The 55,917-nt window shown below is 42.3% G+C and overlaps 3 protein-coding genes across 5 annotated transcripts; 1 reads left to right on the top strand and 2 right to left on the bottom strand.

Moving 5' to 3' along the window:
* The first annotated feature begins 23,161 nt into the window (after nt 1-23,161).
* chst14 (carbohydrate (N-acetylgalactosamine 4-0) sulfotransferase 14) lies at nt 23,162-26,647 on the top strand. Its single transcript, XM_038999588.1, has 2 exons — nt 23,162-23,596; nt 25,543-26,647. The coding sequence occupies exons 1-2, from the start codon at nt 23,303-23,305 to the stop codon at nt 26,368-26,370; spliced, it is 1,122 nt and encodes a 373-aa protein (XP_038855516.1). The 5' UTR covers nt 23,162-23,302; the 3' UTR covers nt 26,371-26,647.
* A 199-nt stretch (nt 26,648-26,846) lies between these two features.
* cep135 (centrosomal protein 135) lies at nt 26,847-42,407 on the bottom strand. Its single transcript, XM_038999586.1, has 24 exons — nt 42,161-42,407; nt 41,677-41,804; nt 41,372-41,562; nt 41,035-41,202; nt 40,708-40,849; nt 36,478-36,691; nt 36,065-36,280; nt 35,876-35,941; nt 35,528-35,678; nt 35,180-35,421; nt 34,870-35,025; nt 31,487-31,705; nt 31,116-31,267; nt 30,906-31,021; nt 30,633-30,787; nt 30,471-30,526; nt 30,070-30,238; nt 29,781-29,891; nt 29,381-29,566; nt 28,972-29,181; nt 28,112-28,314; nt 27,888-27,992; nt 27,602-27,757; nt 26,847-27,416 (listed from the first exon to the last, which is right to left on the bottom strand). The coding sequence occupies exons 2-24, from the start codon at nt 41,787-41,789 to the stop codon at nt 27,395-27,397; spliced, it is 3,519 nt and encodes a 1,172-aa protein (XP_038855514.1). The 5' UTR covers nt 41,790-41,804; nt 42,161-42,407; the 3' UTR covers nt 26,847-27,394.
* Nucleotides 42,408-42,660: 253 nt separating this feature from the next.
* exoc1 (exocyst complex component 1) lies at nt 42,661-55,507 on the bottom strand. 3 transcript variants are annotated; one of them, XM_038999583.1, is made up of 18 exons: nt 55,348-55,507; nt 54,574-54,705; nt 54,231-54,361; nt 53,886-54,045; nt 51,531-51,718; nt 51,117-51,344; nt 50,037-50,279; nt 48,853-49,002; nt 48,557-48,668; nt 47,608-47,652; nt 46,767-46,930; nt 46,504-46,605; nt 46,330-46,409; nt 44,676-44,904; nt 44,390-44,573; nt 44,055-44,254; nt 43,652-43,846; nt 43,313-43,465 (listed from the first exon to the last, which is right to left on the bottom strand). In XM_038999583.1, exons 2-18 carry the CDS (start codon nt 54,695-54,697, stop codon nt 43,313-43,315), a joined length of 2,688 nt encoding a protein of 895 aa, XP_038855511.1. In that variant the 5' UTR covers nt 54,698-54,705; nt 55,348-55,507. The 3 variants fall into 3 exon arrangements, with proteins under 3 accessions (XP_038855513.1, XP_038855512.1, XP_038855511.1); XM_038999585.1 differs by lacking the exon at nt 47,608-47,652 and having other exon boundaries at nt 42,661-43,465; XM_038999584.1 differs by lacking the exon at nt 55,348-55,507 and having other exon boundaries at nt 42,661-43,465; nt 54,574-54,697.
* Between the last annotated feature and the right edge of the window lie 410 nt (nt 55,508-55,917).

Genomic DNA, 55,917 nt, shown 5'->3' with positions numbered 1-55,917 from the left:
GAGAAGCTAGCCTTCAGCTCTACTGCATCAAAGCCCCTTTCCGCTGCCTCCCTCTTCTTCCTCCTCCCAAACAGGCGTCGGAACGGCTGGAATTTGCCCTGCCGTCGCCTATCTGCAGGCCGAAAGAGAAATTATAACCAAAGCCACTAGCCACACACTATCAGCTTATCTCTCTTTATATCACACCCATGGACATGTCTGATTACATATAAATGTGTGGGCCGGAGTGTGTGTGAATGTGTGTAATTTACACAAGGTGTGTGAATGGACACAAAAGAACTCCACAGCAGATGAAGTGAAGAGAAAACCTTGGCTCGGTTGATAATACTTACCTTCAACAACAGTACGTTTACGTGAACTCCTATCGGAAAGCCTATGTACAGTAGTAGGACTACTCAGAAGGACATGGTTGAGAACCAACATTCTGATCACATAACAGGCTGAATCATTCTGTACTGACTGGACCTTTGGGAGTCACTCAGTAAATCACTCACTCTGACTGACTGACTCTGTCCTTCCCATATCCAAACATATACTGTAATCCGTATGTCTACATATAATATCACAACATGTGTTTCACTTGAATACTCAAACACTCTTTGGATAATGTAGAGACACAGGTGAGGAGCACTTATTTGGTTATAGTTAATCCATGAGGTGATCTTTGATCATGGGATGAAATACTATAAAACATAAATACTATAAAACAAAATGGCTGTTGTAGCCTCAACAGTGCATTTTTTATTCTTGTTATGCATAAGCCATAAACAATAAAGTATTTTTTTAATTTTTCCAATCCATGAGAGTACCTTGATTCCTTCTGGAAGTTTGGTTGCACAAAGGCTTTTTTTCTGCATAGTTTACTATCCAGCATCAACTTATTTTTGTTCTATGGACAGTTAAAAATACACTCTTTTTCAAAGCGACTTTAGACAGTTCGTAGTCTCGTGACAGACGACAGTTCAAAATACTGTAATACTGTTCCTGTTATCGACACAGCAAGGTGTGCTGTGGACTTTTGAGGTTCTAGCTGGTTGTTACACTAGTGTATATGGATCATTCTTGGGCTCGGGTAATATTTCAGTCCCTCTAACTTTTTATATTATATTTCAAGTATTGGGTAACCAAATTGAAATGTTAAAAGATTTTGTATATTCAGTTGAAGTCGGAGGTTTACATACACTTAGGTTGGAGTCATTAAAACTTGTTTTTCAACCACTCCACACATTTCTTGTTAACAAACTATAGCTTTGGCAAGTCGGTTAGGACATCTACTTTGTGCATGACACAAGTAATTTTCCAACAATTGTTTATAGACAGATTATTTCACTTATAATTTACTGTATCATAATTCCAATGGGTCAGAAGTTTACATACACTAAGTTGACTTTGCCTTTAAACAGCTTGGAAAATTCCTGAAAATTATGTCATGGCTTTAGAAGCTTCTGATAGGTTAATTGGCATCATTTGAGTCAATTGGAGGTGTACATGTGGATATATTTCAAAGCCTTCAAAATTAAAAAAAAAAAATGGTTCATCCTTGGGAGCAATTTCCAAATCGCCTGAAGGTACCACATTCATCTGTACAAACAATAGTACGCAAGTATAAACACCATGGGACCACGCAGCTGTCATACTGCTCAGGAAGGAGATGTGTTCAGTCTCCTAGAGATAAATGTACTTTGGTGCAAAAAGTGCAAATCATTCCCAGAACATCAGCAAAGGACCTTGTGAAGATGCTGGAGGAAACAGCTACAAAAGTATCTATATCCACAGTAAAACGAGTCCTATATCGACATAACCTGAAAGACCGCTCAGCAAGGAAGAAGCAACTGCTCCAAAACCGCCATAAAAGAGCCAAACTACGGTTTGCAACTGCACATGGAGACAAAGATCGTACTTTTTGGAGAAATGTCCTCTGGTCTGATGAAACAAAAATAGAACTGTTTGGCCATAATGACCATTGTTATGTTTGGAGGAAAAAGGGGGAGGCTTGCAAGCCGAAGCACAGGGGTGGCAGCATCATGTTGTGGGGGTGCTTTGCCGCAGGAGGGACTGGTGCACTTCACAAAATAGATAACATCATGAGGAAAGAAAATTATGTGGATATATTGAAGCAACATCTGAAGACATCAGTCAGGAAGTTAAAGCTTGGTCGCAAATGGGTCTTCCAAATGGACAATGACCCCAAGCATACTTCCAAAGTCGTGGCAAAATGGCTTAAGGACAACAAAGTCAAGGTATTGGAGTGGCCATCACAAAGCCCTGACCCCAATCCCATTGAAATGTGTGGACAGAAGTGAAAAAGCGTGTGCGAGCAAGGAAGCTTTCAAACCTGACTCAGTTATACCAGCTCCGTCAGGAGGAATGGGCCACAATTCACCCAACTTATTGTGGGAAGCTTGTGGAAGGTTACCCGAAACGTTTGACCCACGTTAAACAATTTAAAGGCAATGCTTCCAAATAGTAATTGAGTGTATGTAAACTTCTCACCCACTGGGAATGTGATGAAAGAAATAAAAGCTGAAATAAATCCTTCTCTCAACTATTATTCTGACATTTCACATTCTTTAAATAAAGTGGTGATCCTAACTGACCTAAGACAGGGACTTTTTACTAGGATTAAATGTCAGGATTTGTGAAAAACTGAGTTTAAATGTATTTGGCTAAGGTATATGTAAACATCCGACTTCAACTGTATATTTAAATGTCCAGTATTTTTTAAATGACGCGAAGAATTGTCCCCCAGCCATTTGACTTAACTTTTACTTAGGAAATTAATATTAAAATGTGCACATTATTAATAACTTTTTCCATTAATGCAAACATATACTACCAGTCAAAGGTTTTAGAACACCTACTCATTCAAGGGGTTTTCTTTATTTTTTTACTATTTTCTACATTGTAGAATAACAGTGAAGACATCAAAACTATGAGATAACACATATGGAACATGTAGTAACCAAAAAAGTGTTTGAATAATCTTTTGAATATTTTATAATTTGAGATTCTTCAAATAGCCACCCTTTGCCTGGATGACAGCTTTGCACACTCTTGGCATTCTCTCAACCAGCTTGACCTGGAATGCTTTTTGAAGTTCTTGAAATTTTCCGTATTGACTGACCTTCATGTCTTAAAGTAATGATGGACTGTCATTTCTCTTTGCTTATTTGAGCTGTTCTTGACATAATATGGACTTGGTCTTTTACCAAATAGGGCTATCTTCTGTATACCACCCCTACCTTGTCACAACACAACTGATTGGCTCAAACACATTAAGAAGGAAAGAAATACCACAAATTAACTTTTAAGAAGGCACACCTGTTAATTGAAATGCATTCCAGGTGACTACCTCATGAAGCTGGTTGAGAGATTGCCAAGAGTGTGCAAAGCTCTCATCAACGCAAAGGGTGGCTATTTGAAGAATCTCAAATGTAAAATATATTTTGATTTTGTTTAACACTTTTTTGGTTACTACATGATTCCTTATGTGTTATTTCATAGTTTTGATGTCTTCACTATTATTCTACAATGTAGAAAATAGTAAAAATAAATAAAAACCCTGGAAAAAGTAGGTGTTCTAAAACTTTTGGCTGGTATTGTATATTTGTGTTCTTTTGTTGAGAAAGTATTTTTATCAAATAAATGCATGATTATTGATTAAAATCACACAATTTAGCTCTGTCCCTCAGTGTACACTCAACCCCGTTACGCCAACCAAACTCCGCCAATAAAAATGGTCAGTCCACCCTTATGTGCCATCATTAACAGCAAGTGACATTATTCAACCATTTTTAACTGCATGGTACAGAAACAGGCAAGTAATCACATTCTTTAATATCTGTGTTTTATTGTTTTTTAAAGACAGGTGGGGATCGTCGAGCAGACCAACTCAACCCCATTAAATGAAATAAAGATGGAAAACTAGTACTTATCAAAATTATACTTTAACCCATAAAAATATACAATCTTTTAATTTCGTTGCACACCATGTGGTCTCCTGTCCTTCACCAGATGAGGAGCAGAGGCCATTTTGAGCCCCCCCAAAAAATTAACCCCGTCACACTCAACCCGTACACATGTTTCATTGTAACAGGGGTTGTAAACCTGTGACAGGGTTGAGTTATATACTTTATTTATGAATATTGCATCTAAACAAATTAATTATTCAATATATTATACATTATATATTGTTTATATTCACTTATGAAACATGCTGTAATGTGTTCTATGTGAACAAAAAAATATATTTTAAGGCAGGTAGCTCCTTTAAGTCGCTCTAGATCCTAAATTACTCAAGGATTAGTGTATACATGCATATATTCTAAGAATCTTTGATTTAACGTTATCCACTGAAACATCTAGGGAATGATGGCACCCACATCAACAGCAGAAAGACAAACGCAGTGTCGAGCACGTCAAAATGCTGACCCAGAAAAAAGGGAACAATACCTTGAGAGAGAGCGTCAGAGATGGAAGAGATGTTGAGGCAGGGAAAAAGAAAAAGATCAGTGATTTAAGTGAGAGAGACCAGCGTCAGAAGCGTAAACAGTGGAGAACAGCATACAAAAGAAGCAAGGAGGGGAAAGGAGCACTGAGGAACTTGACCACTCCTCCACAAAGTCCAGATCATGTTCCAGAACAGTCCCCACAGCCAGGATCTTCAAGGTCAGGGCAATGTGGCAATGGTACATGGAACTTTTTTGAGTCAAGCCATGGAAAAGGGGCTGATGGTGGGGCTGATGGTGTGGGAGGAACGTTGAAGAGAACGGCTTGATATCAGTGATGCACAGGAGCTTTACAAAGCCCTCCGTGAGACAAACACGTCAGTGAAGCTGTTCTTTGTGAAGAGTGCCGATGTTGAACGTCCGATGGAGATGATGTCAAGCCCGATAAAAGCGGTGCCCTCCACCATGACAATACACCAGGTCATCACCCTTGCTCCTGGTGAACTGATGTCTCGTGATGTCAGCTGCCTTTGTTCAAAAATGAAGGACCTAAACTGTACATGCTTTAACACACACCACTTCAGTTTCTGGCAGAAGGTCCTGGCTGCTCCAGAACAGCCAGCCAATGAGGAAAATCCACAACCTGTGGATGAAATCCAGTGGGAAAATCCAGGTCTTCTTGAGCAGTGGTGTGTAGTGGAATACGATGATGACCTTTATCCAGGCTTCATCCTCTGCACGGATGAAATGAGTGTACAAGTGAAATGTATGCATCGTGTAGGACCAAAAACATTTTTATGGTCTTTTGGAGATGACATCCACTGGTATCAGTTTGATGAAGTCCTTGAGATGATTCCACCACCACAGCGTGTGACATCCTGCCACGTAGAGGTTGAGAGAGACATGTGGGCCAGAATGAGTGAACATGGTGCTCCTGAGAAGAAGGATAGTCATGCTGACACTCCTGCTGTGGTTACAGCTGTTATCGCGTTCCAAATGCCCTTGGAAAATGTTCCTACAGTTTGATGACACGTTTAACTTTTCTGATGAAACCCGTTGAAGGTTATTAATTACCCTAATGCTGGATGTGTTTTTATTTATTTTTCGATATTTACTATGGGTTGGTTAATAAAACCCAGATTATTCTAAATATATCTAATGTCCTTATTACATGGTTGCATACAATGAAATGAAATGTTTTGGGGTAAATCTTGGAGGGATTTTGATAGTAAACTAAACTAGTTTATATAGAAACCAATGTGTCTCTTCAACCCCGTTACAGTATTCAACCATCACCCTAGTCTCAATCCTGTCACATGACAATATTTGTTAAATAAAATGTCAAAGATGAATAAATATGAATTGAATGTTTTCTGAGCTCAGTCTGAAATGTTAAGGACAATCCCAAGAAGATTAGATTTATGTTGAAATTCTGAATTGAAAGCATTTTTTTATTTAAACGATGAGCCCGTTGACACGTGTCTATTTCAGGGTTTACTATAGCAACATTGCGATTTTTCATACATTTTATATTTATAATAATTGAATTGGTTTGGGGGACACATGAGCATTAGGTAAATGTTGATTTTATAACAAGTATATTTTATAATCATATTCAGACAACTTCCATATTGTTGGTGACGGGGTTGAAGATAAATAGTGTCCATATCAGACAAAAATTGACAATAATAAAACGGCTTTAATGCCTGAGGTGGGAAAATATATTTTCTTGAAAGTTTAATATGTACTTAATGCTGTGGGGTGTTCAGAAAATGCATATAATCTAGTAAAAAATAAAGTTTATTTAAAACAAATATTACCGCAGCCCAAGAATGACCCTTATGTTATACTAGGGACATTGTGTTTCCATAGGTAGGGCTGACAGTGAGGACTTGTGAAGAGCAGAAACAGTGACTTCCTTACAATTGAACAGTCACTGCCCAAGCCTGAAGCAGGGTTGTTTCGGACGTATACAGTCCACATTCGAAGTTCCCATAAACCAAATGGCAAAAACATTCAATAAAATCCAGCGAATTGGTGCAACAACAAAAATGATGTATTATTCTTACATCTAACAAAAATGATTCTCCAATCAACTTAAGGCATAGACTACCTGACATGAAAATACATAATATGGTCTGTATGTATTGTAATGATACAGCAGGGAGCAGGCCTCGAACCTTCAACCTTTTAGCCCGAAGTCCGGCGCGCAATCGACTGTGCCGCAAAAGCATGCTCGTGCGGCAGAGTCGATTTCCGCGCTTATAAACCCAGGGTCGTTACACTATGTACGGTCAAAAGACTACACCGCTCCCACGTCTAGCTAGGACTCCCGCGCGAAGGCCCAACTTCCTGCCTTTAGCCTATCACTAACACACTTGCCACGGTACAATGAATGGGTAAGATAGGGAGCCAAAAACGAAGGTACACTAATAACAAAATAATATATCTCGATCAAGTAAGTATAAATCATAAAGGTACGTACCTAATAGTTCATCACATACATTCATATTTCATATACAGTGCCTTCGGAAAGTATTCAGAACCCTTGACTTTCTTCACATTTTGTTACGTTACAGCTTTATTCTAAAATTGCCTAAATATATTTTATCCCCCTTATCAATCTACACACAATAGCCCATAATGACAAAGCAAAACAGGTTTTTAGAAATGTTTGCTAATTTATAAAAAATTTAAAAAAATAACGGACCAAGGCCCTTCTCCCCCGATTGCTCAGTTTTGCCGGGCGGACAGCTCTAGGACAAGTCTTGGTGGTTCCAAACGTCTTTCATTTAAGAATGATGGAGGCCACTGTGTTCTTGGGGTCCTTCGATGCTGCAGAAATGTTTTAGTACCCTTAACCACATCTGTGCCTCGACACAATCCTGTCTCTGACCTCCACGGACAATTCCTTCGAGCTCATGGCTTGGTTTTCGCTCTGACATGCACTGTCAACTGTGGGACCTTATTTAAACAGGTGTGTGCCTTTCCAAATCATGTCCAAAAACCGAATTTACCACAGGTGGACTCCAATCAAGTTGTAGAAACATCTCAAGGATGATCAATGGAAATAGGATGCACCTGAGCTCAATTTCGAGTCTCATAGTGAAGGGTCTGAATACTTATGTAAATAAGGTATTTCTGTTTTTTATTGTTAATAAATGTGCAAACATTTCCAAAAACGTGTTTTTGCCTTGTCATTGTGTAGATTGATGAGGATTTAAAAAATATATATATATATTGTAGAATAAGATTGTAACGTATCAAATTGTGGAAAAAGGAAAGGGGTCTGAATACTTTCTGAATGCACTGTATTCCAGGCATTTATATATCAATTCCAGTTGTACTTTATCAAAAGCCTTTAAAAAAAATCTGTCTGATTAGGATGAATAATATCCGACATTACCTTTTTAATTCTATACGCCATGGAATTTGTCTGAATTTTTGCATCACAACACTGAATTGTAATGGTCCTCCAATTTTTTTTAATGGACTGGATCTTTATATTTACCACTTGGGTCCTGTTTCAGTAGTTATGAAAATCAGACCTTCTTGTTGAGTATCTGATAATCTACCATTTTTATAGGAGTGGTTAAAACGGTCCTCTGAGTACATCAAAAAAGGTTTGGTATACCTCAACTGGTATGCCATCTATCCCAGAATTTTTCCCAGACTTAAAGGCTTTAATTGCATAAATAAAATCCTCCTCTGTAGTTTGGCCTTCACATGAGTCTTTCTGTACAGTTGTTAATTTTACATTATTAACAGAAAAAAAATCCATACAATTAACATCGGTTAGTGAAGATGGAGGAGACTGAAATGAAAACATATGCTTAAAATAATTAGCTTCCTCTTTAACAATATTGTTTGGTGAATCATGGATGACTCCATCATTCGTATCAAGTTTCAGTAAATTATTTTTGGTAGCATTTCTATGTTGAAGATGTTGTTGTTTTTTCCGCATATTCCATCCAGTTCACTTAATTTTTTTATAATATGTTGCATTTGATCTTTCTTGAATAACTTCCTCTATTTCTTTTTGTTTTTTCTATAACGTAGAATAACGCTATCTATCTGTACTGTTAGTCCTTTTTACTTTGTTAATATGAACTATTTTGACCTAAATTGCTTTTGTTTTAAAGATGAGTATGTCACGCCCTGGCCTTAGTATTCTTTGTTTCCTTTATTATTTTAGTTAGGTCAGGGTGTGACATGGGGAAGGTATTTGTTTTTGTATTGTCTAGGGTGGTTGTATGGTTTAGGGGGTTAAGTAGAGTAGATGGGTTTGTGTTTAGTGTAGGTGTCTAGCTGTGTCTATGGTTGCCTGAATGGTTCTCAATCAGAGACAGATGTCATTAATTGTCTCTGATTGGGAGCCATATTTAAGACAGCCATAGGCACTAGGTTAATGTGGGTAATTGTCTATGTTGTACGTTTGTAGCTTGTGTGTGCACTTACGTCTATAGCTTCACGATCGTTTGTTGTTTTGTTTCAGTTTGTTAAAGTGTTCGTTGCGTGTTTTTTCCTTTCTCTAAAATAAAAGAGAATGTATTTTGCACACGCTGCGCCTTGGTCCACTCTCTCTCAGCAAGACGATCGTGACAGAGTATTGACTTGCATGTCCTCTAAAGCCACATTTAAAAGTGTCCCATACAATAAGGGGATTTGCTGTACCTATGTTATGTCGGAAAAAGTCAGTTACAAATGATTCTGTTCTAGTTAAAAACATATGATCATCCAATAGGCTTTGATTAAATTTCCAATATCCTCTCCCACATGGAAATTCTGTAAGAGTAATGCATATGCCAATTATTTGATGATCCATTAAGCCAAGATAGTGCAGGTCCCAGTGAGTCCCAGGACCTGGGCCGTGGAGGTGGAAACACAAAAGTCTGAGGCTTTTTGGTAAAACACTAGGGTAAATCCTCAGTGGAAATGCAACATTATTAAAGTGTAGGGAGCTCCTAATGTGAACATTGGTGCTCAGCATGCCCACAGAGCATTTTAGATCTGCCAAGTGGTAGAATGCTAACACACCAGACCAGCTAGGCCACAAACAAAACAAACCAATATGATATCTACAGAATCCCCTGCTATAATATTGACTGATGAAGCTCTACTACAGCGAAGACAGGAAATTATATTGACAGCCATGCTCAAGAGAATTTCCTGTTTATCAGAGTATAAAATGCGGTTCCCTGAGTGCCGAAGCTTATCTCTGGAAATGTCAATGTCAGTGTGTAAAGGACACATTACAGTGTACATCTCATTTCTTCTCTCTACAAATTCATTAGAGATTCGCACCCTGAGTCCTAACCTCATAATGCACTTAAGGACAAGAAAGTCTCATGGACAAGGAAGCTTGTTGTTCATTTATCTACAAGGCGGTTGCTTACTGCTACTATAACAACATAATGATTACATTACAATATCATTTTGCTGGTATTGGCCATGTGAATTATAGACCAGTATCCAGGCTTGAAATATTGATTCAGTAAATTACCTTTGTCCAAAACATAAATTATAGTGTACCTACCTACTACACAACCACGGACGATGCATACCCCTCCACTGGCTCACACTGATAGGGCATGATTTCAGTTGGTCATGATTGAGTCATGGCAACAGAGCAGTTTTCAATGCCACAGTGTTGAACTGAAGATAAGACGAGGACCTTTGATTCCAAATCTTTATCGCCTTGTTATCTTTCCTTGCCAGTCAGATATAAACTTTAAGCCATATAATCTAAACATTCCCACATCAGGGGTGGTTAGGGGGTGTGTTTTCCTGGATTAGTGCATATGTTCCGCTGTGTGTCTGCATGAGGAAAAGCTGAAGAACATACGCACATCCAGGTACTTCTTTGTAGGTGCTGGAGTTATGGGTGAATTCATGAAAATGCTGCTGTTCATGCTCCCAGGTGATTTTATTGTTACAATGTTTCGACCCTTAGGTCTTCATGAGCAGCCATGTGTCTGTACGAGCAGCTATGTGTGTATCTATGTCAGTGTGTGTGTGTAAATATACTAGAATAGTAAACTTTTTGTTGTTGTCGACATACTGGGTACATGTTGTTAGTCCCCACAAGATGAAATGCTATTTCTAGGGGGTTTAGGGTTAGTGTTAGGGTTAGGTTTAGGGTTAGGAGCTAAGGTTCGTTTTTGGGTTAGAGTTTGGAGCTAGGGTTAGGTTTCGGGTTAAGGTTTTCGGGTTAAGGTTAGGGGTTAAAATCCTCCCTGGATTTTGTGTTAAAAGCTCTACAACAAAGATTTCTTAGTGTCCAACAAGCTTTCTCTGCCCTTAACCTTGTTCTGAACACCTCCAAAACCAAGGTCATATGGTTTGGTAAGAAGAATGCCCCTCTCCCCACAGGTGTGATTACTACCTCTAGAGCTTGAGGTAGTCACCTCATACAAGTACTTGGGAGTATGGCTAGACGGTACACTGTCCTTCTCTCAGCACATATCAAAGCTGCAGGCTAAAGTTAAATCTAGACTTGGTTTCCTCTATCATAATCGCTCCTTTTTCACCCCAGCTGCCAAACTAACCCTGATTCAGATGACCATCCTACCCATGCTAGATTACGGAGATGTAATTTATAGATCGGCAGGTAAGGGTGCTCTCGAGTGGCTAGATGTTGTTTACCATTCGGCCATCAGATTTGCCACCAATGCTCCTTATAGGACACTGCACTCTATACTCCTCTGTAAACTGGTCATCTCTGTATACCCGTCGCAAGACCCACTGGTTGATGCTTATTTATAAAACTCTCTTAGGCCTCACTCCCGTCTATCTGAGATACCTACTGCAGCCCTCATCCTCCACATACAACACCCGTTCTGCCAGTCACATTCTGTTAAAGGTCCCCAAAGCACACACATCCCTGTGCTCGTCATTTTCAGTTCGCTGCAGCTAGCGACTGGAACGAGCTGCAACAAACACTCAAACTGGACAGTTTTATCTCAATATCTTCATTCAAAGACTCAATCATGGACACTCTTACTGACAGTTGTGGCTGCTTCGCGTGATGTATTGTTGACTCTAACGTCTTGCCCTTTGTGCTGTTGCCTGTGGCCAATAATGTTTGTACACTGTTTTGTGCTGCTGCCATGCTGTGCTGCTGCCATGTTGTGTTGCTACCATGTTGTTGTCATGTTGTGTTGCTACCATGCTGTGTTGTCATGTGTTGCTGCCATGCTATGTTGTTGTCTTAGGTCTCTCTTTATGTAATGTTGTGTTGTTTCTCTTGTTGTGATGTGTGTTTTGTCATATATTTTTATTTAATACATTTTATCTGTAATCCCAGCCCCTGCCCCTGCAGGAGGCCTTTTGGTAGGCTGTCATTGTAAGTAAGAATTTGTTCTTACCTGACTTGCCTAGTTAAATAAAGGTTAAATAAATAGGGAAATAGGATTTTGAATGGGACTGAATTGTGTCCCCCCACAAGGTTAGTTATACAAGACTGTGTGTGTGTTAGTGGGAGGTCCTGTGATGAACTGAAGTGGGTTAGAGTTACCAGGCTACTCTACACCACTGTGAAGACAAACACTTTCTGGGCTCTCTGAGTATCCCTTTCAGGGCTATAAGTAGCAACCAGTGTGGGATTTCACTTAGCGTGTGTTGCTGCACAGGGGCATTGTGGGAAATGATACAGTAAACTCCATATCGTCATCTCTGGCAGCTGTGTGGGTTTGAGTAGTGTGTTGTGCTAAAAGCATCAGCATCTATATCCATCTATCCTTAGTGATTCAAATACTATACTGCATGTTGACTCTTAACTCGTGACCATGTAAATCTTATCAAAATGTCCACCTTTACCAAGACCTCAGCCAAATCATAATCTGTCCTCATATCCAATCCACCACATCGGTGGTATAATTCAATCATAGAATTAGTGTTACCTTATCATTTATTAACAATGGTGCAATTTAGAAAAACAAAGGCCTTAACAGAACAGTGCACCAACCGTTTACCAACAGGATGTCAACAGTGTGCCAGTCTGTTGAACCAGACTGCTGACTGAGCCAACCCTGAGAGTCTACTGGACTCAGCCTCTGTGTTTTAGCGTGTGTTATTGAGTAAACTGATGAGCTTCTCTAGCCTATTTATCTCTGACTGTCAGACTGTTTCTCACTCCCTCTGTGGAAGTGCTGAGTGTTATTGTACTGTGGCACTGAGATCCTATTTCCCCACAGCGTGATCTGCTCTCCCAGCATCAGGACCTGTCCTGCACTGCTTCTGCTCTGTTTCACTAGCCGGCCCATACTGCACTCACTGCCTCTGGCGTGCTCACACACTCACGCGTGAAACTGTGAAGGACAGAGTAGGACACTCAGCAGGACACTCAGCAGCACTCCACACGTCTACTCTAGCTAGCCGACTCCTGGGTTAAGTCTATGAATGGTCCGCATAAAATATCTTGTACATAGTAAAGCTATTACTACTAATATTCTGCTCCCAACACATACCGACATTTTGAACTACAGCGCAACATTACATTAGACTGTTTGTGAATGGAGAAAGGAAATGCTTCAAGCCCGAGCATAAAGTGGAGAGATGTGGGCCGTGTATTGATTTACCAAGGCCTGGACCATAGTCAACTAAAACTATCCTATTGATCCATGTTTGTTATTTACCGTAGCTCGTATATCAATAATCTACTGCCATTTACTGCTCGCTGTCCTGATTCATGTTGTTTTCTTCCCTTTTGTTTTTGTCCTGCCAATTCAATCAACTCAGAATGTATCAGTTCACCATAGTAAATATCAATAGGAGATAAAAGAGCAGCTCTTCGAGCAGGAGCATAGTGCAGAAAAACACATAGAGGCCTTAGCACATCACACACATCTCAGATAGGCCTATGAAAGCTTTTGATATCAGTTACTGTACTACACATCACCACACCATGCATTTCTTAAAGAGACACTTAAAGAGAGCTCTAAATATAAGCCAACAAAGGTCTCATTGTATCCTGATGTTATCATTCATTCTAGTCTAAGTCCTGTCTCTTTAAGGCTGTGTCTAAAATCACTCTTGTTTTCCTATTTACCTGGGCTTTCGGATACGGTTACCTCTAAATGAGTTTCACTGGCGTCCGTAGCCATGGTAACGGCACACCTTGTCTGTGGTGAGAGAAAAAGGGAGTGATCATGGAGGTTGTAGTTGTCTTTAGTGTGAGAGTCCCTTGTCAGGAAAGAAAAAGTGAAAATGCTGTGGACAGAGCAGCACTCACTGAGTGAAGGGAGAAACATGAGAGTTCACGCAAAGGGCGCACTTTGAATGGCACACTTGTCCCTTGCTCTCCTCTATCTAGCTATGCTCCTCTCTCCCCTCTTTCGGAGGGTCCCTTGGTGACTAGCTTGTTAATGGCAAGGGGAACCGCTCAGAGACCACTGTGCTGCACACATTTGTGTACAAACATCACTGCTATTATAAAGCCAAACAAACACCTAAGATAGCTGGAAAAAGTTTTGCAATTATATGACACTAACACACCTTTCAAATGACACCCAACACACTTTTCAAATCAATATAATCACAACTGAACAAAATCACAGGATACTCACAGTATTATTTCCCTCTGCCTCTCCTCCTCTCCTTGCCTCACTGCAGCTGTGAATAATGTGTTAACCCAGCAGGGAAGCACTTTGTTGCTCCAGACCTGCATTTGATTACAGACTCTCCACGTAAGCACAACGTGGATAATACTCGTCACACATGACTGCAGTGCTCCCTCAGATCAAAACCACATGGTACACCCACCAAGACCACCACCACTTCTAACAGACACCATTTAAGAAACATAATGTATCGACATGAAACATGCTGGTGATATCTTGCATGTTTGGTAAAACACAAACCACCAGAGAATCGTCTCAACACCTCCCTCACACACATAGCTCTCTGGCTGCAAAACCTCTCATCCAACACCTGTCAGTCTCTAGACACCATCACGTTGTTGAGCCACAGATTTTCAGATGTACAGTGGAAACACATGGTGTGTAAAATTCTAAGCACTTGGGCCAGAAGCCTGGCATGGTGAGACAGTCCTGAGAAAGAGATGGGGAGAAATAGAGACAGACATATAAAGACAGGGGGGTAGAGATAGAGGGAGCGAGAGGGAGAGAGAGAGAGAGGGAGAGAGAGAGAGAGGGAGAGACAGAGAGTGTGATCAACAACGTGCTGTACTCTCTCTGCTACATGCTTGTCCTTTCTGAGGGTGACAGGGTCTGACAGAGCCTCTCAGAAATGTCTCACCAAGAATGGCTCTTTGTCCTGACTGACCATAGTTAGGGCAGGACAAGGAGCCAGCAATCATGTGTGGAGATGTATAAGAGGGAATGTGTATATTGTGTGTATTGATGTGTGTGAGAGTATGTTATTGGTTGTAAGGGAGTAGTGACTGTGTTAGTGTATGCCGGTATTCATGTATTTGGTGTGGAAGTGTGTATGAGTGTTTGCATATGTGTACAGTATGTATCAACATACTGGGTATGGATGTACAGTGCCTTCAGAAAGTATTCATACCCCTTGACTTATTCCACATTTTGTTGTGTTACAGCCTGAATTCAAAATGTATTAAATATATATATTGTTCTCACCCATCGACACACAATACCCCATAACGACAATTTGAAAACATGTTTTTAAACATTTTGGCAAATTTATTGAAAATGAAATACAGAAATATCTAATTTACATAATGTGTCTTTTTGGGTAAGTCTCTAAGAGCTTTCCACACCTGAATTATGCAACATTTACCCATTATTCTTTTCAAAATTCTTCAAGCTCTGTCAAGTTGGTTGTTGATCATTGCTAGACAGCCATATTCAAGTTTTGCCATAGATTTTCAAGTAGATTTAAGTCAAAACTGTAACTCAGTTACATTCAGTGTCTTCTTGGTAAACAACTCCAGTGTAGATTTGGCCTTGTGTTTTAGGTTATTGTCCTGCTGAAAGGTGAATTAATCTCCTAGTGTCTGTTGGAAAGCAGACTGAACCAGGTTTTCCCCTAGGATTTTGCCTGTGCTTAGCTCCATACTGTTTATTTTTTTGTCCTGACAAATTCTCCAGTACTTAATGATTACAAGCATACCCATAACATGATGCAGCCACCACTATGCTTGGAAATATGGATGGTGGTACTCAGTAATATTTTGTATTGGATTTGTCCCAAATATAACACTGTGTGCTTTGTCACATTCTTTGCAGTATTACTTTAGTGCCTTGTTGCAAACTGGATGCATGTTTTGGAATATTTAAATTCTGTAAAGGTTTCCTTCTTTTCACTGTCATTTAGGTTAGTATTGTGGATAAACTAAAATGTTGCTGACTCATCCTCCATTTTCTCCTATCACAGCCATTAAACTCTGTAACTGTTTCAAAGTCATTATTGGCCTCATGGTGAAATCCTTGATTTACTTCCTCTCCAGCAACTAAGTTAGGAAGGACGCTTGTATCTTTGTAGTGACTCAGTGTATTGATTCACCATCCAAAGTTTAATTAATAACTTCACCATGCTCAAACGGATATTCAATGTCTGCTTTTTTTATTTTATCTACCAATAGGCGCCCTTCTTTGCGAGGCATTGGAAAATCTCTCTGGTCTTTGTGGTTGAATCTGTGTTTGAAATTCACTGCTCGACTGAGGGACCTTACAGATAATTGTGTGTGTGGGGTACAGAGATTAGGTAGTCATTCAAAAATCATGTTAAACACTATTATTGCTATTATCCATGCAACTTATTATGTGGCTTGTTAAGATTTTTTTTTAAATTACTCCTGAACTTAATTATTCTTGCCATAACAAAGGGGTTGAATACTTATTGACTCAATACATTTCAGTTTTCATTTTCTATTAATTTTACAAATTTCAAAAAACATAATTCCACTTTGACATTACGGTATATTTTGTGTAGGCCAGTGACAAAACATTTTAAATTCAGGATGTAGAACAACACAATGTGGAAAAAGTCAAGGGGTGTGAATACTTTCTGAAGGCACTGTATGTGCCTGGGCATATTTTGGGTGTGTGAGTAGAATAGCTTTAGCTGAGCTGACAATATGAGTGTATGTTGAGCATGTGTCTGCATGGCAGTGTGTGTGTGTGTGTGTGTGTGTGTGTGTGTGTGTGTGTGTGTGTGTGTGCGTGCGTGCGTGCGTGCGTGCGCGCGTGCGTGCGTGCGTGCGTGCGTGCGTGTGAATATGAGTGTGTGCGCCTGTCTGTGCTGTGGTAGACAGACTTGAGAGCAGAGCTGCAGATGGGATGAGAGAAGCACGAGGAGCGGCCATGTGCTCTGCAGAAGCAGAGAGAGAGAGATGCCTTTGACAAGGGTACAGCTGCAACACAGTGTGACAGTGGCATAGCATCACAATGCTGTGTTGCAGTGGAGCTGCTGTGTAGCCACTGAAGAGCTCAACATCACTCCACTGTGACACAGCCCTGTGCAATGGCTTCATAGCACAGCTGATTGTCATAAGCACAGTAGGACAGCTAACAGCTAACTGCCATAGCTCAATGGCATAGCTCAGTGCTATGATAAATAGCGCAATGGGTTGGCTAAAGTGTCGTAGCTTGACAGCGTAAACAGCTTGTTGTCGAAGCGGACAGACGAGGTGGAACTGTGCAACCCTTTACCTATTTTAGCGGCACAACTTGACAGGGCTGCGCACCACTGCAGAAAAACCTTAGGGAACATCGATCTGCCCTTCTGCACAATGTTTTACCCAGACCAGCGGCGTTGCTGCTGCTGCTTCCTCTCTCTGCGGCTTTGGGAGAAACAAAGGGAAATAAAATACAAACAGAAAGATAAACAGCAGCTTTGGGGTTGTTATTAAAAATATAGGATGGCGATCAGGTATGAAATGGAGGGCAACTAAGGTATTTGAAGGTATGGATGAGGATGAGGGTTGGAGCCAAATTCCCTTACTTTAACAGATACCTGTAGCCTGAAGGCAAGTTTTTAATTGGATTACAAATGTCCCTTATAATGAGGAAGCAAACCTAGTAAGTAGTACTACATAGCAAGGTGGGCGTGGGGGACAAGGACATAGAATCCATAGATTCAGGTCAGGGCCTCTAGTTGGTTACAGAATATCGGTTGTTATTGACTAGAGTGCCAATAACGTCTGCAATGCATTACAACAGGGTTGTTATTGTCACATTTACCCCTCTCTTTGTCTCACTCTCACTTCTCTCCATCCTCTGATGAGAAATATCTGAAGTTTAGCAACCACAGGTTCCCATGGCAACAGAGTCTTGGCAAATCAGAACCGAAGGAGACGCCAAAGGGATCTACCACCACAAGAGGCTTGTCCCTCCTCACTCCAAGGAAGACTCAACTATCACCACTGCTTCGCTAACACATACAAGCTGACATCACAATGAGATCGACAGGAATATGATGGCCAGATGATGTTCCCTGTCACCATACTGCAAGTCTTACCATATGCAAGAATATATCATCTATAAAACCGAGAGCAACAACATCAGCTATAATATGACAGCAGGAGTTGGAGTGAAAAAGAGGAAGATAGAAGGGATCAAAGAGAAGATGGACTAAATTGAAGTCTAGATGTGAACAGTAGCAGAAGACAGAGGAGAAAAGGTTGGATGGTGGGACAGAGCGTGAGATACACAAAGCAGCAGTCACATGACCAACAGGGTTACACTTACCCTACTGACCACTAGTGAGGTAATAGGCTTCCATCCTGTGCCATGCAATAACAAAAAAACTAAACAAATTGGCCTTTTTTCCCCTCACACTGGCCATCTCACAATGGCACAGTGATGTGAGGCCGACACTTCATGTGCAAACTGTTTTTAATGTTACCTACTGAAGCATATTTGCATCCTATGAACTTGGAGAATACAGTAAAGCATTATTCATTTACCAGGAAGAAATGTAAAATGCTGTTCCATTCCATTGGGTGTTGAGCATTACACCAACCTGCTACATGTTGAATTGCGTCAAGAGCAAGCTAACAGTAATTATATCATTCTACCATTGTGCTCCAGTACTACACATACAGTACATGTACTTTACAATTGACACAATGGATGTTTAAAGAGAAATAGCGTTCGTTACTGTGTAAGAATGCAGTCTTACCTTGCTGCTATTGTGTCTGTGTGCGGAGATACTGTATCTCTATGCGAGTGTTGTGTGTGCGCGTGGCCGTTCAACCTGCCTGCTGTCACTGTGGAACTAGGGCATTACCTGGAGTCAGGTGTCACTGCGCAGATGCAGTGAGGGCTTGAGTGTGTCCGTGTGTGTACCCCTTGCATGTGACAGTGTGTTTTTGTTTCCAAATGTTAAGACTGTAAGTCCACGCAGTGGCTATTTGTTGTAATTGTCGGCACATGGCATCTGCAGTATGTTTGCATGCATATAGAACTTTCTGTGGGACTGTGTGTAGACACGTTCATGTTTAAGTGGCTAGGAGGTGTCTCTCTGAGGGAAGGGCGTGAGGAAGGGGTGGTCTGTCGGCCTGTGATAGGAGAGACGCCGGGTGTCCTGCTGTGTCAGTTGCTGCGAGCCTAAGGAGGCACAAAGTGATACTTTGTTTCCTAGCCTGATCTGCCAGTGCAGGAGAACAGAGTCGCATTTTGTCATTTCAACTGGCTGACGCACACAAAGCCGATCACTGTGAATGAACTGCAAATGTGCGTGTGTAACTGTGTATGTGTGCCTATTATAGTACATGTGCTACAGTGAGTCTCGTGTTATAGCAGTCTCTCAGAGCACTTCCCTAATGTCAGGAGACCCATCTTGCAGTCTTGAGGAATGCATAGTCTTTGTGGACTCCTTCATAGAGTAGTCTGGTGGAATCAGGATGTTGTCAGAGGGTTCTAACAGTCACAAGATCAATTGTATAGGATTATACAAATCTGAGAGGGTTAGAAAGCATTAGGTCTAAAGAGATATCATTGGATGATCATAAAATGATGAGGCTTTATTGGACTAAAATCCAAATGTTATATTAGGGTAAAGCTATACAAGTTTTATTGAGAAATACATTGTATTGTAATCTGAGATAAAGTACAGTAATCGCATCAGATAAAAAATAATTGTATTTGGCTAGCAGACTACTCGCCATCACTATTTCAAAGTTAGAAGGGTCTCCTCCAGCAGCATAATGGGGTGTCGCGTTACAGCCTAATAGGCATGTATGAGTCACCTATAAAGCCCCTCAGAGCATTGGCAGTATTATCACACTGCAGTCTCATAAGGATATGGTAATGATGGGGCTTTACCAGACTGGAGGCTGGCTTCATTACAGCAGTATAACACATCAAAGACTCACTGCTCTCTGACTGGCTTTATTATTAGAAACTCGCACAAAACACACACACACACAGGGGAAATGTGAGGAGAAATAAGTCTAAATCATTTAACATTATACGAGCAGGGAGATTTATAGGCCAAGATCAACAGCCTGCAGCGATGACTCTCAGTCATACAGTAGCAGCCATTGCTCGTATATCGTAACATGTGGCTTTTAATTTGAATGCAAATGTGTATTGATCGGAATGAAATTCCTCCAGTATGACTGGCCTGTTAGATGATGCTTTATGAAAAACTGGTCCAATTCTTATTCAGGAATGTCATGTCCTGATGGATTGAACTATGTGGTGCTCCAGGAATTGTGCAGTGTTTGAATAGTGTGATTGGATCGGATGCTGTGGTAAGAGGCTCATGGATAAAACTATAGGGAAAATGGACTAAAATATATTACAGGAATGGCTCAGATCCATTTATGGAAGAGGAAGTCAGTACTGAATGCAGACAAAAACAACCCTTCATAGAGTAGTTTGTCGACAACGCTGGGAAAACAGGATGCATATCAATTCATTCCATTCATTCATTCCTAGAATTCCCTCGAGGATGCTTTCTGTGACTGCTATTTTAGCTTGAACCAAATCTGTGAAAATGCACTATCATACTGTACTTAAAGACCAGAGGGTCAAATTACAATTTGGACAGACCTGGGAAGGAATCAAGTGATGTAATTACACTGTGTGACAGAGACATGTCCTCATCCTCCCAATAAGATGCTGTTTGAGCACATTTCCATTTGTAATTTCTTACAGTATATCAACAATACTTTTTGTTACATGTAATCTCTCTCACCATAGATTACAGGGAGTACAAACTGTTTATATGGCAAAGTCAAATGTATAAACAAACAACATACCAATACTGTATGGTTTTGACAACGGATTTGATTTCTGTATATAGCAAGAGACGACTTGACTAAGCTACTGTATCTGAGAAACCACAAACACTTGTCAAAAGCGGAGGACCTTACACCTTGGCAAGGTACCAAATACCAATGCAGTATTTTATGTTCTTTCTAAAAAATAAAAAATGTATCCCCTGCCCCATGAATTATTGACAGTGAAAGTGACGCTTTGGGAAATTGTGTCTCTAGTTCCCACTGCAAAGGGTACAGTACAGACTACAGGGCTACAAAATGCAGCAACTCATTTTGATGACTCCAAACATTCAGTGCTACAGTAGGGGGGAGCATCCATCTGTCTATGTGCCCACTTATCACCTACCCAACCATATATATCCATAGACTTTGAGCAGGGATATAATTATTTTTGCCAAGCCACTTTGGTCTCATTTAAGACATGGAAGTAGGCACTCAGAGCTCATTTAGGGTTAGATGTATGAGCTATGAGATATGTAACCCTCTCAGAGGTCTATTGTCAACAATGCTCCCCATCTGGGAGACAAACAAGGCTGGGCAGTTTTTAAAAAGTCTACACATCAAGGCATGGGGCTTAACTGGATCTTCTTATTGCTCATTCTGCAATGAGTAAGCTAATGAGATACTCGAAAGAAGCCAACCATAACTGATATGTAGACAACTCAGCATCAGCCAACTGTATCTTTACTACAGATAAGAAACCTGAATGTCAATTTCTGGCAAAATTCATGGACTACAATCGAAGGAAAATTGCAATATATAACGGTAAATGCTGCATTGAAGAACGAGGCCAAAATCATTGGCTGAAACACCACATATCCGATGTTACAACGTTTGAGACAATGATTTCTGTTTTATACATTCCATCTAATATATGGGGATAAGGATCGAAAGAATAGCGCGTGAAATGCATAATGGCATCTCTCGGGTCCATGGCAAAATAAGATATGTCACAGGTAGGCCCTACGTCATGGAAGTGATGCAGGGATGGACCCAAGAGAGCGTGGGGGGGTCGGCAACATAGTAAAGATTTTCATTATAACAGAGGCGCTGCATTCTTGGTTATATATACATTGCTATAAGAAGGCGCACGTAAGCATGATATGGAGCACAAAGCATCTATCCTTTATGTAATATGTTATCACAAATATGCCTACTGTATATTGAGACAGTAGCCAACAAACGAAAGCTGTAGGGTGAACATCCAATTGATGCAATCATCGAAAATATGATAATGAAAATGACAAATAGCCAATTATCGCCGCAATTCGAGCCATGCCAAATATGTTCACGCATTTATAATTAAATAAAACAACATTGTCCATTTCCAACGCACAAACACATCTGTAAAGGATGGAGCAATCGTCAGCAGGTCAATGAAAACGAGAGGCTGTGACAAGGTCAGCAGCCTATTGAAAATAAAGACACCATTTATGACAAAGAAAATATGCCAGAATAAAGAACAAGCTCCACCACCTTATAAGTGATCTTGTTTCCCCGCAAATCGGCCTTGAAGTTGCCGGCGGCGCCTTGTATCTCCAATCTAACAGCTCTTCGACCCTCTTTGTGTTGCTGATGCTGCGGGTGCTCGCGACAGACAAGCACGCATGGCCAAGCTTACAGACGGCTCTGATGAGAAATAGAGTCCCGCACAGTTGCACGCACGTGAGGGTGTGGCTGGCGGAGGCTGCGCTTGGCACAAAAATCACCCAACGTCCACAAGCGATCTCCTTCCTCTAGGCTACGATGCCACTCTCCTGTTTGTTAAAAATCGTTGCCTAGCCTAGGCCTATATAGTATATGTTCACATAATAGTTTTGGCTATTGATCTAGTATAAATAATGTCTGGATAGGCATAGTATATGTCTTTGATTTGATTCGGAGTGGAGGTGCTTGTTTGTCATTGACAGTCTTCACGGTCTGTCACAGTGAAGTGGCCTATCACATTCTGTCTGAAAATGATTACTATATTAGTATAGAAAATCTCACTTCAATAAGCCGCAGTGCAATGGATCTCAAATATTGGGCTAAAATTTGATGCGACGAATATGCGCTCTCTCTCTGTATTTATATATGGAGGACATACGTGACACCGTTATTGTTCGTTGGCTGTGGGGCAAGACTGGCATGACTGACTTCGTTGTGTATCTTGAGCCAGCCCTTGCAAAAGGACCAATGAGTGGGTGCTTCCACAATTCACGGAGCATAAAGGCCTCCATAGTTGGACACTATTCCAATGATTTAGCACCACCCTAAAAAATAGGCCTAAAGTAAAACAATACAAAAATGTTACTTCTTTATCAGATCAATGTGCAAAACTGCTGTTGGAAAGACAGACATTCATAATGCAGTAATAAACTGAAAACAGCTAGTTACAACTGTAGGTAGGCTGGTCTTCCAGTAGAAGTCGGCATAGGATTCGTAAAGTCCTTCCCTGCTCCCTCCCAAACCCAAAATATACTCCACAACTACAGCTCCCACAATCCCCTCTGACGCTTTCTTCTTTTTACAGGAACAGGAGTATTTTTGGTAGTAGCAGCCTACTGAGAATACGATATTATGTGTACGTGGTAGTTTACACACTTTTTTCTCCTCATAAAAACAACATATCACATAGCCAACGTACATCATTCAGAGATCGATGATGCCTCCGCGAAACCAAGATTTCGGACTGAAAAAGGCTGGAGGGGCCAGGAGCGGGTCCGTGATAAACTTCAGAAAAACGGTGAACTCCGGCTCTTTACGCCGCAGCTCTGCTGTCTTACCATCGGTGCTGACGTTCGCTGTGATCGTGGCGTCCGGGGGCCTTCTGCTTATGATAGAGAAAGGAATGCTGAATAGTATGGAGACACCACCACCTCTGGGATACAGCAAGAGGTCAGGCTACCTCAGACAAGCCCGAAATCTTGATCCAGCTGTGGACGCAGAATCCCAGGTAAACTGAAGCCACGGTCTGTAGATTCCCAGTAGCCCACCACTTGATTTGGCTGGATATGTTTTGGAAGAATATGACTTTAAAATACCTTAGGCCGACAAATGTATTCATAACCAAATAACTAAAGGACTTATTACTCCATTAATGTTTTTGTTGTCACAGGATACTTTGTGTAAACAAATAATGTAGGCTATAACTTCAAAGTCATTTTATTTATATAAAAGTACATGATGCCATCTCGTCATGAAATGTTAGGCCTTGCTTGAGCACTACAGATATTTAATAGAAATCAAGTGCCGTTTGCCCATGAACATTTCATGGGACGCATTTGCTACATCATTTACATTATCTTAGTGGTCTACTCTGATGGAATGCATATCATAACATGTTGGGTAGGTATTAGATTGACACGAGTGATATTGTACTATTATCTTAAAAGTCTTTAAAAAAGTCTGTCAACTGCGTTTATTTTCAGCAAACTTTACATGTGTAAATATTTGTATGAACATAAGACTCAACAACTGAGGCATAAACTGAACAAGTTCCACAGACATGTGACTAACAGAAATTGAATAATGTGTCCCTGAACAAAGGGGGGGTCAAAATCAAAAGTAACAGTCAGTATCTGGTGTGGCCACCAGCTGCATTAAGTACTGCAGTGCATCTCCTCCTCATGGACTGCACCAGATTTGCCAGTTCTTGCTGTGAGATGTTACCCCACTCTTCCACCAAGTCACCTGCAAGTTCCCGGACATTTCTGGGGGAGAATGGCCCTAGCCCTCACCCTCCGATCCAACAGGTCCCAGACGTGCTCAATGAGATTGAGATCCAGGCTCTTCGCTGGCCATGGCAGAACACTGACATTCCGGTCTTGCAGGAAATCATGCACAGAACGAGCAGTATGGCGGGTGGCATTGTCATGCTGGAGGGTCATGTCAGGGTGAGCCTGCAGGAAGGGTACCACATGAGGGAGGAAGATGTCTTCCCTGTAACACACATCGTTGAGATTGCCTGCAATGACAACAAGCTCAGTCCGATGATGCTGTGACACACCGCCCCAGACCATGACAGACCCTCCACCCCCAAATCGATCCCGCTCCAGAGTACAGGCCTCGGTGTAACGCTCATTCCTTCGACGATAAACGTGAATCCGACCATCACCCCTGGTGAGATAAAACCGCGACTCAGAGAAGCGCACTTTTTGCCAGTCCTGTCTGGTCAAGCGACGGTGGGTTTGTGCCCATAGGCGACGTTGTTGCCGGTGATATCTGGTGAGGACCTTCCTTACAACAGGCCTACAAGCCCTCAGTCCAGCCTTTCTCAGCCGATTATGGACAGTCTGAGCACTGATGGAGGGATTGTGCATTCCTGGTGTGACTCAGGCAGTTGTTGTTGCTATTCTGTACCTGTCCCACAGGTGTGATGTTTGGATGTACCGATCCTGTGCAGGTGTTGTTACACGTGGTCTGCCACTGCGAGGACGATCAGCTGTCCGTCCTGTCTTCCTGTAGCGCTGCCTTAGGCGTCTCACAGTACGGACATTGCAATTTATTGCCCTGGCCACATCTGCTGGCCTCATGCCTCCTTGACGTTCACACAGATGAGCAGGGACCCTGGGCATCTTTCTTTCTATGTTTTTCAGAGTCAGTAGAAAGGCCTCTTCAGTGTCCTAAGTTTTCATAACTGTGACCTTAATTGCCTACCGTCTGTAAGCTGTTAGTGTCTTAACGACCGTTCCACAGGTGCATGTTCATTAATTGTTTATGCTTCATTGAACAAGCATGGGAAACAGTGTTTAAACCCTTTACAATGAAGATCTATGAAGTTATTTGGATTTTTACGAATTATCTTTGAAAGACAGGGTCCTGAAAAAGGGACGTTTCATTTTTTGCTGAGTTTAGTTTTAATGTCTTTTTTCTTTTACATCTCCCCCAAACCCCATTCAGATTCTCCAGGAGATCCGTAACCGCACCATCCGGACCATGTGTGGTCAGAAGAACATGCCTCACAGTGTGTGGTCCCTGAGCCCCCTGCAGAGGAAAACCCTGCTGCAGCACATCCTGGTGAACGACGAGCACCGCTTCCTCTACTGCTACGTCCCCAAGGTGGCCTGCTCCAACTGGAAGAGGGTTCTGAAGGTCCTGAGTGGGGCTCTAGAGAACGTGGACGTCAACATCAAGATGAACCACAAGAGTGACCTGCTCTTCCTGTCCTCCCTGAAGCCTGAGGAGATCCGCTACAGGCTGAAACACTACTTCAAGTTTATGTTTGTCAGGGAACCTATGGAGCGCCTTCTCTCCGCTTACAGGAACAAGTTCGGGGAGATCAAGGCCTACCAGGAGAAGTACGGTGCCGAGATCATCAGGCGCTACAGAAAGGGCCATGCCAAGGATACAGCAGTGGCTGGGGATGATGTGACTTTTGCTGAGTTTGTGCGCTATCTGCTGGATGAGGATGTGGACCGCATGAATGAGCACTGGATGCCCATCTACAACCTGTGTCAGCCATGTGCCGTGTCCTATGACTTCATTGGCTCCTATGAGCATCTGGAGAGTGATGCGGACTATGTGCTACAGCGTATTAGTGCACCTCCACACGTCCACTTCCCTGAGCGACAGACGTGGTACAAGCCTGTCACCAAGGAGACACTGCACTATTACCTATGCAGTCTGCCTCAGAAGCTTCTCAGGGAACTCCTGCCCAAGTATATTCTAGACTTTTCCCTGTTTACTTACCCCTTCCCCAACACAACCACTGAGTACTGCAGACATTAACTGCAAGATGGTATTTTATATTTGGAAATATTATTTTTTCTACAGCATCTTGTTACACATTTGCCATGTGTTTTTTTTTATTCTGAGGGAACAAGCAGTATTTTGATATGTTACTTTTTACATTAGATGTTACATCATTGGGAAATATGAATTATGTGTTTGAGTATATGCATAAAACCACTAAAACTCGAAAGGAATTGTATTTTAGAAGGAAAGAGGATATGTTACTGAATCAAATCAATTAAGAAATTAAACTGTTACCGTCCAATTGCTCTAATTACTGTGCACTCCATCTGGGCTTCAACCAAACATTGACCCAACAAAGTATTAAAGCCCCAATAACACAATATATTTTTATTTTGTAAATACATTTTCCTCTACACTTTTATGGAAATCTCTTATGGGTAATTTAAAGGCTGTTGTGTTGTCTCTGATGTTAGGTACAGACGAGTGCAGTGAATTTGTTTGTACAAAACTTTATTTGAAGGAATAAGTTATTTAGGCATAATGGGAATAATATGTAACATTAAACATGTAAAAATACCACAGAACACAAAGCTGAACTAATGAACTATTCTCCTATCAGTGGTCTAATAACCAAGTCCAGATTCTTATAAATACATTTGGTAAAAGTATCTCAGTCCAATCACCTATGGATCTCCCAAGTAAAAGCAGAAAATGTACAGTACCTCCAAGGTACACTTCAATTTGACAATACTATTAGTAGCTCAATTAGTCAATTTTTTCCCATGGAGAAACATAATATAGACAATCAAATTCTTGAAACAATTGGCACTGGAATTATCTTTGGTGAGAGGACGGCATGATTTCTTTGATCCAAGTTATTGCATCCTTCATAGGGAAGGAGAACGGTGGCATTTTAGACCATTAGAAGCATTTGTGTTGGACACAAGAGTTGCTAAGTTGTGTGTGAATAGTTTGTGTGATGCGTCCGAACTGATACCCTTACAGGCTTCTCACGCACTCACTCCAGCTCCTTCATTTCCCTGTCTGTCTGGTGGCTCTACTCCTTAAAGCTCACAATTCTGTGGAGGAAAAGGGAAGTCACATCAATTACAGGCTTGAATACAATCAGTGTGATCTATAAAGTCTCTGTTTTATAGATGCTAGAGTATCGCAGTGATTGCAGAATGGATATAAAAGTAGGAAGTGGTGTGATGTGTGTGTCTGTCTGTGCAAGCACGTACGTAGTATTGTGAGTGTAACTCACTTCTCTGGTGACCGGTCGGTGGAGTGCTCTGGAGTTCGCAGGATGGAACGTTCCGGGGAGGGGGGACGTGGACTCAGAGATCTGCTCAGGGGGGAGGAGCTCCGCAGTGAGGAGAAAGACATACCTTGCCTGCGCATCTCCTGCACAGCCCTCTCACTGAGGTAGAGAGACAACAAGGGCATGAGGGACACATAGTAGCCCTCAGCCTTTTCAATTACACGCAAACAAAAATGTGGATTATTGAGGTAGGTGACTGATAAGCTGGGCACAGAGTCATTCAGCTCACCGCTCAAAGCGCTCAGTGGTCAGCTGTCTCTTCAGCACGTCCATCTCTGTCTGCAGCTGAGAGACTTTCCCTCGGAGTAGTGAAACCTCCCTGGCATGCCCTGCCCTGCACACACAATGTTACTTATCTTTATTAAATCAGTAAGACTCAAGATTGTGTGTAGTCAGTGGGTCTGTGAAGAAGTACATTCGTTGGCTCAAGGATTCTTTAGGACCTTCTCTTACGTTTTGCTGTCAGCGAGGGCGAGTCTGTCCCGCAGAACCTTCAGCTCCGACTCCCTCTCGCTGGCGCTCAAATGCGTGTGGAACTCCTTCTGCCGATTGGAGGAGAGAAGTGTCTCTAGGTTACGTACAGTCAGCCTCTCACTGGCCAGCTGTTTCTTCAGCAGCTCTGCCTCCGAGCGCACGTCCTCCAGCTCTCCTGTCACCTACGAGAGCAGCACAAGCCCATAGACAGACATAATGAAGGGCAGAGTCGACACTACACAGACAGGGCACATTTTCTTATAGCTAGGTTCCTGCATTTAGCAAGGCCTGTATCGCAACTTATTGGTACATGCATTGTGTGTGTTTGTGTAGTCAAAAGTTTGGACACACCTACTCATTCCAGGGTTCTTTATTTTTACTATTTTCAACATTGTAGAATAATAGTGAAGACATCAAAACTATGAAATAACACATATGGAATCATGTAACCAAAAAATATAAAATATATTTTAGATTCTTCAAAGTAGCCACACTTTGATGATAGCTTTGCACACTCTTGGCATCCTCTCAACCAGCTTCATGAGGTAGTCACCTGGAAATCATTTCAATTAACAGCTGTGCATTGTTAAAAGTAAATTTGTGGAATTTCTTTCCTTCTTAATGCGTTTGAGCCAATCAGTTGTATTGTGACAAGTTAGGGGTGGTATACAGAAGATAGCCCTATTTGGTAAAAGACCAAGTCCATATTTGTTGAGTTATATATATATATACACACACACACATACACATACACGTGTGTGGTGTACATTTCCACCATTGCTAAATTCATGAAGGGAAATGAAAAGGGTGGAGGACTGAGATGCAGTCAGTTTGCTCACCCTCTCCAGCTCCATGCTCTTGGAGGTGAGCTGGCGGGTGCTGAGCTCTTTGCTTGAGTCCAGTTTGACACAGAGCTCCCTGACAGAGGCCAGGTCAGACAGCAGGACAGTCTTCTCCCCCCGGGCCGCCTGCAGTTCCTCCTCCAGCCGGGACATGCCCCGGGCCAGGGACGACACCTGGGCCTCGTACGCCTGCAGGGCATTCATGTGCTATACGGTTGGGACAGAACAGGCATCCTCATCACCAATTGCAACAATGCAAGTGAATTCAGTATAGTAGATTTTGGGTAGAGGTATGCAAGAACAGACAACATAAGCTAATGGACATTTTAAACAAAACTCAAACTCTACCCATTTTAAGCTTTATCTACAGCATTTTTCTCCACCCACATTGCCCCCCCAGTCTCACCTCCTGGATCTCTCTCTCCTGATGTCCCACAGTCTCTCTGAGGTGTCGTCTCTCTGTGTCTGAGGAGAGCAGCTCCAGGCGGATGGAGTTGTTGAGGCCCTCAGCGTGCTGCAGCTTCAGCTCCCGGTCCTCTGACTCCCCATGGGCCATCCGGAACCGCTCCAGCATCTCCCTGTTCTCCTTCTCCTGGAAGACAACATTATTTAAATCAGTTAAAAACTATTGGAAGGACTCCATAGCAACTGGAGGATGTGTACTTGGCTAAACACTGGAAAACAGCCATTATCAATTCCAGTAGATACATAATAATCCAATTGTAATATCTACACTAGAATACAATCCCTTTGAGGGAAACATCTAGTGTGAATATACTACTGCTGTGTAGAGTGTTACTGTTTACCTTTGCAAGCATTATATTCTCTATTCTGGCCACTTCTGAGATGTAGGAGTGAACTCTCATCTTCAGCTCGTCTTTCTCATGCAAGGCGTCTTCCATCTCGGCATGCACAGCCTGGACACACAACACGTGCAAATGAGACCCATGAAAACAGAGTACGTATGAAATGTTTGCATCCCAATTAAATAAAGAACTTGTACAGTAAATGTGCCCCCAAGTTAGATACGTCTATTGTGGGTGACAGAATTTTGTTCTGTTCACAAAAGCGCTGTTATCCAACTGTGCTCTGTACCTGGTTCTCCCTGGTCATAGTGGCTAGGTCATCCTGTAGTCTCCGGTTCTCTCGCAGGGCGATCTCTCGGTCTCTCCCCACTCCAGACAGCTCCTCCTGGGCAGAGTCAAGTTGTCTGCGTAGACTGGCTATCTCCCGCTCACGGCTGCTCAGTGCCCCCTTCAGCTGACTGCAGGTACAACACAATATCACTGATCCGCTCGCCACACACACACACACACACACACACACACACACACACACACACACACACACACACACACACACACACACACACACACACACACACACACACACACACACACACACACACACACACACACACACACACACACACACACACCTCTCACACAAATGCACGAACAGACAACTCAAAACACACAAGAAGAGTGTACACTTACTCTAGGGAGTTCTCCATGTCTTTAACAGTAAGTCTAACTTCCTCCAGTGTCTTCACCTGCAGAATGAGAGACAGAACAGTGCTCACTCTGCAGGACTGCCTACTTCTATAGTTCTAGTCCCTCTAACATGTACAGGCCAGTCACTGGTATCTAGTGCCCTACCTTCCTGAACAGCTCGTCCTGCAGCAAGGCCAGGCTCTCAGTCTTCTGGTCCACGTCATCCTGCAGAGCATCCTTCTCCCTGTCCAGGGCAGAGACAGTCTTCTGGAGCACAGTAACTCCATCTCTCTGGGTGGAGCCATGGCGACTCAGCTCAGCTGATGGAATTATTATTTTAAAATAAAAATAAATAAAAAAGCATCTCAGAATAAACAAAGGGAAACCGTGTGTAGGATATCCAGGTCTAACTAACCCCTGCATCCATAAACCCCTCACCTATTTTCTCCTCCAGTTTCTCCATCTGCTGGTGGGAAGCATGGAGCTCGTTGGTCTTCACAGAGAGCCTGTGTTGTGTGTCAAACAGAGACTGTTCCATCTGCTCCTGCAACAGCCTGAACATAGAGCGGGAATTAGCCATTTCCCATCACTACATAAATGACATCACATCCATACAAAGAAAGACAGACAGACACCGACAGACAGTACCGTAGTGCGCTGGACTCAGCTCTCTGCTGGGCCGTCTCCTCTGCAGTGTGGACCAGGGCAGTGGAGCGAGCCTTCAGCTCCTCCTCTATAGCCACCCTGCCCTCCTTCAGCAATGACACCTGAGACCGCAGGTCCAGACGTTCCCTCTCCAACTGGGGACCAAAAACACACACCATAACACACTCTACTCCTGGTACATCGTGCATGCAAGATCAGCTGAGGTGGTAATAATGGCAGAGGCAGACATGATTGACAGCGCAGTACACGGTGGTTGTAAAATCGGTGTAAGGTGTTCTATCTACAAAAAGTAATATGATCAACTGCGACAGGATCATTTGGCTTTGATTTGGTGAGAAGTTGATCAGTCTCACAGTCTTGATGGTGTTTTCCAGGTTCAGGATCCTCCGCTCCTCTTCCTCTCGGTCTGTGAGAGCACAGGTCTGGGCAACTTTTAGTCTCTCTCGGAGTGTGTCCCTCTCGGAGGTGATCCTTTGTAGGTCAGCATCAGCTTGCTCCCTCTCCTCCTTCAGCCTCAGGACCTCTGTGGACAGCTCTGATCCTGTACGGACCCGCCTCAGCTCCTCCTGAACCTTCAGTACAGACATAGATATTAGAGGTCGACCGATTAATTAGGGCCGATTTCAAGTTTTCATAACAAATCGGTAATCTGCCTTTTTGGCTGCCGATTATGGCCGATTACATTGCAATCCACGAGGAAACTGCGTGGCAGGCTGACCGCGAGTGCAGCGTCAAAAGGACCTCGTGGATGTAAGGAGCCAAGGTAAGTTGCTAGCTAGCATTAAACTTATCTTATAAAAAACAATCAATCTTCACATGATCACCAGTTAACCTAGTAATATCATCAACCATGTGTAGTTAACTAGCTTGTCCTGCGTTGCATATAATCAATGCGGTGCCTGTTCATTTATCATCGAATCACAGCCTACTTCAACATCGCCAAACAGGTGATGATTTAACAAAAGCGCATTGGCGAAAAAAGCACAATCATTGCACAAATGTACAGTTGAAGTCGGAAGTTTACATACACCTTAGCCAAATACATTTAAACTCAGTTGAACTATTCCTGACATTTAATCCTAGTAAAAATTTGTTAGGATCACCACTTTATTTTAAGAATGTAAAATGTCAGAATAATAGTAAAGAAAATTATTTCAGCTTTTATTTCTTTCATCACATTCCCAGTGTGTCAGAAGTTTACATACACTCAATTAGTATTTGGTAGCATTGCCTTTAAATTGTTTAACTTGGGTCAAACATGTCGGGTAGCCTTCCACAAGCTTCCCACAATAAGTTAGGTGAATTTTGTCCCATTCCTCCTGACAGAGCTGGTGTAACTGAGTCAGGTTTGTAGGCCTCCTTGCTTGCACATGCTTTTGCAGTTCTGCCCACACATTTTCTATAGGATTGAGGTCAGGGCTTTGTGATGGCCATTCCAATACCTTAACTTTGTTGTCCTTAAGCCATTTTGCCACGACTTTGGAAGTATGCTTGGGGTCATTGTCCATTTGGAAGACCCATATGCGAACCAAGCTTTAACTTCCTGAATGATGTCTTGAGATGTTGCTTCAATATATCCACAGAATTTCCTACCTCATGATGCCATCTATTCTGTGAAGTGCACCAGTCCCTCCTGCAGCAAAGCACACCCACAACATGATGCTGCCACCCCTGTGCTTCACGGTTGGGATGGTGTTCTTCGGCTTGCAAGCCTCCCCCTTTTTCCTCCAAACATAACGATGGTCATTATGGCCAAACAGTTCTATTTTTGTTTCATCAGACCAGAGGACATTTCTCCAAAAAGTACGATATTTGTCCCCATGTGCAGTTGCAAACCGTAGTCTGGCTTTTTATGGCGGTTTTGGAGCAGTGGCTTCTCCCTTGCTGAGCGGCCTTTCAGGTTATGTCGATATAGGACTCGTTTTACTGTTGATATAGATACTTTTGTACCTGTTTCCTCCAGCATCTTCACAAGGTCCTTTGTTGTTTTTCTGGGATTGATTTGCACTTTTCGCACCAAAGTACGTTAATCTCTAGGAGACAGAATGTGTCTCCATCCTGAGCGGTATGACGGCTGCGTGGTCCCATGGTGTTTATACTTGCGTACTATTGTTTGTACAGACGAACGTGGTACCTTCAGGCGTTTGGAAATTGCTCCCAAGGATGAACCAAACTTGTGGAGGTCTACAATTGTTTTTCTGAAGTCTTGGCTGATTTCTTTTGATTTTCCCATGATGTCAAGCAAAGAGGCGCTGAGTTTGAAGGTAGGCCTTGAAATACATCCACAGGTACACCTCCAATTGACACAAATTATGTCAATTAGCCTATCAGAAGCTTCTAAAGCCATGACATCATTTTCTGGAATTTTCCAAGCTGTTTAAAGGCACAGTCAACTTAGTGTATGTAAACTTCTGACCCACTGGAATTGTGATTAATTGAAATAATCTGTCTGTAAACAATTGTTGGGAAAATGACTTGTGTCATGCACAAAGTAGATGTCCTAACCGACTTGCCAAATCTATAGTTTGTTAACAAGACATTTGTGGAGTGTTTGAAAAACGAGTTTTAATGACTCCAACCTAAGTGTATGTAAACTTCCGACTTCAACTGTACCTAACCATAAACATCAATGCCTTTCTTAAAATCAATACACAGAAGTGTATTTAGTTAAAGAAATTAATGTTAGCAGGCAATATTAACTAGGGAAATTGTGTCACTTCTCTTGCGTTCAGTGCAAGCAGCGTCAGGGTATATGCAACAGTTTGAGCCGACCTGGCTCATTGCGAACTGTGAACTAATTTGCCAGAATTTTACATAATTATGACATAACATAAAAGTTTGTGCAATGTAACAGCAATATTTAGACTTAGGGTTGTCACCCGTTCGATAAAATACGTAACGGTTCCGGTTTTCGAAATGATAGTTTCCGGATTTTACCGTATTAATGACCAAAGGCTTGTATTTCTGTGTGTTTATTATATTATAATTAAGTATATGATTTGATATAGCAGTCTGACTGAGCGGTGGTAGGCAGCAGCAGCCTCATAAGCATTAATTCAAACAGCACTTTACTGCGTTTGCCAGCAGCTCTTAGCAATGCTTGAAGCACAGCGCTGTTTATGACTTCAAGCCTATCAACTCCCGAGATTAGGCTGGCAATACTAAAGTGCGTATAAGAACATCCAATAGTCAAAGGTATATGAAATAGAAATGGTAGAGAGAGAAATAGTCGACGCGTCATAATTCCTTTAATTAACTACAACCCAAAACTTCTTAACTGGGAATATTGAAGAACTGGGAATATTGAACCACCAGCTTTCATATGTTCTCATGTTGGGGAAATTGGGGGAAAAAAGTATTATTATTATTATTTTTAAGTGTAGATTTGCAGGAAATAAGCTTTAAAACAAAATTCTCTCCGCCAACAAGAGGGGTGTGAACAGTTTGGGGTCGCGAGGTTGGGGTTTGTTACTATGCCGATAAACATTATTATTATTATATGACAATATCCATCCAGACCTTTGCCATCTAGGACATTTGTGTGACCGGACAGTAGTACTTGAGTGCCCCCGTCATAGACAGGGGCTTTCAAATACTGATCCAACGGAGGAGGGTGTAAGATGTGTATTTTATACCTGAATTGATAGGTATGATAGGTATGACTTTCAATGTTTGGTACTACACTGAAACAGTCTTTTTCATTTGATATGCCATGTCCTGGACTGGCCTGTCTCACCTTTTTGCACTGTAAACTAAGCTGGTCCCGCTCAGCAGTAAGGGCCTTGACGTTGGTTTGGATGTCCTCCATGTGTCTCTCAAAACCCAGCAGTACAGCCTGGAGCTCATCTCTCTCCTTCACTGTCCGGGAGAGCTCCAAATCAACATTGTCCCCCTAAATAACACACAAAAAGAAATGATTTACCATACATGCAAACAAAATAATGATATAAGAGGCTTACTAGTACCATGAGTTTATGTACGTATATACAGTAAATAAGAACATAACTATGTATTCTTTGCATTAGTATAATGGCTGGCTCTCTCACCCTGCCATGCCAGCCTGTTCTCCCCCTGGGGCTCCTGCCCCTGCCTGGGCTGCTGCGGGTGGGTTTGTGGTCCATGCCGCCTGGTCCCCTGGCCCTGAGGTAGCGCTCAGCCTCCTGTCGGTAATAGTCCCGCTCCTCCTCCAGGCTCCTGACAAATGCGTCCAGACGAGATGGGGAGCGGTCCTTCCCACACACACCGTGTTTAGACCTCATGCTCTCCAGCTCAAGCACCAGCTCTTTATCTAGATACAGCAACCAGAGTCAGTTGGGCTTAGGCCAACTATAATCAATGAGAGACATTTGAGTCCCAAAGTTCCAGTGAGACAGGAGAAAAACACTGCTACTCACCAGCATCAGTCATTTTCTCTAGTTTGTCCTGAAGCCTCCTCTTCTCTTCCTCCAGGAAGTTCATCAGTCCCTCCATCTTCTCATTTTGCTCCCTGAGCTCCCCCAGCTGGTTCCTCAGACGGTCCTTCTCGTAGTCTCCCTCAGCGTGGTCCTAAAACATCCAGTCAGAGGAGTCAGATACAAATATGATATTGTGAGTAAAATGCTGCACAGATTCAAGTTGCCCTTTAACAACTATCTGATGTGGTACTGTAACAGATAGACATTCTCTAGTCATTGAAACGTTAAGTTTTAACAGGAACGTGTAGGCTACAAGCCTTTATAAGCCCAATAAATAAAAAGTCATACCCTTCTTAACTTTGTGATTACATCTTCCAAGTCCTCCAAGGCTCGGTGTTGCTTTTGGATTTCTTTCTGAGGAGAAAAACAGGCCACAGATTTGTCAAAAACGTTTCCCTCAAATTGAACCCTCTGCCTGTCTTTATACAGTACTCCTCCTGTTCCCATTTATCATCTTCCTCCTTCCTCCTTTCTCACCTTGGCTTCCTGTAGTTCCAGGTCAGCAGTCTCCAGCACCAGGTCCTTGTCCTTCTCCAGCTGCTTGGCCAGGTGGTCTATGTGGGTGAGCTCCTGACACAACTCCTGGTTCTTGGCACTGAGGTCCGCCACCTCGGTGGATGCATCCTGCTTCCTCTGCTGCAACCCCTGAACCTTCTGCTCCAGAGTCCTGTTAGTCTCCTGTAGATACTCGATCTGGAAACACGACACCGAGAGGTCAATGTGTGGTAAGTGCTCAAAGGACTTTGGCAAGCCTGAGTTGATGGTTGTTGGTGTTGACAGATACAAGTAAGTTATTTGTGGTCAGTTTCAGTTTGAGGGTAGGTTGCGGAGATCAATTCAATGTGTGGGTAATACCCATTGCGTGAAGTGGGTCAGGTTTCGGTTCTTACCTGCAGGTTAAGGTGGGCAATCAGTTTCTCATTGCTGATGGTCTGAGCCTCTAGGGAGATGACATCATAAGGACGCCCCCCATCAAGTGCTCGACTAAGACGCTCAATCTCTTTGTCTCGCTCCTCAACCTGTATGTGCAGGTGTTTGATACCGCCCTGAGCTCTTTCAAGGTCTAATTTCAGTTTGGTTATGTCCTGCTGCAGCTCCTGGATCCTAGGGTAAAATTAATCACAGTTATTACTAGGAGTATAATGGTACACATATTTGTATTGAACTGGGGGGGTATATAGATAGATATTCTAAAATGGATTAAAAATATATATCCTCAATCTACACACAATACCCCATAATGACAAAGCGAAAAATATAAAAACAGAAATACCTTATTTACATAAGTATTCAGACCCTTTGCTATGAGACTCGAAATTGGGCTCAGGTGCATCCTGTTTCAATTGATCATCCTTGAGATGTTTCTACAACTTGATTGGAATCCACCTGTGGTAAATTCAATTGATTGGACATGATTTGGAAAGGCACACACCTGTCTATATAAGTTGACCGTGCATGTCAGAGCAAAAACCAAGCCATGAGATCAAAGGAATTGTCTGCAGCATTGAAGGTCCCCAAGAACAGTGGTCTCCATCATTCTTAAATAGAAAAGTTTGGAACCACCAAAACTCTTTCTCGAGCTGGCCGTGTGTGTGTAATCCATTTTAGAATAAGGCTGTAACGTAACAAAATGTGGAAAAAGTCAAGGGGTCTGAATATTTTCCGAATGCACTGTATGTATGTACACACACACTAAGACCTGCTTTTTCCATGACAGACTGACCAGGTGAATCCAGGTGAAAGCTATGATCCCTTATTGATGTCACTTGTTAAATCCACTTCAAATCAGTATAGATGAAGGGGAGGAGACATGTTAAAGAATGATTTTTAAGCATTGAGACATTGATTGTGTATGTGTGCCATTCATAGGGTGAATAGGCAAGACAAAATATTCAGGTGCCTTTGAACAAGGTATAGCAGTAGGTGCCAGGTGCACCGGTTTGTAAGAACTGCAACGCTGCTGAGTTTTTCACGCTCAACAGTTTCCTGTGTGTATCAAGAATGGTCCACCACCCAAAGGACATCCAGCCAACTTGACACAACTGTGGGAAGCATTGGAGTCAACATGGGCCAACGTTCCTGGGGAACACTTTCGACACCTTGAAGAGTCCATGCCTCAAAGAATGCAACTCAATATTAGGAAGGTGTTCTTAATGCTTTGGACACGATCAATAGTGTCACGACTCCTGGCTGAGGATCCAAGGCCTCAGATCAGCTTGGCAAATTGCTGACGATGACCAGACCCCTCTCACCACGGGGGGGGGGGGGGCTGGGTCGGTTTTATGACACCTCACGCCAATCGTAAATTTTATGCAGCAGAGAACCCTCTCTTGCGCTTTAGTATCAAGATTGGAATGTGCTTTGTTACAGAGACATTTTGCCACCAAAAAACTCTAACATCCAAAAGTGAACACTGGAACAATATTTCTAACATCCAAATGTGGGAAGTGGTCTATGGAACATGTCTATTTTGTGATGCTATTTAAAAAAAAAAAATGTTTTTAATGGTATAACAAAAATACTGTAACTTGGAAAGTGAACACACTGTTTGTGTCAAGATTCCATCCAATACGTGGTGCAGACAATATGCAAAAGGTTGAAACTATTTTTTGTTAAGATAGGAATGTGATTTTAGTTCTCTAACGAGATCATAGTTTTTGATTATACTTTGCACAGTAACTAGCCATGCCCCGAATGAGGTCAGAGAGCTTGTCAGCGTGATGGAACCGCCCTTTTCGATCAGAGTGCTTAAAAGGACTGGGTAAGAATTAAACTGAGGAGATAATCTCACCTACCAGACCAGAAAAGCGTGGAGCGTTAGCTACATGTGGGAAATGGTTGAAACGTTGAACCAACATGAGGTGAAGAAGATAACCTCACCTACCAGACCAGGGTACTGCCAGTCTGCAGCTGCGTGTGTAAAGTGCTTCAAACTCTGACTAAAGACACGAGATGTGAAGGAGAAAAATCGCATCTTAGACAATCATTGGTGCATCTAAGTAGCTGCTCAGAGGACACAGCCCATTGAAGCCAGGACAACTAAGAAGGACATTGTGACCTCTGGTGGACAACCTGAGCCTTACACCAATCGATCCCTTCCTATAGAAGAATTGATTGGTTTCAACAGAGATATACAACGAACAAAGACATCCACATGTAAATACATTCATTACTTCTTATTCCAAAACAGACGGTGGTTCTTGTGCAAAGTAAATGTGAGCGTAGTTTTTAAATGTATGATAAGTGTCTCTTTCGCTCTCACTTTTCCCCCTTCCCATCTATGATGTAACAAGCCGTCATATCTTGTCAGTCCACTAGGGACTTTTGTCTCATAAGTGTGTATGTGTATTCTGTGTTATTATTCAGTTAGTAAATAAATAATTAAACCAATTTGTGTAGTACTGAATAATCAGGAAAGATTGGGGTTCATGCAGATCCAAGAAGGTTACGACTGTTCAGAATGAGAACTGATATAAGGTAATGATTAATAAGTGACAGTTATCGATATACTGTTTTAACTTATATCTTCTAGAGTTTCTGGAAATGGTAACTCGTTAAACAACTTATTCCGTGGTGCCACAAATTCCTAATGAGTTAATTGTTACATGATTAATTTAATCGGGTAACAATTAAACATAGTTAGTGGATTGAATAAATAACAGTCATCACATTAATGAAGGTCACGTCACGACAATAGATTATATAGAGAGTCAAGTGCGCTCCTTTGTATGCCTCGAGTAAATCTCAGCTGAAAAATAAAAACAATTAAGGCTATTCTGTTAAAACAACTGCTGATTGCAATTAAAATTAAGATCTTAAATTGGCGCATTTCAAATGGTCCTTTTGTGACACGCAGCCGGGAACTAGTTCTGTACAATGGCGAGTGGCGGGGTCGATAAACCAGGAGAATCCTCCATCATCGTTTAGATATCCAGTTTGGGAACATTTTGGCTTCCCAGTAGATTACAACAGTGATGGACAGAGAGTTGTGGATAAAATGTTAACTATATTTGCCACTGTTCAATGAGAATAGATTGTGCAGCTGCCAACATCTCAGTATTCCTACCACTGGAGCAAGACGGAAACAACAACTTCGTTTCCCCTTTGCATTCAAGCAGCTCTTCGCAGCTGATTCTGGGCCAAAGAAATTACAAAAGCGACAGGTATGTTTATAGCCACTGATATGCACCCATTCTAGGTGGTTGAGAATACAAACTTACCTCTAGCACCCATTTCAGCAAACAGGTATTACACGCTCAATTGCAAGCCAAATCCGAAGTTATCAATGAATTGACCAATGCACCCTGTGTTGCGTCAACTACAGATAAAAAAATAAATATATTAAATTTAAACTAGGTAAGTCAGTTAAGAACAAGTTCTTATTTACAATGACGGTCTAGGAACAATGGGTTGCCTTGTTCAGGGCAGAACTAGAGATTTTTACCTCGGGGATTCGATCTAGCAACCTTTCGGTTACTGGCCCAAATCTCTAACCACTAAGCTACTTGCTGCCGCTAATGGATGGATGGACCTCCAGGGCTACAGAGAAGCTGTGACAGCCCCATTACATTACCCCGGAGAGGGAGATGAGAAGTACCGCTACAGACACGCCCCCTTTATGAGAGTGCACATCTTTTTCTCGTTGTAAGGAAACACTATAGCATAAGCCTATACAATGTCTGAGTCATGTTTACATATTGATTTCACATGCATATTGCACATTATTTTAGTGTTGTTATTGAGTAATCGTGCATTTTGATTTAATAAAATACTAAGTGTTGATATGGCTCCATATACCCGATGAGAGCACAATCAGGAACACCAATACTTTCTATTTTCTTAAATAAACAAAAAATAACTACAGTAACAGCTGGCATTTAATTTTCCTCTGTACCGACAGCGAACCGTGACCCCCAAACCTATAATACGTACTGAACCGCGGCTTTGGTGAACCGTTACACCCCTTGTTATTACACAATTAAAACATTGCAAATATCCCTTTGATGCATCTTGATGTGAATAGCACTACCATACTATTTAATTGTACATTGTTAATATGTTTAAATAAATACAAAATCAATTGCTTGTAAGTGATTAAACAGCTACAAGGAGGATCCCACCTGTCATCAGCCACCTGCAGAAGATCTGCGATGTACGGGTCATCAGGCTGCGCCACAGGTTGAGTGGGCCCAGAGGAGGGCGGGATAAGCTCATCAATCTGCATCCGCTGACGTCTGAAAGGAATGCTGTGCTTTTTCCCTCCTGTCAAATCATCATTAATGGAAACATCCTGGTCAACTGGTGTGTGGTTGTATAGAGGCTGGATGTACACGTTAGAAAAACAGGATATGTAGTTTTGCTCTAGCTTAAGAACTTGAGTGAATAACTTGTGGGTGAGTAATAGAAGTATGAGGTGGATGCCAGTGGATGTTGGGTCTATGTCCTACCTGGTGTCTGCACCACAGCCTGCATGTTCTTCTCCTGCAGCTGCTGAATGCGCTCTGTCTTGGCCTTGCTGTCCTTCTCCAGGGAGCGGACCTTGTGCACATACTGGTTGTTTAGGAACTTCAGGTCTGATGTCTCATGGTCCAGCTTTCTGATGTAGGCTTTGAGCTCTGAGACAAAGGGCAGTGACAGGTTTCATATCAAAATATATGTATTGCCAGTGATAACAGAGGAGTAAAAATGAATGGGTTAGACCAGTTATTTCTGTTACGAGAGAACAGTGGAATTCATATATGAATGGACTGCTGCTTCACTGAGTGGCATTGTGTGGACTGATACCTCTGCTTACTCGGTCTTTCTCCTCCCTTAGTTTGAGGAGTCCAAGGTGCAGCTCGTTGTTCTCCCGGACCAGCCGGGCATTCTCCGTCTTGTATGGCTCCAGGAGGGCATCTAAATTACGGCTTTCTTTCTCAGTCTTCCCTGCATTGAGCTTGGCATTGCGCAGACTTTCAGTGGTGTGGACCAGATCACTGCAGTATAGGCAGAAACACACAAACCTCATTCACTATAACATGGGACGCAATAACATCTCTCTATATAACTGGTCATTTACTATCATGTCTCAGAGGTGAATATGTATTTACCTGAACAATTTTTCCACCAGTGGCAGGGTCTCGATTCCCAAAGGCTGTCTGTATCCCAGTTGATCCAGACGTTTCCGAAGGTTGATAAACTTCCTCTCTGCATTGGTGCTCATTGTTGCTGCAGCAGTCTACAAAACAGGACATAATAAAGATTCGTAGACATCTCCATCTGTGGTTATAGCTAGTTTATTTGCTGACTACAGTTTATTGACTACATAGCTAGCCAATACTATTGGACTAGCCCAAGATGGACTGGTAGTGCATTGACAACTGAAATGGGCTACTATTGGACCAGAGCAAGTAACGTTAGCCAGCGCATTCATCCTATCAAGCTGCAGCTAGCTAGCTAACGTTAGCTAGGTCGTTCAGGCCAGGTAAAGTTATGGCAAAAGGGAAAACAGGATTTCACTGACAGTCTAGCTTGCTATAGCTAAATTATATATTCTTGTCAGTAAACTTTCATTAGTAGCTCAATTATACTCACAAATCCACGGTCCGGTTAGCTAGATAGCTAACTTAGTTAGCTAACGTTAGCTGTGATTGTTGACATGACTTCTGTAAACAAAGTTATCGAACAAACAACCCTGAAAAGACTGCATGAGACTCTCACGTATGTGCCAGGTGGAACACCTTGTAGAGGTTTGCGATGGTGGTCAGTCAGTACATGGATTTTTCATGAATGCAAAGCTGTCGTTCGGCTCGCCCTGATCTGAACTAGCTAGCTAGCTTGTTCTCTGTCGGCGGTAAAGTAGTTTGAAAATGGCGCCGAAGCTCATCCCACTTCGCTTTAACTTCTCCATGGAAACGAGACACATGTCACCTGAACCTGTACCAGTGAACATCTCCAAAGTCTCCAACGAGTTCAGTAGTAGCCTACACTCAGTTCTACTTCGCAGTTGTAGTTATCACTACACAATGAATGAGCTCAGTGCTTCTAATCTAATGCCAACTGTAAAATAGAAATACATGTTAAACAAATCCATGAAAAATTTGACATTTTAACATTTATTTGGCAATATGGCATTCTGTTGAAAAGTTTGCAATCACACAAAAATATTCCAGTAGAAGACTGACATTCTGTGACTATACAAAAATCAAGACATCAGTGTGATGAAGGGAGCTTTAGATTTTGAGTAGTGTCATACAAGCTAACATTATTTGGCCCACAACCTCCCAATTTTGAAGAGTTTATCATGTACAGGTGATGTGTGTTATAACAAAGGAAAATCACAGACAGAAGAAATCAGTAACATTGTGATCTCTGTGCAAATAAGATCTCACTCACACACACATTTATATAGGAGTCATTTAGCAGATGCTTTTATCCAGAGCAACTTACAGGAGCAATTAGGGTTAAGTGCCTTGCTCAAGGGCACAATGGCAGATTTTCACCTAGGCTTTTCGGTTACCGCTAGGCTACCTGCCCACACACAAAACTTTTTACAACTGTTAATTCATTCCCATCCATACAAGTACTGCAGACAATTTCAAGTGCAATTTATTCAATTTCAATTAATGTACTTTGTATTGGCCACACAGCAATGACAGATTGGTTTCAGTAAATATTGTTTCTTCTGTGTGTGGCAATATGAAGCAATAGAGAGCATGTTTAAAGTTATAATGTGTATGTTTGTAATTAATGGGACTGGGCAATGCTTGAGAAGTACTCCAACATGTCTCCAATGGTAAACTCCATGGTGATACCAGACCCAGGGTAGCAACGGCCAATCAAGCCTTCAAAGTGTTTGTACTGACGAATGAACTCATCCTGCATGGAGTGCCACACCACCTAGTGGAGAAATTGAAAAGTACAACAAAAAAAACGACCAGGATCAACCACTGAAACAACAAGTGAAACTACCAGCTGTTAAGATAACATATCTACAGATCTATAATAGATCAATAAAATAAATTATCATTCTAATAATCTATAATAATAGATACACTGCAAACTTCTAGGTTCTCTGTCACTAACCTGTAACAGGCTCTCCTCCTCACACAAGTGCTTATCCACCTTCTTGTACAGGTTGTCCAGGCCCTTCTTCACCTCCTTGCCGGGGTACTCCTTGATAACTTTACGCAGCTCCTGTTTATTGAAAGCCAGCTGGTAGCTGACCTCCTCCTCACGCACCCCCTGGGCCACACGCGCCTCCACTCCCTCAAAGAAGTGCTGCAAAGCATAGAGGCGTACTTGATCAACTGTGTGCATTTTTTTATTCTGTACATTCAAGTATGCATGCCATGTAATATGTGAAATCACATAATGTGTTATATGTGAAATCACATAATGTGTTATAGTTATCATATAACATGTATGTTACATATAAACATTAATCAAATTTACATTAGCTTTGTCAAGTGTAAACCCCCTCTCTCACATTGAGTTTCTCCAGGGGCTGGCCCAGGGAGTTGATGACGTAGGACTGCAGGTGGTCTGTGTACTTGTGTTTGGCCTCTCGCCTCTCTGTCTCAAGGCAGGAGATCTTCAGGCGGGACTGTGTGGAGAAGATGTGGTGGAAGTTCTCCATCATCACCACGTCCCGGGGTGTCTTCTGACTCTCATTGGCCACTTTCTCCACTGGATACACCCCCAGCAAGACAAACACCAATCAGAGCACAGACTATCAGCCAACCACATTACTCAAAATACACAAAAAACATTCACCAATCATAATATTCGATCTTCCTGACACAGGGCAAGTATTAGACCTACCATTCATAAAGACGGCTCTGATAAGCTTGACATATGCCTTGTCCAGATCCCCTCTGCGCTCTGCATTACGGAAGATGGTTTCAGCCAGCTCAGCAAACTCCTCGAACCCAGTGACAAAGGGCAGGATGCCCACCTTGCTCTTCTTAGAGATCTTCACCTCCTCCATCTGTCTGATCTGACCAGACTGAGAGAAACATGAACAGCTTCACACACACATCCAACAGTCTGTAGCAGTACTAGATACACAGATCAACAGACTCAACTGGTTAACCTGAACTCTACTCACAATGCACTTGTCAAAGTTTCTCTTGACAGTGACCAGCACATTGCCGAGGGTGGTGCTGAGGTAGGAAGTGGGGTCCACATTCTGGGCTGTCCACACGTGGTGACTCATCTTCACCAGCATGTACAGGGAGTGGAAGCTGTCAATCTTGTCTCCCAGGGCGATGAGGCTGTTGAGTTCCGTCTCAATGCTCTGGAAGATCTTGTTCATCATCAATCGCACCATGTCCTTCCTGAGGAGGACCAGACGGGTGATAAGACACAAAACGAAAGATAATAATATGGAAAGAAGTGAAGAGGAGGATAGAAGTGGACCATGAAATATGGTATTTGGACTTGTCATATTTGTAGCATGTTTAGTGCCCCTAGTACAGTGGTCACCAACCGGTCGATTGTGATCTTCAAGGCATTCCTAGTCGATCACCAAACATTTCTGTAGAAAAGCCAACAATAAAGGCTTGTGCTCCTTTTTCAATTTATTTTTTCACTGCTGGCGGGAGGTGCACATGATTCAGAAGCCATGTGCACTGGGTAGGCAAAATGTCCCAATTTTGAACCTTTTCAATTGTCTGAAAATACAAAACTCTGGGAGATCTGGGGCTAAATCAAGTGCGCCTACTGCGCTGGCCAATCGGATAGCTCACAGCAAAGTTTGATACTAGCCTACATGAGCTTTCATAACATTTTAAAAACCATGACTAGAGAGAGACTGAAGAATACAGCAAAGTGCTGCTGTTTTTATGAGTGAGTTCATGTTTAAGTTTTTATTCAGGATTGACAACACTTTTTATTCACCACTATTACAAAACAAAAAACATGCTTCTCCATCCTACCACTTGCGCTGCAGCTGCAATGAATTAGTAGCCAGGTGTATCGATAGCCCTGTATTTTTATTATTTTGTGCATGAGGCAGATGCGGTGCAACTCGAGTTTTGCCATCAGGTGGAAGACTGTGTCTCCTCTGGTCAGTCTCACTGGAGGAAAGGCTTGAGAGAGCAGGGACCGTGAGAGGCGAACCCTCTGCTGCGCTCTCCCTCCGCTAATAATGTGTTCAAAACAACTGTGAACTAGGACATCTCCGACTCGTTTTGAACGGTCATCCAACTCGGAATTCCAAGTAGGAAACTCAGGCATCTTTCTAGAGTTCCGACCTGAAGATCACTGACATGATTTCACCTCGTTATTTTCCAGAGTTCCCAGTTATCTTGAAAGAACCATGACCATCAGATGCAGGTACCACCAGTCCAGTAAAATAAAAAAAGCTAATTATTTGCAAACTATTTCAATTTATACTCAGCTGTGCCTCACAAGTGCTACACCAACTGATCTGTTTTGTTATCAAAGCTTGAGTTTTGAAATATAATATGGTCTGAGAATAAAATATTGTAAGGCCAGGCATATAGCCAATATGCTGTGATAATGTATTTGGCCTACTGCACAAACCTCATTCCTACATAACTGTTTTTATTAGGTTAATGTTAAATTTTTTAAGTCATGTAAAAAAAAAAAAAAAATCTGAGCATTCGATCATGGCTTACTTTTTGACTGAGAAAGTGATCTTGACTCAGAAAAAGTTGGTGACCACTGCCCTAGTACTATTGATGGACATTCAGAGCATACAGTAAATGTCAGTAAGAGATGAGAGGCTAGCTACTCACTCAGTCAATGACATTGAGTGTCTGTGTTCCCCTGGAGGAGGCTGTCTGGAGGGCACTCCTCCATCAGACTCCACTTCTCCCTAATAGAACAAAAAAAACTGTGGTTAATCATTTAGAAGTTACTCATAATCTCACTTGCAAACACTCAGCCAGTCAGACTAGCATGGAATTCACCTGAGCCAGGGTGGGGTGCTGCTGTAGCTTGAAGAACTTGCTGATGAAGTCTTGTTCTGCTAGACAGAGAGGCTCCAGCTCACTAAGAACCTGCTCAAAGATCTACAGAAAGAGAGACACCTACATCAATTGATTAACATAAATAAAACATACAAAACAAATGTCGCATCTAAAACGATAAAGAGATCCACAAAAACCCACGGGTAGTATGTGCAATATATAGACTGTAGTATGGTGCCTATGGCCCTGTCTGTGAGCATCACCTTGTCGAACTTGGTCCTGTCGGCCACATCCAGGTCTGAGGCAGACATGTTGCCCATGTCCAGCAGAGAGGAGGACTGGGAGCGCCTGCTGCTGGAGCCCTGCACTGCCAGCTTATTCAGACTGGAGGTGGAGCCTGTCAGCTTCCCAGAGCTGCCATGCAGGCCTGGGACACCAGAGGGGAAACAGTTGAAGACATGTTCTAACTACAGGCTAAATACTAGTCTCTGGAACATTTCCCTCTCTATAGTCCATGAGACCAAAGCTGCATTCACATGGACTTATTTTCAAAGCAGAGCAACTGTGCTGTTAAAAATAAATAACTTTGTGGCATCTAAAAAAAAGTGTGCCACAAAGCCCACGTGAATATGCATCTTTAAAACATGTTAGTTTAGCGGTAATTACACATAACACGAACAGCTGAAAACAATTGAGAGACAAGAACATATGCAACATTGAACCGTTAAAAGGCGTGCTCGGTGATAAAGACCATTAAATATCTTATTATGGATGTTGGACATTCATTATCAGAGAACCTCGCTGGATACGTTGACTTTGATATATCCTTTTGTATTGTGAATGAGTAGTAGGATCCTATGCCATACAAAATGTACACGCTCATTGTTTTTAAATGTCTGATCGGTGTTAGTTTAGGTACTCTTTAAAAAGTGGCCAGTAGAACGTTCTATGGATGGCAGATTGGGGTTACTCTAGGTGGAGGGCTGAGTGAGGGGGAGGGGGTCCTGGCTGTGCAACAGTATCAGGGACATAGTAGTGGGGAGCGGGTGGGTGTGGGTGGCAGGTTACAGGGGTCTCACTGCGTGACCCGTATGGGATACTTACTTTCCGTTTCCTGTTTGAGAGCACTCTCTTTCCGTGGAAGCGTGGCTGGCGGCCAGTTAGAACGGCAGGCATCAGAGACAGAGACATGTTAGGCTCATGACATGAAGAATGGGGGCACGTTAAGGAGGTGAGAGTCAAAGGTAACAGACTGAAATGCACTGCAGAGGCTGTGGTTGGCCTTAAGAAAGCCTTTTTGAAAGCAAAAGTTTTGCTCATTTTGTTTTCTAGAGAGAAAAGCTAAGACTGAAATTCAGAATTCAGGAAGCAGAGCCTTATATTCCTGCCAAATGAAAGGATCGTTTTTAGAGCATTAAAAACAGTATATTTCAGTTTACTTTACAGGTAAACTTAAATGAGGGATTGCATTCCTCGTGTAATGTTTAGGCTCCCCAGTTAGTCTTAAAACACTAAATTAGTGAAGTCATACTCTGCAGTTAGAATGAGTAGCAGGGTTCACTTTCAGCTCTTCATACAGTAAACAGCCAAATAGGGAAATAACAAATGAGCAAAACACCAGCTAGCAACACTGAGCAGGACAATGACATCACACAGGGGCCTTTCCTAGGCAGTGAAAGCTATGACACAGGAAGCAGTACAGGGCAGTTAACTACATGTAGTTGTGTTTGCTGTTACCATATACTCCAGGAATACCGCAAGGGGAACCATGCAGAAAAAGCTGGTGATGTTACAGTACAGATGGACAAATATTGAACAGAATTACACACACTTACCTCAAAACCAAATCACATAAATACAGTACACACACACACACACACACACCACAAATACAAACCATACGCAAAAGCCCAAGGGGGAAAAAAACAGCACCTAATTGGCTAAACAACACCACAAACAATCCCCACAGCAAACTACAAGCTTTCACAGGGAAAAGAAAAGACAAACAATCACACAAACATCGCACATTTAAAAAAACACTCCAAGGTCTTACCAAACTTATTTCCCTTCCCCTCTTTGGTTGTGCCCGCCATTTTGATCTTTGCCACCTCAAAGAAATCTTTGATTTCTCGTTCATATAATCTGGTCATGTAATCAACATAGGTCTGAAAACAGAGAGAGAAAAATCAATGAATACCTGTCTACTTGTTATGAGACACAGTAAGAGATGATGGTAGGGCTGCTGGTGATGGAGACGTTATAGTAGTGGTAATGGTGATAACAATAGAATATAGCTAGGGCAAGGGCAGTAATGATGATGATGATGATCTTCGAGAGGAAGCCACTCACCCTGGACAGGCCATCGTACTTCTCTCTCTGGGTGTTCTTGAGCCACTCCATGAGCTTGGCGTATCTTAGCAGGTCCCTGTGCAGGGGGCTGTGTTTAGGCAGGGTCAGGTCTGCCGTGTGTTGGGAAAGCGTGGAGCTCTGGTCATGGCCCTGGATGTAGGGAACACAGGTAGTTAACACAGCTCATATAGAGAAACACCCTCTCAAACACTCACACAGGCAGGGAGAGACTTTTTCTTGAACCCTCTTAGTCCATTTAAGGACATCCCCTGCATTCATAGGGACAGTTTGTGTGGCCCGATGGACCACGGAGATAGTACAAGATAGTACAACTGTTCAGATATTCAACCTCAACATCCAAATAACCTCATCGACAAGAACATCCCGGCATTTGTAGATTTTCAAGCTTTTTTTCCTTTCTTCTAGGGCTGCTACCAAGCATGCAGACAAGCAGAAGTATTATGACATGGCACCCCAGCACAGCAAAGTCACAGCAGCACTCTGACACAGGAAGGAAGCAAAGTGCAAGGGGAGCCCAGTCAATCCTTCAATGGAGGTGGTGGAGCAAGGTCTGAGGCGTTTCTGAGGCATTCAGACCCGTTGAGATGAAAGAGAGGAGGGTTAGCTAACTAGTCATGAGCAGCACAACTCATGCGGTCAGTAATGCATTTTGGCAAGAAAACAGGGGCGTGTAGATAAGTAGTAAAGGTCAGCGGTAAGAGGGGAGGGGTCAATGGGGTTGCTGTGAGGGTACTACTCACTGGAAGCGACATACAGGAGGACCTATAGAACTGAGGGATGGTCATTTTGAAGTGACTGAAGTGGTTGAACTGACAGGGACAGAGAGCACAGAGAGCAGAGAGAGCAGAGTGGGGTGGTTCAGAGTGAGGCAGAGAGTGAAGGACAGGAGGACCAGAGTAATACAGGAGGGAAACAGCATAGAGACAGGAAGAGACACGATCAGAGGAAACAGAGCTTAAACTAGGAAGTGGATGAGGAAGACAGAAAAAGCCGCCTGCCAAAGGCAGGAAACTTTCAAATACTATAACAAGAAATGTGTACAGCGCTCTGTTATGCCATATCTAGTCATACATTTTGTTCAATATAAATCTGAATAAAAATCTTGAGACCACGTTTAAATTACCTAGAGGACTAGCGAAGTGTTACTGTGTTGTGTGGATTACCTGGTGGACGAACACGTTGTTGAGGTGATTGGTGAGGCGCCGGGCAAAGGTATCTCTGAGCTCCGTGAACAGGTGCTGCTGCTGTTTCACAGCCATCAGTTTCTCATGACCTGGTCTAAGTGCCACGTTCATGCACTGCAGTAGAGCCTCAGAGGCGTTGATACAGGCCTCGATGCCTTTGGGAGAGGACAAGTCTCCATCCTGTAGGGCCCTGATGTGTCCCTTCGACAAGTCCATATAATTCTGAGGGACAGACATTCATCATTTACATTTAGATTGTAGTCATTTAGCACACTTTTTCACTCAGTCCCCCTTTCCATCATTGGGGAACATCCTCCGTCCCCCCTGTGTGAGCGCATCATGTCTATTTGTATGGGCACAAGCACTGTTCATGACACAAACTGTTCATTCACGACACAAAATGTTGCAGTTTTAAACCTAATTTTCTTGCAATTCTATAACATTTTCCATATCTAATGTTTATTCATGTGATATCTGAGTGACTCAAACATCACAACAAAATCTAGGGGCTAAAAAACCTAGCTAAAAAAACATTAGCTGACATGGGCTAATTGATCTTTATAACTGTCTGACAAGTTATAAATAGCTCTCTAAGGTTTGCAATGAGTAACATGACAAGAGGAACTGATGATGCACTATCCAATTTAGAAATTGCACCTTGTGCATTCTACTATTACGACTTTCAGGAGTTGAAAGCCGGACTGAGTTCCTAAAAATAACCACTGAACCACCGCTTTAGCAGACGCTCTAATCAACAACGTACAGCATCAATTGGAGTTAAGCACCTTGCTCAAGCGCAACTGAAAAGATTTTTCACCTAGTCATCTTGGTCATTCGAACCAGCGACCTTTCGGTTACTGACCCAACGCTGTTAACCGCTATGCTACCTGCCCGCCCCTCAGCATCATTCAACATCATCTCATTAAACCAAACCAACAAGTCAAAGAAAACGCACCATAGCTTGTGGTACTGCATCGTAATCGTACCAAATAGAGGCAAACCATCCAAACAAACCAACAGAAACAGGAACCCTCCCGCCACATCAACCACAATGCTCACCACCAGGAACTGGATCTCGTCCAGCAGCTTGCCATTGTTGGTGTTGCTGATCTGGATGAGGCGGTTGCTCTGGGAGATCTGGTCCATCTGCTCCTTGACGCTCTGCAGCATCTCCTCATAACTGCTCAGCTTGCCCTCGATGGTGTCCACCTCCGACAGAGCCTCATCCAGCAGCTGCATCAGGATGTTCACCTGCTTCTCAGATGCCATGATGGACTGGATGTTGGCCTGGGATTGGGGGGATTATTGGAGGTGGTCACTTTAACTACAATGTTCAGGAAATCACGGTGAGCCAAACCACACTGTAATGTGCTCAACCATAGATCACAAAGGGCAGTAGTCTGCGCATGTCAGGCAACTCAAGTCTATGTTGTCCTCAAGAAGACCCAAGTCTCCATGGCGCTGTCTACTTACCCCATCCAGAACCTGTAGCTCCCTGGAGAGTTTCTCAGCAAAGGCCTCTGCGTTAGAGATGGCATACTCGCACACCTCCATCATGCCTTCAATGTCTTGCTCCTCACGGGCATTCAGCTCTTGGTAGTCATCCAGAGCATCCTCGTCGCCCCCGGCAACACTCTGGCTCTCACCACTGGGGACTGACTCTAAACCAAGGACGAAGAGGATGGTTTAACATTGTGCACAGCGCATACAGTACAGTACACGCACATCCACACAAACAAACGTCACTCTTCCATTTGAACAAATATACAATCAAAAACACATACACTACCGGTCAAAAGTTTGAGAACACCTACTCATTCAAGGGTTTTTCTTTATTTTTACTATTTTCTACATTGTAGAATAATAGTGAAGACATCAAAACTGCAAAAGAACACATATGGAATCATGTAGTAACCCCCCCAAAAAGTTTTAAACATATCAAAATATATTTTATATTTGAGATTCTTCAAATAGCCACCCTTTGCCTTGATGACAGCTTTGCACACTCTTGGCATTCACTCAACCAGCTTCATGAGGTAGTCACCTGGAATGGTTTTCAATTAACAGGTGTGCCTTCTTAAAAGTTAATTTGTGGAATTTCTTTCCTTCTTCATGCGTTTGTGCCAATCAGTTGTGTTGTGACAAGGTAGGGGTGGTATACAGAAAATAGCCCTATTTGGTAAAAGACCAAGTCCATTTTATGGCAAGAACAGCTCAAATAAGCAAAGAGAAATGGCAGTCCATCATTACTTTAAGACATGAAGGTCAGTCAATCCGGAAAACTTCAATTTTGCAGTCGCAAAAAGCATCAAGTGCTATGATGAAACTGGCTCTCATGAGGACCCCACAGGAATGAAAGACCCAGAGTTACCTCTGCCGCAGAGGATAAGTTCATCAGAGTTACCAGCCTCAGAAATTGCAGCCCAAATAAGTGCTTCACAGAGTTCAAGTAACAGACACATCTTAACATCAACTGCTCAGAGGAGACTGTGTGAATCAGGTCTTCATGGTCGAATTGCTGCAAAGAAACCACTACTAAAGGACACCAATAAGAAGAAGAGACTTGCTTGGGCCAAGAAACATGATTAATGGACATTAGACCGGTGGAAATTTGTCCTTTGGTCTGGAGTCCAAATTTTAGATTTTTGGTTCCAACCACTGTGTCTTTGTGAGACGCGGTGTGGGTGAACGGATGATCTCCGCATGTGTATTTCCCACCGTAAAGCATGGAGGAGGAGGTGTGATGGTGCTTTGCTGGGGACACTGTCAGGGATTTATTTAGAAATCAAGGCACACTTAACCAGCATGGCTACCACAGCATTCTGCAGCGATACACCATCCCATCTGGTTTGGGCTTAGTGGTACTATCATTTGTATTTGAACAGGTCAATGACTCAACACACCTCCAGGCAGTGTAAGGGCTATTTGACCAAGAAAGAGAGTGATGGAGTGCTGCATCAGATGACCTGGCCTCCACAATCCCCCAACCTCAACCAAATTGAGATGGTTGGACCGCAGAATGAAGGAAAAGCAGCCAACAAGTGCTCAGCATATGTGGGAACTCCTTCAAGACTGTTGGAAAAGCATTCCAGGTGAAGCTGGTTGAGAGAATACCAAGTGTGTGCAAAGCTTTCATCAAGGCAAAGGGTGGCTATTTGAAGAATCTCAAATATAAAATATATATTTGTTTAACACTTTTTTGGTTACTACATGATTCCATATGTGTTACTTCATAGTTGTGATGTTTTCACTATTATTCTACAATATAGAAAATAGTAAAAATTAAGAAAAACCCTTGAATGAGTAGGTGTTCTACATTTTTTGACTGGTAGTGCATACACTATAGAAAATGTCTATACAAAAACAGAACAGACTAATATTCATATATTTAATATTCAAATATTTAATAAACATCTAGTAACACCCATTCAGAAGCCACTCACTCAATATCCAAATAAGGCAAACAACAACTTTCAAAGATGTGTGAGTCTACTATGAGAATAGTGATTCAACACCATGAAAATCACAATGAAGAGGAAATGGGAAAAGAAGTTAAGTGCTACCAACCTTCCGCTTTAGGAAGCTCTGGCCAGTGACAGTTTAAGAGAGAAGAGTGAGAATAAAGACGTGTTAAGCCACAGAAAGCCACACCAAAGGTCAACTCACAGGTTAAATAGATTTATCTGGAAACACTTCAGGTTGAGTTCAGGAGATTGGGAACAGGCAAGAAAGAAGAGTATCATAGATGCAAGGTACAGGGAACAGCAAGGGTCACTAGAAAAACATACATGCTTTTGATCCTCCCCCATAGTTAGAGAGCTGTCATACCTTCCAGCAGCTGGGAACTGACATTCACAAACTCCACCTTCTTCCGCAGGTAACGCTGGTTCAGCTTCCAAATGCAGGAGATGAAGGAATTCTTCTCAGCTGTGCTGCTGGCCACCCATCGATACACCTTCTCAAAATGGAGGTCAAACTCTGGATTCTCCTGAATGACAAGAGCAGAAGAGATGCCATATGTGAATATCAATAAAATTAGCAGGAGGATGAAGCATATGAGGAAAGGAAGGAAAAGAAGAATACCCACATTAGGAAGAAGAGGGGGAGAGAGAGAGACAAGGTTCTATGAGAAATTACATTCAGGCAGTGAGAGGAAATTACTCTTTCCCTGACCTTGCTGGCATCTTTTGCATCCACTTCAGCCAGATCCCTCAGTTCCCAGGCCATCTGCCGTTTGTAGAAATCCCCTTTGTCTGACTTCTTCACTTTGACCACTCTCACCTGCACCGGCCTCTCTGTGGTGACTGGGGTAGACGCATCAAACAGTTATAATAGTCTAATAATTGGGTAAAAGTGATCTGTGGATCCATTTCTGTAAGCCTTATCAGTGAAATCACTGTTTCTGATGTTAAATCTCTGACAGTGGTTTTCAAGTTCGGAATGTTTACATCATGACACTGGTGAGATGGTGAAAATAGCTGATTCATGTTAGACTTTAAAGGCATTTATGCCACACCTGTGGCACACAGGAAGCAGTTCTTCTTCTTTTTCCCTGCCTTGCAGACGTTGACGATGCTGAGGAGACGCTCATCATTGGGCGTAAAGATGTCCCTCTGGAGGGCGTGCTTGATGGCTGTCATTGTTGTTACTGTAAATACAAATCAGGCAGACATAATACTAGCCTGAAAGCTCGCAGTAAATTCGTCTGCTACAAGAAACTAACGTCCGTGCGCGTGGCGTAGCGTTTGGCCGGAGCAAGAAGTCTGGGTAGCCAGGCAAACTCAATATAATAAATTTTTACTGCAGGAAAACACACACCATTGTATTCCTCCCAGTGGGACACAGACTATGACACTATAATTTACAAGTACAACTATAGTATAGTACCATATTACTCAAGATTTGTACCTGTCTACCTGATCATTTTCCGACCTTCCTACAGTATACATTAACATTATGGTAAGAACGTCTGCACCGTTTACATCACAGTATTGCTGGTCAACGGTGCAGTCAAAATAAGTAAACAACGGTTAGCTAGCATGATGTAGTTAGCCAAAATGGTTCTGGACGTGTCTAGCGATTGACAGCTAGCTATACAGGCCAGACAGTGAGCTACATGTAAACAAAAGGGCCATTCTGTTAGCTATATCGTTCTGCAAAGTGAGGACAGTGTCCTTCAGACAGCTAGCTAGCTGTCTCGAGAAGCAGGCCATTCTTCCTGACTAACTGCTACTAGGTTAGCTAGCAAAGTTGTTAGGCTAGCTTGGTGTCGTATACAGAACATACGTACCTTAAATTGGATGTTGATAGAGAATCTAATGCACTAGGGATGTTCTACACTTAATCACTATTTATTTCCATTTAAACGTGATCTTTTTTTAGTGCTATTAAAGAAAAATAGTAAGCAATCTTCTCCACTGCTATAAAACAGGCAAGAATAACTAAGTACTTCCGGGTCACGTATTTTTGGAGTCCTTTAGAATAAAAGTCCCGTTCTGTATACGTTGTAAATGAATAATGAGGGTGAAATAATGGAAAATATGCACAATTATCTATATAGTTATACTAGTTATCATACATAGAATTATTACAAGTATTTCTATGAAATATTATGTGATATTTTTATAAAAAAATGTTCAACCCTAAATGTTTTTGGTGTGTTTACTTCTATCATGTATTGCACTGTACATACTTTTCTTTTGAAGAGGTAGGGTTTGATGTTTTCAGAAGATGGGCAGGGACTCTACTGCGAGAGAGGAAGACGAAGAGAGAGGCCCAACTCGGTGGAAAATCTGTCTTCCTCCAGCAGGTGGCGTTTTTTCGTTGTTCACCAAGCAAGGAGTTTTTGTATGGAGGTCAA

Source organism: Salvelinus namaycush, chromosome 8 (genome assembly GCF_016432855.1).
Source record: "Salvelinus namaycush isolate Seneca chromosome 8, SaNama_1.0, whole genome shotgun sequence".
Lineage (NCBI taxonomy): Eukaryota > Metazoa > Chordata > Actinopteri > Salmoniformes > Salmonidae > Salvelinus > Salvelinus namaycush.
This window is presented reverse-complemented; position numbering and strand designations above follow the sequence as displayed.

Excerpts from the sequence above, each read along its gene's own strand:
- exoc1 (XM_038999583.1), bottom strand. The coding sequence starts at position 54,697 with ATGACAGCCATCAAGCACGCCCTCCAGAGGGACATCTTTACGCCCAAT. Across the intron at positions 50,280-51,116 it reads ACGAGATCCAGTTCCTGGTG|AATTATATGGACTTGTCGAA; the intron begins GTGAGCATTGTG and ends TCTGTCCCTCAG. Across the intron at positions 43,847-44,054 it reads AGCCCCTGGAGAAACTCAAT|CACTTCTTTGAGGGAGTGGA; the intron begins GTGAGAGAGGGG and ends TATGCTTTGCAG.
- cep135 (XM_038999586.1), bottom strand. The coding sequence starts at position 41,789 with ATGAGCACCAATGCAGAGAGGAAGTTTATCAACCTTCGGAAACGTCTG. Across the intron at positions 41,563-41,676 it reads CTGGTGGAAAAATTGTTCAG|TGATCTGGTCCACACCACTG; the intron begins GTAAATACATAT and ends CCTATACTGCAG. Across the intron at positions 29,892-30,069 it reads CTATGACCAGGGAGAACCAG|GCTGTGCATGCCGAGATGGA; the intron begins GTACAGAGCACA and ends TTGTGTGTCCAG.
- chst14 (XM_038999588.1), top strand. The coding sequence starts at position 23,303 with ATGATGCCTCCGCGAAACCAAGATTTCGGACTGAAAAAGGCTGGAGGG. Across the intron at positions 23,597-25,542 it reads CTGTGGACGCAGAATCCCAG|ATTCTCCAGGAGATCCGTAA; the intron begins GTAAACTGAAGC and ends AACCCCATTCAG.